The sequence below is a fragment of the Scardinius erythrophthalmus genome, assembly GCF_964197995.2.
Source record: "Scardinius erythrophthalmus genome assembly, chromosome: 2".
Classification (NCBI taxonomy): domain Eukaryota; kingdom Metazoa; phylum Chordata; class Actinopteri; order Cypriniformes; family Leuciscidae; genus Scardinius; species Scardinius erythrophthalmus.
In genome coordinates, this window is record NC_138222.1 from 24,087,594 (window position 1) to 24,159,682 (window position 72,089).

The 72,089-nt window shown below is 39.3% G+C and overlaps 2 protein-coding genes across 3 annotated transcripts; both read left to right on the top strand.

Annotated features, from left to right (window-relative positions):
• Nucleotides 1-8,270: 8,270 nt before the first annotated feature.
• Nucleotides 8,271-28,731, top strand: ppp1r14bb (protein phosphatase 1, regulatory (inhibitor) subunit 14Bb). Its single transcript, XM_081358932.1, has 4 exons — nt 8,271-9,085; nt 27,556-27,639; nt 27,735-27,767; nt 28,366-28,731. Exons 1-4 carry the CDS (start codon nt 8,885-8,887, stop codon nt 28,432-28,434), a joined length of 387 nt encoding a protein of 128 aa, XP_081215058.1. The 5' UTR covers nt 8,271-8,884; the 3' UTR covers nt 28,435-28,731.
• A 1,750-nt stretch (nt 28,732-30,481) lies between these two features.
• brms1 (BRMS1 transcriptional repressor and anoikis regulator) lies at nt 30,482-58,638 on the top strand. Of its 2 annotated transcripts, XM_081348477.1 has the most exons (11): nt 30,482-30,612; nt 32,536-32,763; nt 33,079-33,169; nt 33,400-33,527; nt 36,064-36,143; nt 41,355-41,439; nt 43,121-43,213; nt 47,195-47,259; nt 47,341-47,380; nt 57,512-57,620; nt 57,726-58,638. In XM_081348477.1, the coding sequence occupies exons 2-11, from the start codon at nt 32,550-32,552 to the stop codon at nt 57,841-57,843; spliced, it is 1,023 nt and encodes a 340-aa protein (XP_081204603.1). In that variant the 5' UTR covers nt 30,482-30,612; nt 32,536-32,549; the 3' UTR covers nt 57,844-58,638. The 2 variants fall into 2 exon arrangements, with proteins under 2 accessions (XP_081204603.1, XP_081204604.1); XM_081348478.1 differs by lacking the exon at nt 57,512-57,620.
• The last annotated feature ends 13,451 nt before the right edge of the window (nt 58,639-72,089 follow it).

A 72,089-nucleotide genomic window follows, 5' to 3' on the forward strand; every position in this document is an offset into this window, starting at 1 on the left:
CATATAAAAAAAAAAAATACAAAAATTATAATAAAAAAATAGTGCTGTCAATCGATTAAAAAATTGATTAATCGCAAATTTGATCTCGATTAATCGCACCAACATTAGGTTTAATATATTTATATATTGCAATACTTTCGCATTGAATCTCCAAAATAATGTAGAGAAACAACATAATGACGGGACATTTTAAATATATGTTTGATGGCATCTCATCTTTTTACTAAGCACTATTTAAGCCAGTAGCTTATCATTGATACTGGTACTGATGTCTCTGTTAAATAGATTTGTTTCTTCTCAATTTTAGTCATTAATTTAGTCATTCAACATTACAGTAAGCCTATAATCGAAAGCTATCATAACATTTAAGGCTTTAAAAATAAAAAATAAACTTTTAATTTAATTTAAACAATCTTCAGATAAACCCTTAAATGTCACATGTAGCTTTGCCTTTAATATATCAGGGCTCAGCGCTAAGATTGCACCTGAAATCGCATTCCTCCCTTTTATATTGTATAGGCAAAAAAACAGAATGTGACAAAAGAAATATGTCTGCATGTCAGTACTCATAAAAGAGTCTGGAAAAAAATGTGCATACGATGGACACTTTACAATCCCATGAGGCCATGGGAGAGGATTTGTGAAGGGCAGTGAAGCGATGCAACTAACACTGGTAGGTTACATGACATGACAGTAACAACATGGCAGTGAAATACATTCAGGTTGCATCCAAAAATCGCATACTTTTCTACTGTATAGTAGGCGAAAAAACTGTAGGCCTAGATATGTGACAAAAGAAGTATGTCAGAATTCACAGTACTCATAAAAGAGAAGGCAAAAAGTACCCGGATGACCCTCTGGCGAGATTGTGCATATATGGACACTTTACTGTCCCATGAGGCCACGGGAGAGGATTTGTGAATGGCAGTGAAACAACATGGCAGATGTATGTCCGAATTACATTCATACTACACACATTCATACTATATAGAACATAGCCTACTTTTTTAGCGATCGTGAAGTAATAATTTAAAATAAGTATCTCACACACCTTCATATATGTAGAACATATTTTACTTATTCAAAATAACAGAGAGTATGCAATTTTGGATGCAGCCTAAAAATTTTTCTACTGGGCCCAGTCAGATATATACTTGCCTTGCCAAACTGCACAAAAACATTATTGTTTTTTGACCCATGTTATCCCTGTAAACAGTGCTTTAAGATTTTCAGGTCTAACAGGTAAATATACTGAAATTGAAAAATTAAACACTGCACAGTCTTCTCTGCATAAATTATAAATTGAATATAGATTATCCTTATTAAAGCTACAAAATTTATTCAGTCAAGACAAGAGCAGTGCGTGATTTTCTCTTTGTCTTTTGTTACTAACATTAATGACAGACTGTTCACGTGTATTTAGGGTGTTAGTTCACAGAGAGTGTACAGATTTGAGTTCTTTTTATGCATCTTATCGCACTTGAATGGTTTAATAACACTTCAATGAATGATAGCGTGATTTTATATTGTAGTGCAGCCAAAGGATAACAGAAAAAAAAAACAATATTGTTAATAAATAAAAAAAAACAATGTGAAATATTGTTAACGGGTTAAACTGAAATTTTTCCACGCAAAATTAACACATACATTTTGACAGCCCTAAAAAACAAAATCCATTAACATGCATATTAACAGTCATTTGTGGATATAAACATTTAAATATTATGTGGTTAATTTATATATGTTTTAATTAAATATACAGATCAAGCTCTCTTTTTTCAAACCTTATACAAAGTACTATAATTAGGATAATTACTTTCAGTCCTCTAACTGGATTTATCAGCATGCTGATATTTTGCATAACAGGACCATGGCTGCATTTCCCAAAAGCATCATAAGCCTAAATTAATCTTAGAGACCATTGGTGTGAATTGTTCTACGATCGACATGCTTTCAATGCTTTTGGGAAACGCAGCCTAGGACATTTTAGCGATTAAAGATACTGCCTTGGCTTCTTTAAGGGACTATTTTCATTGGCGGAAAAGAAAAATAACTGCCTTTATGTTGATCACTTGTTGACAGAGCTGTATTAATAAAGCCAAATAAAAGGGTACATGTACATATCAATAAAAATAATTATATTCCATACAAGCACTCTTGCTTATGTCACACTGTTGTGCATACCATGCAGTTTGATAAAATCGCTTGTATATCAAATTAGCTAAACAAACTGTGTCACAGTAGAGTTAACATGTTTTGATAATACAAATGAGTCCAGTGAAACCATGGATGTTTAAAAGACAGCCTATAGGATCCAGTCTTAAGGTCTTTCCCTGTTTCTTTTTGCTGCATACAGTGCTGGAAGGTTCTAGCTTGTCAGCGCCTTTAATACTCCCCCCTACTTCTCCTCCTCATTCCTGAACAGGTGTCCTCTTCCCAGATGAGAACATACAGTAATTCTCCAGGGAGAGTCAGGAAGCAGAAAGACAGTCAAAGAGTTACCCTTCAAATGTGCACCTTGCAAATGTTCTCAACTTTTATTACTTTTTGGGACACACACACACACACACACACACACACACACACACACACACACACACACACACACACACACACACATACACACATTTTCAATGTCAAGCCCAGCTGGGCCTCTCATTCTGTGCTCTGAATGTATCTTACAACCCCAGCTGTGAAGAATGAGATTTGTGGACTCAAGAGGGCATGTAGCTAGAAGCTAGAACAGAAAGTTTGATGAAGAAAAATAACCACTGCAGAGAGAGAGAGAGAGAGAGAGAGAGAGAGAGAGAAATGAGAATATAAGGTCATGACAGGAGAGATAACTGTAACTTCGATAGCTGAGTGGTCCAGTCACTCTAATCACAGACTATTTCTGACCGAAAGCCAAGCACTCACAAAGACACATTGTATTTTGGCCCAGAGACACAAGTTAACATACACACACAGCCTTATCCAGAACGTATTCGATTATATATAAAAAAAAAATGCCATTTAAAGATGTCATCTGAACTTTCTACAAAGTTCCTCCTCTATTTTTTCATCTGTGTATCTTTCCCCCTGTTTTTCCTAATGAGAAATCCCTGACAGAGTCTACAGTAGCAGCAAAGGCTGATCACATTACTTTTTAGATAGCAGAAATGTGTGCCAAATGCTCTGAAACCTCCTCAAAAGCTTCTTTGTTAAACCTCAGGCAGGACTGACTCAAGGTCTTCCACAGACAAACAGTTGACTGTTGCCATCTAGTGGTACGTCATAACTCTGGAACGGTTATACCAACCAGGGGAACAAAAGCTATAGTTCCAAATAGGAGCTACATGCTATATTGTTATAAAATTATAGCATGCAATTGATATGATATTTATGATATATAAATTATATATGATATTTAAAATTATAAGTGCCAACAAATGTGGTTTAAATTAGTCAGAAATCAGTTTTCAATTGCCTTTTCTAGAGCATTGGTTCTATGCCAGGATGCCACTAGGGGTCTCAGCAAACTTCCAAGGGGATCTCAAGGTTTACTTAAAATGACTTAAAATAAGGCAAAAAAACAAGCATTAAAATAAGGGGATATATTTATATATATATATATATATATATATATCTATATCTAGATATAGATATATAGATATAGAATTTAAAATTAAATATCAAAATTTTCGGATTAGAAATTTGGGGGGGGGGGGGGGATTTTATTTTTTATTCTTGTTCAGTAAACCATACACCTGGAAATGTTGGCCTTCACATATTATTGTTGTGGTCAATGGGGGCCTTGGAGGCAAAAAGGTTGAAAACCACGGCCTGTAAAAGACAGCCTGATTTTTTTACGCAAATGCTTAACACTACAGCTGTGTTATTAATGCATCGGTCCCCTCATCATTCCTTCAGTTTCTCTCAATGGCCACAGCTGTGGACTAATCAAACTAATCTCTCATCAAAATGGCGCTTTTGTTTCCTCTTCCCACCCACTGCAGGCATCCTCATCGCTCTGTTCCTTCCCAGATCCCCTTTTTCATGGCTCTCAGTTGTTATACCCCTAATAGAGGTCATTTTCTGTTTGCCAAACACTTTGCTGCCAATAAACTTCCTTTATCTGTTGTTTGTTGTGATGCCATCTTTCATTTCAGCCAGGTGGCAGCAGCAGCACAACTGAAACTAATGTCTTGGTTGATAATTCACTGGTTGTGTGATTTTATACGTATTGGTCAGAATTGATTAAGTTGTCATTTTGTCCTGGGTCAGTCTCAGTCATGAAGGCTGTGTCAAACTTCATTGTTTATTTTCATGAATAGTATTTTGAGAAAATGGTCTATAATCTGAACAGGTCTGTGTTAAATGAATTCAGACTCCTGACGGAAGCACTAATATTACACACAAATTCATTTCAGCCTTGTACTGCTGTGATTTTTGATTACTCAGGACTTAATGTGCCTGAACTCTAACATTGAGCGTTTGCATGGGTGACTGGTTTGCCTTTGCGGCAATTGGGGGAGTGAAAACAAAAGGCTTATTTTGAGTAATTTCACCTATGTACTTCCTTTTTGTTCAAGCTCACACAATAATTTGACCTTTTATAATAAAACTATTCATCGTACACATCACAACACAACACGTGGGTAAAATGACAAGTGCTTTATTTCATGAGGCAAATCTGACATGATTTGTTGTATTTTTTAGCTGTTAAGAGTTTATCCGGTGGTATTAACCATTCTTAAGAGATTATGACAAGCTCACACAAGAATCAAGTCACGAATGCAGCTTTACCCACTTAACCCTCACACACCTAAGGATCATAAAATTCGACTTAGAGACCATAGCAGGGTTGCAAGACTAAATCTACACTAGATTTATTAGCACATGACAGCGTATAATTCAAAAGAAAAAAATTATTCAGCAAAAATGTCATACATATTCAAATATCTGTACATATGTCTGAGTGTACAGATGCATATATAAGAAAAACTGTGTCACAGCATGCAGTGGGTTTACTGGACTGTAAGATCCAGACACAGCATTTTGAATAATTCATTGTCTTCATGCCACTTGTAAAACATAACAGTTAGAGGTAGGAATGTGCTGTGGCCTCTGAAATCAGCCTACAGCATTCTAACAACATTCCACTTCTTACTCTTTTTTTTTTTTTTTTAATCATTTTTAAACTCAGTAAGTTTCAGCTGAATCTAAAATGTCTGCTGGCACTTTCTTTCTGTCAGCTGTACATAAGGAATAATTTACGACGGGTCGCTGAATTATTAGAAAATAATGCGCACCTGAGGTGGTAATGCAGCCACGACGCAAAACGGAGTGGCCGTTACACCTCGGGTGTGCATTATTTTCTAATAATTCAATGGACCGGTGTCGGTTATTCCGCTTATACTATATGGTTACCACACCTCAAAACATTGTTCAGATGTTATATTTCAAGACATTTGTCTTTTTTTGTCCTTGAAATGCTTTTAAATGTAGGAAAAAGTTCTTACGCATCTCATCCCAAGCTTTCGTTACAAAATGTCAATTTAGAGCTAATGCAGTTATTACAGAGAGAGAGAGAGAGAGAGAGATATTAATTGTGTTTGAAATACCTGAGTTTGTGCGCCTCTCAACAGTGTTTGACAGCTAATAGCAAAACTGTAAGTTTATCTGCTTCTAGAACAGCACCGTTATTACCTCACTAGTGAGAAATGTCATGTATTTTTAAGTTATCAGTTTAAGCTAAACTGTTTCACTGACAAAACGTTTCTGTGCGAGTGCATGTCCGTACTGAATACTTTCCGTACATAATAAAACGTCATTTTGTTTAAAAAAACATGGACATCGTTTTTATCCTATTGTTTACTTAATTTTCTTAGTCAGTGTTGTTGTGGGTTTTGATTCTTTTGCTGTATGCTGTAAGGACCTTTGAAATAACTGAAATCATTTGGCAAAATGATATGGAACTGTAATGCGGTCAAGACCTGCCTTTAGCTGTGCGTTTCCCTGAAAGCGGTAGCATAAGCCATCAGGCAAGTGTTTTTAAATAAACTCCTGATGTACTTACAAACTTTCCAATGCCTAGTTTTATGAGTACAGAACCTATTTGTACTACTGTAGAAGTTTGGTACCATTCCGGGCATTATTAGTGGGGTAATTTACGAGATACATCCTTGGATCCATTAGCGCCTGCACTAAGCCATTCGGCTGATATCTCTAAATAAGCTCTACCTTTAATAATGTTTGACCAAGTGAAAAAGCTTCTGGGGGGGTGTTTGGCTCGAGGTCATGGTGCAAAGGACCCTAGGTTGAAATTACTCCGAAACCATCCCTTTAAGGGTTCCTTCCACTGGAACTAAGGGGCCAAGCCCAACCCCTGAAAAAAAAAAACACACCATAATCCCCCCTCCTTCTAACTTTACACTTGGCACAATGCATTCGGGCAAGTACCGTTCTCCTGGCAACCGCCAAACCCAGACTCGTCCATTGGCTTGCCAGACAGAGAATGCGCGTGATTCGTCACTCCAGAGAACACGTCTCCACTGCTCTAGAGTCCAGTGGCGGCGTGTTTTACAGCATCCAACTTGCATTACACTTGTGATGTAAGGTTGGATGCAGCTGCTTGGCCATGGAAACCCATTCCATGAAGCTCTCTACACACTGTTCTTGAGCTAATCTGAAGGCCACATGAAGTTTGGGGGTCTGAAGCTATTGACTCTGCACTGCAGAAAGTTGCCTACTTCTGCGCACTGTGTGCCTCAGCTTGCTGACCCCGCTCTGTGATTTTACGTCGCCTATACTTTGTGGCTGAGTTGCTGTTGTTCCCAGTTACTTCCACTTTGTTATAATACCACTAACAGTTGACCGTGTAATATTTAGTAGTGAGGAAATTTCACAAATGGACTTATTGCACAGGTGGCAATCACGGTACCACACTTGAATTCACTGAGCTCCTGAAATGGATGAGCGACCCATTCTTTCACAAATGTTTGTAGAGGCAGTCTGCATAACAACTGTGGCCATGGAAGTGATCAGAACACCCGAATTCAATGATTTGGAGGGGTGTCCCAACACTTTTAACAATATAGTGTATAAGTGAAACAGCTTGGGTGGGACTTGATTTTGTCCATCGGGAATTGAGTGCAACAGTCGGGTTCCAGAATTAAAAAACGATATTTTTAACGACAACTTATAAACCTTTACTGTGAGCTATACGAGTTTGTTAATTGATAGTATTTGCTTCTATTGAAGATGTCAGCTCACATTATTTCAACGTAGTTTGAAATAATTGTTTAACAGCTGAAAAACTACATTACCCATGATGCTGTACATAAAATTCCACCAAACAGAGTCGAAACAAGCAAATGCCAAAAGATCTCTTTAGCCCCGCCCACTCCCATGAAGCACTGCAAATGACATAATCAGTAACTCTCAAAATGCGTAGTTTTATATGTCTAAATCGTTTTTAATTTGATTATGCTGTTTGCAATGCTTCATGGGATTGTAGTTTTTTCCCTCACTAAAGCCGTTAAGTACACAGTCTTGTATTTTTGTTTGATTTTCAAATACTTTTTTTGTTTTAAATGAAAGTTTGTTATGATTCACCTCATTGCTGTTTGGCTTGGTTAATGGCTTATAACGCTTTCAAGATTTTGTTTTTTAAAATCTCTATGGAAAAATGCGGAACCAACACCCCTGAAAAAGTGGACGGGCATTGTTTCACTCTATTGATTGTGGTTTGCTATTGCTGCAATATCGTGTTAGTGACAGGTTGTTCTGTCCTCACGCCAGTAAACATGTCATCAGAGAAGAGAAGAAATGGCGCTGCAAGAGGGAAGCTATTTTAATTAAATATTATGATGGCACATGGATTTTAAAGAATAATGATGAAAAATAATAAATCACTTGGAATAAATACTGCAATATTCCAAAGAAAAAAAAGAAGAAGATTTGTCAGTTTTGATTTCAGGGTGACTTTAACTCATAAAAGTTCTGGTTTGGCTAGTTAGCTAGATCCTGCTGTAACAGGCCTGTTGAGTGAGGAAAAAAAAATGTATTCCCTTTTATAGACTTTAATTCCCTGATCTATAAAATAGAAGTTACTGATAAGTAGACACAAAATTAAACAGACAAGTCTTAACAGAGTTCAAAATATCACATGTAGATGCCAATATTAAAGAAACCTTTTGTTTTTAGTCCTCACTTATTTTAGCAACTCACTTGAAATAACAGGATTATCTGGTTGTATTTAGCCTGAAGTGAGGGTTGGTTAACTTATTAGTCAGCAATAGAGACAGGAAGAGAGAGAGGCTGTCAGAGAGGGAGGGAGAGAAAGGACAGCCTGGCTCAGAGGGGGTTACACACACACACACACATCACTCGGGTGAGAGAAGCAGAGTAGGAAAAGAGAGGAGGGGGAAAGGAAGGACAAAAAGAAGGGGGACACTGCACTGTTTGTTTTCGTTTTTATTGCTTCGAATAAGATAAAAGGAACGCTGACGTTTCTCTTTAAACGAACGGTTAAATCATTGCAAACGGCTTCCATTTTTATTTAAAGGAAAACAGAAGGCCACGAGGAAGACGCTGGAGTTTGAAGTGATTTGAGCGTTTGTGGCATTACTTTCTAAAGCAAAAGGAGACACGCGGTTTGCAGTCCTGTAAGTGCTTAGCGGCTTTATAGATTGGTACAAGACCAAGCGAAACAAACAATCAAATATATAGTTACTTCATATGACTTTAGAAATATTATCAAGTAGTTGCCAAATGTCATTGAGTTCCGCGAGAAGGAATAAATAGCTTTATTAGTGGCCTTTTAAATCACACTGCTCAACAAACACGGGGAAGAAACCCCTATCTTCTTACCAGCCGGTTATTCACAGCATATTTGCGGACTATGGCGGCGGTAACAAGTCCAGAATCGAGCCAACCAGCTCGCGTTTACTTCCAGACGCCCACCGGCTCAACCGAAGAAGCCGAGACCCCGGCCCGCAAGCAAGGACGGGTCACAGTGAAATACGACCGGAAAGAACTGAGAAAGAGACTTAATTTGGAAGAGTGGATTATTGACCAGCTAACGGATCTCTACGACTGTGAGGTAAGACTCTTTGTGAAAGCTTTACTAAATAAAAGTAAGATATAGACTATTCATCTTTTGGGATTGTATAGTGGATTCGTTTATTTACTAAACAAAGAGAAATGATAAAGTCCCCAACAGTTCAAGAGGTTATTCATAGATAAGTGCGCTTTTTAACGGTGATCAAGTGATCCTACGCAGCCACCGTAACATCATTACGAGCGAATGTGCAGAATAAGTAGCATTTGTGTCAATCTGCAGTTGACCCATATTTTACTTTGAAGAGACTTAAGGGAGAGCGCATTAGTTAGCCTACTACGTGTATTTCGACTTTATCTACCTGCGCGATATCGCGTAACGCGCGCTGACGTCACATGTTCGAAAATGTCGGTGAGAAGGATAACCTGATGAAACTATAATAATAGATTTTTTAAGGCGCGCAATTTAAACATTAAAGCGTATCAAAATTGGAAAAGGGGTGTGATGATGAGATTGACCATTTACCGTCTCGGGGGTGCTGTCGCTTCATTCTGATTCGAGATTCATTATAGGGATTTGTTTCCGTTCACTAAAAAATGAATTCAGTGACGCGCGTTCTGCAAGCTACATCGTAGTTAGGTGTCGAGAAGCGTGTTCCCCGCGTCCAAATGCGTACTTTGCTCTACTACTATAAGCCTACAGTCTATGCATAAATCAGTACTTTTGGCAGTAGGCTATTCATAAAACAGAAGTCAAATGATGTTTGGAAAATGTAGATATCCACAGATAGTTTAGTTGGATCAGAATTACCATACTTTTAGAATTCGACGAATGAATACAGTCCTGCACTATATAACGTTATGTGATGTCCTGTGACCTTTTATTTGTCACGTGACGGGCAACTTACAAAATATAATTTCACAAAAAGAATTCACTCAGTTGTTAAACAGGTACAATTTAACAATGAGGAACAATTCTACAGGAACCTTAATCTTACTTGAAAAGACAGTTTTTTTTTAATGCAATTTTCTTTTCTTCTCAACTCCCATGACCTTCTGAGAAAGAAACGTTTTGTTGGCCTTGTGACTCTTCTTCAGTGTAATAATAAATAAAAAAAGCACTAAAGATTAATTTAAACAGGCCAACTGGTTGTACAGGCTTCTTTTACATAGTCTTCATGTACATGAAGTCAAAAATGAGTGTTGAGACTGATCATAAACCTGTCTTAGGAGGGAAAATCCAGCCTTTTAACAAAAGAGATAAACATGTAGTTTTGCATATTCCTCATGTCTCTTGTATGTACCCTCCCCCAATCTATAACCACACAGCCAGACACAAACATGCCTCCTCACCTTATCCAAACCCATGCCAGCCTGTTAAATCCGCTTTGCCAACTTTCCTAGCTTTTTAGTAAACAATAATTTGTGACGTGGTGGTCCCTTGAGAGTCTTAATCCTTTTAATTTAAAACTACTTAAATTGTCAGAAGCCAGATAACCAATTTTGCCGTGGAAGGAGCCAGCGTTGCACACTGCCATAGAGAAGCAATCAAGTCATTATAATCTCACTTTCTTCACAGCAAGTGGTTGGTTTCCCTGGATGAGTGTGTAGTATTTTAAAAAGACCAGACAGAAATGCTTTAGTAACAATGCTACAGATGTGGCTTGGCGTTAAGGAAAATTGCTGCGGATAATAAAAGGGAGGAGAAAATAAAAATACTCACTAGGAGGGTCAAACATGAGGGAAGAAAATAATTTCTCAAGCTCAGCAATGTGTTTTCAGGGAATGATTGACTAATGACTGAGACATCATCGCTTGATTGGAGTCTCTTTGAAATCAGGAACTAATGGCAGTGTTAAATGAAGTTAAAAAAAGAGGATGCAAAAATCAAGGGAGAAGTAAACAGACAGTCATTGATGGAGACTAACAGACGGTCTGTGAAAGAGTTGGAGGGAGGGAGGTATAGAGAGGGACAGCTGTGGCTTTGGCCAGGAACACAAGGATGGCGTTGAGTGTTTTTCCTCCTTCCTTTCATTAACACTCACACAGTGTGTTGCACTTTGCTACATACAACTGCACTTTTTAACACGTTATGTCACATGAAATTGCAAAATAAATCTGATTTGGACTAGGTTTAAATTAATGAGTCAAGTGTGTACATCTGTACACTGACATGGTTGAGTAATAGTTTGTCCACGACTCATGTTTGCTACCAGTTCGTTCACTTTGGAATGAATCAGCAAATTTGTATATGCGGACAAGAAGGGAAAGGCAAATAAGCGAAAGAAAGAGGGGATGAAGGATACTCTGACGGGCTTAGGGGGAGAAGGAGAGGCATAATTGCAGTTTCTGGGATCATCGGGTTGATGCTGCATAATGGAGACTGCCGAGCCGTGAGTCATGACTGAAGGAAATGCCAGTGACAGGCGAAACTGCAGGAAGTGTGTGTATGTTGTGACTCTGATGTTTTAAGAAGGCAGTAAAGGTCACAGCAGTCCCGTGACCTCAGCTTTGGAGCCGTCCTTTTGTTTGTGCCCGTGCCGCACAATGATGAACCGTGTCAGGATGTTGAGCCGCTCTTTATATTGGCTCTATGTTTGCTCTGTGTTGAGTTCTCTTATCTCCTTCCTCACTCTCAGACCTTATTTGAATACTTCAGTTCCTCACCTGCTGGCTGCTGTCAAGCATCCCCCCTACACCTGTGTGAACGTGTGTGTGTGTGTGTGTGTGTGTGTGTGTGTTTTAGTGTGTAGGGGAAAGAACAGGTTCAGGCATGTCCTACAGTCAGAATGTATATTTAAAAAAGCAGCTTTGCATGTCTGTTAGAGATTTGCAAAAAAAAAAAAAAAACCCGCACACTATATACGACTTATTCTACACTACCGGTCAAAAGTTTGAGGTCAGTATGATTTTTTTTTTTATGAATGCTTCAGCAGCACAACTGAACATTTGATTTTATTAAGAAATGTTTCTTGAGCAGCAAATCAGCATATTAGAATGATTTCCGAAGGATCATGTGACTGAAGATTGGAGTAAAGATGCTGAAAATTCAGCTTCGTCATCACAGGAATAAATTACATTTTACAATGTATTAAACTATTAAAGTTATTTTTAAATTGTATTACTGTTTCAAAAGAATTCTGTTTTTATTGTATTTATGATCAAATAAAAGCAGCCTTGGTGAGCATAATTTCTTTCAGAAACATTAAAAAAATCTTCAGACTTTTGAACTGTAATGTACTGTATGTAGAGTAATAATACAGGGAGTTGGATCTCTGCATTTGTCTCAAAAGATTCTCAGATGTTGTTCACAGTTTTGAGTTCAATACACTCCCTTTAAGTAAACACAGAATTTCTCAGTAGAAATGAAGATGAATCATTCAGCTGTATAATAATGCCACATACCGGCAGGTATTTGAGATCATGAATAAGCCCAAACCTTAAGTTTTCATGATTTGTCATGTTTTTACATGAATTGTAGCAAAAACACTTGATCTGTTGATTTCGATGAGTTTTTTTAGCTTTTAATTTTGATTCATTTCAGTTTATACTCTTGACAGATACCGTATAACATCAAATTGCACTTCATGGATGATCATATCATGCACCGTGTCCCAATTCACATACTGTACTTCCTAAAGAGTAGAAACTGTTTACTTACGGTTATTTTTAGACTTTTCAGTTTGAGGACATGAGGCCGAAGTTTAAAAAAAAAAAGTTAATGAATACTATGCATATCAATAGTTTAAAGACGTTATTTTATAATGTAGTAGAATGTCTTCCATTCTCAAAAGTATCCAGCGAAGTATATAATTTTAGTTCTTAGTACAAGTGTGAATTTGGATGCAGCCATTGTCTTAATTTGCTCAGCATCTAACATTGTACCGTTTACATAACTGTATTTACACACCCACCCGCTAATCACAGATCCTGATTACAGAGAGGGAGAGATGAGTATACACACTAATGCTGATTGACTAGTTATTTTCCTCACTGTAAGCCTAAGAGTTAGCAACCTGTTAAGTCAACTTCATCTTGTGTTATGCAGTGAATGAATGTTTATGATGCTGTTCTGTTTGCAAATGTGAACAACAAACCATTTTAAATGGTCCTCAATCATAGACAGACTTATTGATCTCAACGTGCTTCAAAGCAGGAGGTCTTCAGATCTTGCCTTTTCTGTTGGCCACTCAGTGATCCTTATGTAAAAGACCTCTGAACCGGCTGGAAATAACCTTTTGTACACAGCCTAATTCAAGAGTAGAGGATTCAGCAAAGTGAACTAAGTTAACTTTTCCAAACAGACAGACTGTCTGGCTCTTTAGCTTGTTTATAATCCAGTTAAGTAATTCTGCTTCGGAAGGTTACTGTAGGTTGAAGCCATGAGAACCTAAGATAACAGGATTGGAGTGCACTATTAATTTGATATTTGATATTGGGTGGGTCACAATGGTTGACTAACAACAGACTAGTCGATTTTTGTTTTTCCCCTTTTTTGTTTAAAATGTGATATTTTTTGCATGCCTTGCTGATGGTATAGCCATACAAAGATTGTTACAGCAGATCCTTTAGTGTGTTTTTTTTAGCATCTGCCAAAAGCATTGCATTTTTAAGATGGCTTATCCAAAAAAAACCACGCACAATACCTGCGTTCTGTTCTGTTTTTTTGTTTTTTTGTTTTTGTTTTGAAAAATTCAATTTTGTCACCTGATGTGTGTTTGTGAATGTGACATAAATGTGTTTAGAGAGCTGGAGGGGACATGCAAGACTAGCATGGAAATCCAGACCCAAATCTGAAAGATTAAGGGTCTGGCATTGAGTAATGAAAATCGCCCAACTCGAGGGGCGGCACCAAGCATGCATTTGAAAAACTCTCCGCACGCACGACCAATCACAACAGTACACGGGGTGACGTATCCAGAGCCCCATACGCTTAGCTACCAGCGGAGCTAACTGGTAGATTAGACTCATGCCGGATCTGCTCGGCAAAACAGCAAAAACGCCCTTCTTGCAAAGGAACGATTTGATCGCTGTCTTCTGTTCCTCTTTTAGATAAAAAGCCAAGTCTAACTCGTTCATTGTAGCGGCCAAAGCCGTTTCAAACAACTGGTGTTCATCCATAGCCATCTTGCAATGTTTACTAATGACTTTGTCGCAGCGTTGTCGTCATCTCGCCTCTGGCCCGCCTATATCAGATAACCGGTTGTGATTGGTGCAGCTCGGCTACAAGGGCATAGTTAATGAGCATTATTACTCAATGCCAGAGCAACTCGCTGAGCAAATTCAAATTGTGCTCTCGCAAGAACTCTGGATTTCCAGGGTAATGCAAGACTGCCTTTATCTTCAAATTGAACCTCTAAATGAAGACGTAAAACAAAAAGTCAGATTTCCTCCTGTCTTAAACTCCAGTCTCCACATCAAAAACCCATCTGCAGGGCCTGAACTGACATCATCACCAGTCATCACCATATATCAGGTCAAAGGGTGTAGTCACAGCAATATATACCCTTCAGTCCTTTAATGATGCAGAAACACTTTCATTAGTCTAAAGGGCTTTGTGATAATTACCGCTAGAAACCTGTAATTACAGAAACTAGAGCAGCGGAGCACAGTAACGTTTGCCCATTTTCCTCTACGATTTCCAGCTTGATGTTAAGGCTGTTTCTTCTCTGTGTTTTTTAGCTATATTCTTGCTGGTATTAAAAACTCTTTTTGAAGTGCCCAGTTCTGAAGGTACTCAGTGGATTAGTGGAATTGTGGGTAACTTGGTTTCAATCAAGTACGAATAGAAATATACACATGCACAGACATGCATGCGCACACACTTGAAGGCGCCCAGACTGAATATCCTAAAGTGCTCTAATCTAGGGAATATGATGAACGCTTGCCTGCTTTATTCCGCTCCAGAAACGACAGATGAGAGAGAGAGAGAGAGAGAGAGGGGCGCTTGCAGGTCTTGCCCTGTTTGTGTTTCTCTTTATCACCTCTGCTTTTTCCACTCTTCTCCCCTCCAACTTGTTCTATCTTTAGAAAGAATGACCACAGAGCCATATTTTAAAAAGACTACAGCACACATTATACACCATATTTATTGATTCAAGATCTCATGATGTTTTGCAATGGCTATCCCATATCAAACATCACTAGTGATTTAGTGATGTTTAACTCATTTAACTCAGGGATTCCCAAACTTTTTTTTTTTGTCAGCCTAACCCCTTTGACCTAAAATATTGACTTGAAGTACCCCCTGAAACTTTAAGTTAGTTTTTCAGTAATTTAATAAGAAATCTGCATGTTTATAGCATGTGCATAGTTCTCTGAGGTTGGTTAATGGCCACATGACATGCAGGAAAACTATATATATATATATATATATATATATATATATATATATATATATATATATATATATATATATATATATATATATATATATATATATATCTTATTGGGTTTTCTTTTAATTGTTTTCTTTTAAAATTAGTTCATTGTTTCTTTGCAAACCCCAGTTCGAGGTTCTCTAACAGCTTTGAAATAAATATGCAAACAGGAAACCAACTAATAAAGATGTTCAGACACACAAAAGTGTTTATTAAAAGCATACTATATTACATAATACAGAAATTCTGTTTTAAAGATCCAGTGAAAAACACTTTCTGTCCTGTGTTGACTCATTTCCTGTTGAACAGGAAGTTGGTATATTTTGTTATGACTGGATTTTAATAAAGGTCCAACTGTAAATATGTTTTGTCAGTGTGTAGAGGTTTACTTTTTTCAGATTTACCGGGGTAATAACAAACAGAGTGGATGGATTTGTACCACAATATAATGGTTTTGTACACGCACTGCGGACAAATATGTTCAATAATAATATAAAAGTGAATTTGGCATAGTAGGTCCCCTTTCACTGTAAAATGATTGTGATTTTAACGGTAAAATACTGTAAAAATTCTACAGTGAAAAACTGTTTATTGGTTAACAAAGTTTCCGTACTATATACAGTGAATAACTGTGATAGATCTAACTGTGCATTTAATGTAATTTTACAGTAAATACCGTACAGTAAAATGACTGTGCAGCTTCTATATATTACTATTTATTTTCTTGTAAAAAAAGCTGCTTGTGATGAGCTTTGATTCATCATGTGACTCATCATCACCACTGTGATTGGTGGTTGTCAGAGTATTACAATGGTACAAAACAGATATTAGTACATCGATAGGTCAGTAAATTAACATTATATCAGATAAAGAAATACTTTGTTTACTGTAATTTTGAGTTAAGTCTGTAATGATAGGTTGGGTTAAGTCAGACTGAGCCTAAATATATTGCTCGCTTTCTATTAGTCTCAAATCTCTAACAATTCTGTGGGTTTGCCAGTTGATTAAGCTTATGGACTGATTGCGATTCCTTTCATTTCGTTGAGGTCATTATTGTTTCTCTTAATTAGGCCTCTCTGCTTGTCTCAGACTCAGCAATCCATCCAATCACAAGAGTTCTTACATTTTTCTTTGCCACTACAGACATCTGGATTTTCTCTAATGGCTGTTTGTGGCTCTCCTTTTCTTACTGCTTTAGTTTTTACATTCTTTGTCAAGAAGGAAGTGGGAGGTCAAATGTGTAGTGAGTGACCTGTTGATTTGGTGTTTGTGTGTGTGTGTGTGTGTGTGTGTGTGTGTGTGTGTGTGTGTGTGTGTGTGTGTGTGTGTGTGTGTGTGTGTGTGTGTGTGTGTGTGTGTGTGTGTGTGTGTGTGTGTGTGTGTGTGTGTGTGTGTGTGTGTCATGTTCAGCAACAGTATTTCTATGGAAACAGCTCCCATATGAGCTGGTCTCTTATAAAGCATGCTATCCCTCCCTGGGGTCATTCGCTACATAATATGAAAATACACAGCCCATCTGACTCTCTGTGACTTTGTTGGTTTAGAATAGAGTAATTAATTTCTTTCTTATTTAACACTATATTTTCAGCTTGTGTAAAATGTAATATTAATTTACAAGCATATTTAAAAAAAAAAAAAAAAAAAAGACCAACAAAAGATCTAATCCTTTGTCTTTTACAGTGTTGCTGTTGTTTTTATGAAGGTAAAAAGTCCATTTTTGTTTTAATGTAGGGAAAAAGTCTCGCTCACTTGTGTGTGTGTGTGTGTGTTTGTGTGTGTGTTGCTTGTTATTCGTCAATGTGCTCTCTACTGATAAGCCAGTGTGTGTGGAGAGACACCTCCACCCCTCATTGGCCCACTTCAGCCCAGCCAGAGGACTCGCTCCTGAGGCGGCATGTGTCCCGTCCTCTTCTCTCTGTCAGCACCACTGCTGTCATAATGTCAGACTGCAGCCGACTGAGAAGAAATCAATAGTACAGCACTGTGTGTGTGTGTGTGTGTGTGTTTGCATGAGATGGATCAGAGGTTAGTAAAGTGAGCTGGATGAGGTGGAGAGCGAGTGATTCAGAACAAACTTCAGTAGGTTTTAGGTTAATGAGATCCAAGACGTTTCACAATCTCTCTTGTCACTCCCCTCTATAGTTTAGAGTTCATCTGGGTGTTAGTATAGGCTACTATTTGGGATCATGACAGAAGACCCCATGAAATGGTTTGTTGAGGGCAGTTTTCTTTCTTTCCTGTAACATTTTCTATTTAAACAGGAAGCTTGGCCAAGGCATATCAAAGGGCATCTGTTTTGTCTTATCACTGAATCATTGCAGTCGTCATATATACAGCAGCTTCTGTGTAATGCCAGACCAGGCATGTCCATTTTTGACTTGAATGTGCAAGGCTTCCAGTGTCAGTTACTTTATTTAGCTGTACAAAAACAATGCTTGATTATTGCAAACCGTTAGGTATAAGGCATTTCATCTGAATATCATCATTTGTGATTTAGTCTAAACAGTTTTGAGGTTAATTGATCTAATTTTGTGTCTCTGGAAAATAATGATCTATGACATTGTATTATGTTGAATATCATTTTTTTTGTGTGTGTCTAATTGTTAATGAGGGACTTTTACTCCATTAGTCTAAAAACATTAATGGGTCCAAAAGTTAGAGGTAAGCAAGAAGAAGATAAAAACGAGACGCTTGGGGTACAGATGTCAACCCCCCAGAATTGACACAGATGGCCCCAAGTGGCTTGTTGCTACTAGTGTTGTTATTTTTAAAATATAATAATTATTGTTATTATTCAGTATTTCCATGAATTAGATTTACATTTCAGACAACTTTGCTTTCATTAAATCCAATAGGTTATTTTTGTGAAATTATTAAATTTGCATTCATAGTGTTGCTATTATGACAAATCTTCAATTAAAATATGGGCAATTAAATAGGTAAATATTCATATGCCTGTATAAGTCATAGAATCATTTTACCGTTCAGTTAATTGGCATTCTCTCATGTTCAAAGGAAATAGCTTATTCTGCTCTCCTCTGAGAAATCTAATCCCATCCGAATGTGAATGTCTGTGATTGCTGATGTTGTATTATCTTAACGCTGCTCCTCATGTGTTTTTTGACCTACCTGAGCTACCGTCTGCACACCAATCTTCAGTGTTTGGTGTTCATTTCATTGCAATATGAATTGTATCCAACAAAAAATATCATTAAAATTGTAGTGAATAGAGCAAAATCGCAGAAACTGTGAAGACTGCCCATTTTAATATCAGTGTCAGGTAAGAGTAAGATACATAGATTTTCCTGCTCACTTATGGAAGTTTATTATAAACCGCCACTGCTATAAACTCGTAAAGTTTACTTAAATGTTTTTTTTTATAATAAATAAAAATCATATTAACAAATGATAAATTAAAAGACATGTAGGCCTACATGATGCACGCACAACAGATGACCTTCTGTAACGCCCACGTCTAGAAAACACACACTCGCACCTCTGTAATAAACACAGAGATGTTAGTCCCGTCCGAATCGGTACTTGAAATCACAGACGTCGAGTGATACGAATTGAAAACTAGATTCTTGATCAGTAAGTCATCCGAACATTTAAGAGCTGGTGTATTTATTAAAAAAAAAAACATATTTTCTCACTATCATGGAATTAATCATTTTTTCCTGTGTTTTGCCCCAGGATGTAGGTTTTTACCAACAGCTAAAGCATGTAAAGGAAATGCCTGAATTACTCTTCCAGTTATTGGATGTTGTTGTGCATTGATGAGAGCTGGTGGTGAATGTGCACACCTGGACTGTAATGTAATTTGTCTCATGGGTAATATTAAGTGACTTTTTGCATAGGCTCACAGTAAAAGCCTGAGAGAAAGATTGTGTAAATATGAGAGAGATTATGTGGGTGTAAAGGCTCTTAGATTTGATAAATTCAAACCAATGGAAGTGATTTTTGACACCCGTTTCTGATATCTATTTCCTCCATCCGCTCTCTATGCCTTTTTTCTTCTCGATCCTCTTCATCTGTACTCTTTCTTCTCTTATCTTGACATCAGAGATTAAACAACCTGCAGTAGAAGTGCTGGCACTTGAATATGTGATCAGATATCAGGCTTAAATGACTGTCAGCACTGAGCAAATACGCACATGCATCAGAGCATAAAGAGCGTAGAACAACATGTGCGCAGATAGAACAAACACTTCATGGGAACGTCTCCTTAAGAGAAGACACTTTGAAATCAGAGTTATTAACAACTTGGTTAAAGTTTTAGCAGAGACTTTGTCTAGAGCGTGGTAATATGTGTCAATGAGTATGCTGTGTCACAGTCACCCCCTTAATTTAGCAAACTGTGCTTAATTTTTGTCATATATTTACCATATATTTAGATATAACATACCATATATTATATTTAGAGATATACTCTATTAGAAAGGGCTCATCTTAATACAGCATGAGGAAATATGCATTTTTATGATAAAAGCTTGTCAAGTCAGGTTTACTTGGAACAGATTTCTTCTGAGCAGCTTTACAGATACACAGGAAATAGAGAAAGGAAAATATCCAATTTCGAGAATCAGTCATTTAAATTATAATTAATTGCAACAATAATTTGAACTATAAAGCAGCTCTAGCCTAGATAATGTCATGACGTCAATCTCTGTCCTTCTCGTGTATCATCTTACGCTCAGAGGATGTTCCGGGTTCAATACAGGTTATGTCAATGTCATCTGTGGTTTAACGTTGATTACAAGAGAAAGTAGGCTAGCTAATTTTACATTCATTTAATTAGGGACTTATAAGGTTTTAAGAATTTCTCTAAGTTTAGAGAATAGTGAAGTTAACACCACAACTATAACGTTAATGATACAGAACACTGTTGTTAGAATTAGTTCTCCAGCTGATGATCAACGATAAAAACACTGACAGCCAGAATCCACCCAACTTTTAAGAGCTCAAGAATTAAAGGGATAGAATGAAATTATTATTTTTTTTTACTAAATTACTAAATTTACTCATCCTCAAGTTCCAAACCTGTATGAGTGTCTTACTTCTGCTAAACACAAAAGAAGATATTTTGAAGAATGTCGGTAACCAAACAGTTGATGGACCCCATTGACTTCCTCCATTGTATTTATAGGCCTTTAGTCTGTTTGGTTGCCCATATTCTTCAAAATATCTTCTTTTGTATTTAGCAGAGGAAAGAAGTTTGGAACAACATGAGGGTGAGTAAGATGTTTTGGGTAAACTAACCCAAAGAGGCAAACAACTGCAGTGCTCTTAATAAACAGAGCGTTAAATTCCATGGGCGCTATTATATTTATTGTTCTTGGTGTAAAGAGGCTTTAATATGATATTAATCGTTTACTGACCTTGTCTATTATGTAGTTCTATCCATTTTTTCCTTCACTGTCATGATGATGTAACTAGGCAACTTTTGTGCTAGACATTCAATGATATACCATAACAGTATGTGACGTAAATCTGTAAAGCACTGTTTACATGGTGAAATTGTTTACATACCATGGAAATTACATTGGAAACTCATAACTAGCAGTTCATCCATTTAAAAAAAAGTATTCCCTCCTAAAAAGGATAATTTTCTATTCAGACAAATAGTGATTTAACACAATTCACAAATACACCCTTCACATTTTGGCTTTTAAACCCTCTGTAACACTAGTCTTGTGTACTTCCTTTGTTAGTGCTTCAGCTGTAAAGTTTTTCCATATATTTTTCCATTAATAGAGCTTGGCTTGTATTGAACCCGAAATATTGTCTGCTTTTACTCGAACATCACTCACACTCTGAGGATATTGAGAATACTGAGGATACAACATCATATGCTTTGGGAATATGTTACTATATAATGCTCGTTATTGTTTTGGACGAGGTTGCGTAGGAATTGAAAGCCTTTTGGCTAAGTTCAAGTAATGTCTAGCAACTCAATGGCCCTGCCAGTGAGTCCATGTTGCCACCATCCTCATCCTTCGTGATGAAGACAGCTGTATAATGTAGGTCAAACTAGCGCAAGTCTGAAACCCCCCTGCTCTCATAGTGTCACATCAGATTCACCATAACCGCAAGAGACCTGTTGTGCTGTAGATGCTCATACACATATGCTGAATTATAAAGGTTACACACACACACAGACACACATTTCCAGACATGAATGCAGTCATCCATAAATCCTGGGTAGACATGTTCTCCGTGACTAAAGCAACTCAACACACCTGCACATTGACCGACAGGTTGACTCACATGGATATAAAGACTTGGTCTCAGTCTCAGACATCGTCCGTTCACTGACTGTCTGGTGAATATTACAAGAGATGCCTGAAATCGCCAGTTCCAATCTGATTGGCTGGAAACAAAGATACTGCTCAAAGTTTTTTCCCCCCATCCTTGTCTGTTGTGGTATCATCAAGTTCAGATCTCAGAAATTGGTCAGACTGTTCCTTTCCAAGTGGGTTCAAATTGTATGCCGATAGTCAGAAGTCTGGTCCTGCAAGAGTACACTGCTTGTGTTTGACCTTTGTGTATATAACACTACCAATCAAAATATTAGGGTCAGTGGTGCAATTTTTACTTTATTTTTTTTTAAAGAAGTCTCTTATGCTCTTATGCTTAAGTTTATTTGAACAAAAATACAGTAAAAAAAATAGTAATATTCTGAAGTATTATTGTCATTTTAACTAGCTGTTTTCTATTTCAATATGCTTTAAAATTGAGTGTATTCTTGTGATGGCAAAGCTGAATTTTCAGCATCATTGCTCCAGTCTTTAGTGTCACATGATCCTTCAGAAATCATTCTAATATTCTGATTTGTTGCTCAAGAAACGTTTTTTATATTGTCAATGTTGGCAACAGCTGTGCTGTTCAGATGAAAACATTTTTTTTTTTTTGCTTTTTTGGCAGCAAACACTTAAGATGGGTTTGGTGCACACAGGGATAAAAAAGTACCCCATGTGTAAAATAAAATACTCTGCTGTATCTTTAATGCTGTGGGCCTAATTTTCTGCCAGAGGTCCTGGACATCTTGTTCAGATACAAGGCATCATGGATTCGCTCTAATAACAACAGATAAAAAAATCAAAACCTGACAACCTGTGCTAGAAATCTTATAACGGACCATGTTTGGATCTTCCAACAGGACAGTGATCCAAAAACAAACATCAAAATCAATACAAAAATGGGTCACTGAGCACAAAACCAAGCATCTGCAATAGCCATCCCAGTCCCAGACCTGAACCCTATAGAAAATGTACCCTGGAAATCCAGAGTTCTCGTGAGAGCACAATTTGAATTTGCTCAGCGAGTCACTCTTTATTGAGTAATAGTGCTCTTTAACTATGCCCTTGTAGCCGAGCTGCACCAATCACATCGGTGTATCTGATATAGGCAGGCCAGAGCCGGGCTAAACAGATGACAGACAGCGCTGCGACATATGTGAATGACATGTATTGTTGTAATGTAATGACATGACATGTGATGCGTGTGACGTGCAACACAGACACGCTACGCAGTTACACTACATGAAAAGACTCGAGGCCCAGAGAGAAGGAAATGAAAAGTGGAATAAAGTCGTTATTTTTGTTTGTTTTTGCGCACACAAAAAATATTCTCGTCGCTTTATAAACTTAAGATTGAGCCACTGGAGTCACTTGGACTATATTAACAATGTCTTTAATACATTTTCTGGGCCAGCAAGTTATAGTGTCCATAAGCCTGCGGAGGAGTGATCCAGTACTCAGATTTCATCAAAAATATCTTAATTTGTGTTCCGAAGATGAACGAAAGTCTTACGGGGTTGGAACAACATGAGGGAGAGTAATTACTGACAGAATTTTCATTTTTGGGTGAACTAAAGGCCCGTTCACACCAAGGACGATAACTATAAAGATAACAATAAAGATATAATTCTAAAAATCGTTCTCCATATTAAAGAATAACAGAGTTCACACCACAACTATAACGATAAAGATATGAGGAACGATATCATTGGGATCACTTTCAGAACGATTTTTTTCCAGCTGTCGAACGATAAAACACTAACAGCCAATCAGAATCCATTCTAATTTAAAGGGCTCGCGCATTTAAAAATGGATCTGGATCATCCGGGCGCGCGCGTGCTTAGAATAAAAAGACCGCGCGTTATCGGTCGTTGGTGTGGACGCATATATAGTTATCTTTATCGTTATCTTTATAGTTATCGTGCTTGGTGTGAACGGGCCTTAACCCTTTAATCTTTCGGATTTGGGTCTGGATTTCCAGGCTATAGAAAATGAGTGGGTTAAACTGAAGAGAAGAAGCGCCAACATGGATCTGGGAATCTGAAGGATCTGGAGAGATTCAATTCTTTTACTTCAATGAAAGAATAGATTTTTGCTATTTAAAAAAAATTAAATATCAAAAGGATTAACAATGCAGATTTATCTTTGATCATATTTACCAAGGGGGCAAATAATTCTGACCAGCACTGTAAATGTGGCTGTGGTCACTGTTTGATCTCATGCTTCATTAAGTAGCCTAGTTGACACTGTATTCCCGTTTGTGTTTGTTGCTGACAGCACTGTTTAATGGGAGCTCCTTCACAACAAGTGTGCATGACAATTGTAGAATATTATGCATTTAAATTGCATATTTTAACATATACAACAATATTTTATCACGTGCAGTTTGCAGGCTGTTGTGAGTATAAATGTTTAGGATCTGGGCTGGCAGATGACAGTTGTCACAAAGTTAAACGCAGTTAACTTATTTAATTATTGTTTGAATTGTTGAATATTTTTTTACACAACAGCTATTCATTCACAGCGAAGAAATATTTAGCTTAACAATTACACATGAAAGTAAATTTGCAATAGAAATACAATGGCATAATTATTATTATTGTAACCTTTAAATAACAATCATAATAATTAGTAGCAAAAGACTTCTCTTTCACAAACTTTAAATTTATACCACAACCACAATCAAAGCCACTTCCTATAAATAAATCATATACGTGTCCTTGTTCTCTCTTTTCTCTACTGTTCTGCCTTTTAACTTCTGCTATAGTTTGTGTACTACTCTAGCTTACTCTTGACTATTGTTGATGACTATCGTAGGCACTTATTATTGCTTGTGATAAATGTAGCTTTGGATAGAAGTATCTCTGCTAATTTGCTAAATGTTATCAGACTCCTAAACATTAAAAAATAATCTATATTGGACATAAAACTACATCTCTAGCAAGGTACTTAACTCTTTTTCCCCAGGTGTCTTTACTTCTAATAAGTGTACAGTAAGTCGCTTTGGATAAAGGCACTTTATCCTCAGCTAAATGACCATTAATTGGTTATTAAACTTGGTGTAAATGACAAGCTCTGTGGATTTAATGAACCTCTAGGTGATTGTGAGAGACTTTTTGGTTATATTTGTATTTCCTGTCTTTTGCTCGGCTTTATGTAGCTCTTTTTATATTTTTCCTTGTCTCTGTGAGTGACTAGTAGCACATGGTGCCCACATGTTGTGCCTTACATTCTTTGTCTTGTGTCTACACACACACACACACACACACACACACACACACACACACACACACACACACACACACACACTTACATTCCAGTCCCTAGCAGCCAACTCGAGTGGTTTTTACAGCTCATTCTCTCCTGTGTACTCATGCACCCTTTAGTTATATGTGCACTACTCGGTCATAGACACAAATTGAAGGTTTGTTAATTCAACAGAGCAATTAAAGCTTCCATTCACATGTGACGGTGCCATGGCAATATCAGTGTGCGTGAATGAACTGTAGTGTGTGTGCTTGTGTTAGTAAGAGAGAGAGAGAGATTTGGGCAAGGGGTAGTCAGGCAGGTGCAATGACAGCTGGTCTGGGCTGCTTAAACCGAGGGGGAGGAAGAGCGCGGTCAAAAGACGAAGTACTGATAGTAGCATCGAGAACGAGAGTGAGCGTTTGAATAAAAAAAAGGATCAGCTCTAGAAATAGACCCGTTCTTGCATGTGCCTTTTGATTTTCCATTGTGAAGCAATGGGCAGTTTCTCTAGACAGACGATATTTTAATATGCCGTATGAGTCACTGCTCCAGAACCACAATGAGCTTATGCGTGTTCATAAGACACGTGTGTATGTGTGTGTCTGGAATTGGAAGATGAAGTGTGTTTTGGAAAGGCTCTGAAGGAGCAAATGTTTGCAGAACAGGGAGAATGGAAACGTGAGAGAGAGGGGGGTTTGCGAGTCTTGTGAAGACCATTTATAGCTTGCGGGGAGAGAGACGTATTCACTAGTCTTTACTGAAAGAGACAACTTTATAGAAAGAAACCAAATTGGCAGACTAAAGGGACGAGACGGGGAAAAATACAGCAGCGTATAATTGAGGTTTGGAGTCTCCACTGGCACAGTTGGATTTTTACTCTTAAAAACAGAGCTAAAACTAAAACATAGGGATATATAGAGCGTTTGAATTTGAATCTAGGTTTTGATTTGAATTAGAGTTATTAGGGAACTTGTTGAAAGCCAAAGGCATCTGATGGCAGACTAACAGTATGGAAAGAAAAACAGACAGATCTGTTTCATGGCCAGCGCCTTTCCAACAACCCAAGGCCAAATATGTGAACTGGACTGATAAAAATAGCCAAACACGGCAGTATTTCACAAAACAAACATGCTTATCTGAATCTGCGCAAAATCACATTTGGGCGCAAAATCACTTTTGGTCCCAAATGTTTTGCTGCTGTATATGCGTTCAACTTCCCTTTTAGTCTTAGTCATGGTTAGATGATGCTGGAATTTGCCAGCCTGGATGAATCATCACATCTTTAACATATTAAACTGTCAATTAATCTCTTCCTCATCATCAAACAATATACATATTTTAAGATGGACGGGCTTTAATAGTGAAATCAGACTATATGTAAATACACAGCAAGCAATGACATGTTGATATGGAAAATAGGGTAACACTTTATTTTACAGTGTCCTTGTTACATGTAGTTTCTATAAATAACTTTAAATTATGCATAATTACATGCAGCTAACCCTAAACCAAGCCTAACCCTATAATAAGTACATGTAGTTAACTAATATTACTCAGTACTTAAATGTATAATTACACAAGCTAGACATTTTTACTCCAGGGCAAGTAGACACTGATCGCAACACACACCAGTGAGTAACACAACCATCATTGCTCTAAATAGATGAATAAATTCCACTGAAGTGGTTAAGATAAGGGTGAAGCAACCGGAAACGTACTTGAATCAAACTTAGAAACTACCTTAAAAGTTTCTTCTCTCTGTGCTGATCTACTAACTGGAAAACTTTATTTCGTATTATGTACGGTTTTGCCCAAAGGCTGACTTTTAAAGGGATGGTTCACCCAAAAATGAAAATTCTTTCATCAATTACTCACCCTCAAGTTGTTCCAAACCTGCATGAGTCTCTTTCTTCTGCTGAACACAAAATAATATATTTAGAAGAATGTCGGTAACCAAACAGTTGATGAGGCCCATTGACTTCCATAGTATGGGAAGAAAAAAACCTATGGAAGTCAATGGGGACCAGAAACCATTTGGTTACCGACATTCTTCAAACTATCTTCAGAAGACAAACAAACTCAGAAGAAAGAAATTCATTCAGGTTTGGAACAACTTGAGGGTGACTATTAAGTAAATGATGTCAGAATTAAAATTTTTGGGTGAACTATCCCTTTAACTGTTTGTGTGACACAAGAGATACCTCTAGTGGTGAAGAGGCAGTATTACACATATCTTCATCAGCCCTGGTGGAGACGTAACAATAAACTGCTACTTGTGTACAACTACCTTTAAAGACAGATCTCCAGTCTGAGACTCACTTACATACACAAAACATTCCAGAGTCATCTGTGCAACCAGCGTCACTGTGTTTCCATTGTCTCTGCCTAGCTGCTCTTTCCCCACTGTGTTTCTTAGCCCTCTGGGAATACTGCTTCATTTCCAGGAGCTGTAGGGAATTACCAAGTATAGTTGTGTAATTTCCAATTAGCTGTTACTTCTTGGGGGTATTTGAATATAAGACGTATCCTTGATCCAAACAGATCGTTTCCTTCTGCTTCATGATGCTTATGCTTATCTGTCACAGGAAGAGGCGATCCCAGAGCTGGAGATTGATGTGGATGAGCTGTTGGACATGGAGAGCGACGTAGACCGTGCTGCACGAGTCAAGGTATCCGTCTGAAAAATGTCAGATTTAATTGTTTGTCTTCAATTTTTAACAGGCTTTACATTTGTATGACATTTCTTTCTCTTATTGTCCAACAGGACCTGCTGGTAGACTGTTATAAACCTACTGAAGTGAGTAAATTGTCTCGTATCTAAGAGCAGGCAGGGTTATTATAGTTAAAACCATTGTACCTTTAAAGAAAATAAACATGAACTGAAATAAAATAAGTTTGCCAAGGCAACATTTCTCGTTTTCTTTAGCGTAACTTGATGTACTAAAAATTATAAAAACCTACAGACATTTTTTTTAAAAGTATATAAATGACTTTTACTAAACTTTTAAAATAGAAGCAGAAAATATAAAGAGAAAAACTAATTCAAAATATCAATAAGAACTATAACAGTATCTGAATGAAACTGAAATAACACTCTTTTTTTATATCCTAATTCTGTGAAGAGATGGTGGAATTATGAGAAATGGGTTTAAATATGGCAATATGTACAGAGCTGAGAGCACGATACACATCAGCAGCTGCAAGCAGAAGTAATTTAGACAAATATTTGACTTATTCAAACAACATGAATTCTCTTTATAATGGGGATAATCAAATGTGCACAGTTCTAGGACTTATGGCTGTTCAAATTTTGGGGAAATCTGCAGAATCATAATCAACTACCCAACTCTCTGCTAAATTTGTTAAAAATTGTGCTCCTTTTTCTTCTTTCGTAGGTGTTTGTAGCTGAATTGCTGGACAAGATCCGTGGCATGCAGAAGCTCAGTACTCCTCAGAAGAAGTGAAGCTTCTCCCACCTCCACCAATCCTAAACCAATCCCATCCCTCCTTTTCCAATTTTAGGGGCGTGACTATTCACCCCTGAGCAGGTGCTCATCCAGTCCCGTTGCTCCTTTGCATCCGTTGGGGAGGAGGAGGCAAAGTTATGGAAGATTCAATCAGATCCTTATAAGCAGGGCTTATTTTTCTCATTTTGTTGATTTTATTTGTATTATTTGTATGATTTTATTCTATTTCAAATTTTTTGTAAAGGGGGGAAGATTTCATTGTTTTGAAATGTTATTAAACATATTTTCATGGTTGTTGTTTTTTTTTCATTAGTCTTTATGCATAGAATGGTTTTATTTTATAAACTTGGATTTTTGTTAGAATTTGGTTTCAATATGGTTTCAAAGCTTCCTGCTCTCACAATGAACACATGCACTAAAACCCTTTGTGAAACTGTGACGATCCTTGGTTTAAAATGACGTCAAAGGAGATCAAACAGAAGCGGCCTTGTGGATTTCTCTCTCTCTCTCTCTATTTTTGATCCTCCTCTTCCTTGAATAAGTGCAGGAACATTTTTAATTAAAGAAAAACTAATAAAGAGAGTGATTAAAGCTGTTATAAAGTGAGGGAGTTATTTTGGATTTGTGGTATTAACAGGGGAGGGAACTGTGTGTAGGAAAATATGGGGCTTTGATTATTATTAATGTTTTTTTTTTTTACACATGCCACACACACACTCTCTGAAATTCATGGGCATCACCACCCTCAGGAATCAGGAGGAATGACCACACACAACCACAGCTGTGGCTCTTGGGCCTCACACACATCCACAGATGTGCACACTGACTCTTCCAGAGAACGATTGGATGAGAGCAGGCTAGTCAAGCTGCAGTGCATCATGGTCACTGCCAAGTGTACGTTTAGAATGAATCCTCTCACATGACTCCTAAATCATCTCTCCCAGGAAGCCATCTGCTCTTTTTGTCTCAGCCAATCAAATATTATAATAAGAGGGCTAATAGTCTCACTCAGTGCTCTTGAAATCCATTCCCAGCAGGTGTTTTAGGAGAGCTTCTCCCATCACATACTAACACATGACATATCAATCATACACTGAAGCTCCCTCACATCCCATCCCATTCACTTGTGTAGCACATAAAGTCAGGTACAATGGCAACTGTCCAAGACTCAACTGTTTTCTCCCTTTTTTATTTTTTTTTTGCCCACTTATTGTTTTTCTTTGAGCCCCTCATTTTCATTTTCTCTTTTTAGCTTGCTCCTCAGCGTTTCATCTACATGAGTCACTTTTCCTACTTTTCAGATGTTGCCTTAGGTTAAATTTATGTTATAACAACCAAATGAATTTAATCATGTTTGAGGAATATACATGGGGGAAAAAAGGCAAAAGTGAAAATCTTTTTCAAGTTTTAGGATAAAAAGGCTCTTGTACTTTCAGTGGTTCTGTTTTTTAGGAAAGGAAGTTGACTATATACAGAGCATTTTTTTAGAAGCATTAACATCTATTAACATAAAATGAAATCATCGGTTTTTATCATTACGTGGACCTTGTAGTGCTGTTCATTTCTCTTTTTCGTGTCCAATTGGACCGCGAACTGAAAGAATCAACTGGACTCAATTATTTGAATAAGAAAAAATGTAAGCTGTTGTGATCAAGGTCATACCTTTTGAGAAAAAGTATCTTGTAGCAATACTAAACTGTTGTTTTTTGTCCAATTTTGTTACACTTTTATGCAACTTTAATAAAAATATGGTAAATAACATTTTGTGTGTGTGTGTGTGTGTGTGTGTGTGTGTGTGTGTGTGTGTGGCTGTTTCAAGAACAAGTAAGCTTTGTAGTAAAATATGTGTCTCTTCTGCTCATCCACTATATTTCAAGCAAGTCTTTTTAGAGAAACCTTGTCAGTTGGTAGAAAGTTAAGCAGCTCAAAGTGCCATTGGTCTGTTTGATCACCGGATTCAAACGGACGAGACATCGATTCTTCAACTCCGAGCTTCTATTGGTTCTTTGAAGTAGCGAGGTTTGCATTGATTGGCTAGCGCCTCAAAGCGGTAGTGTGTGACAAACGTCTAAACGCTGAGGAAGTAGACTTGTCCGATGTCAACTTGCCCTGATATGCAAATTCTCTCGACAATATGTAATATTTTTCATGTCTTAAACAATAATCGACAAAAAGGTAAGCTGTTTTGCTGTGGTTTATGCACTTAGAGTTTGTGTGTAAGATCGTTGTGTATTGCTATCCCATGTCTTGCATCGGTTCATTTGCGGAGAACATTCATGGAGCGATCAAGAGACCCAATACAACGTTACGAAGTAAGATGATCAATTACTACATTGTAATTGAGACGTTTTAATAGGCGTAAACGTTTGTTTTTCACTCTCGTGCATTAACATCTCTGTACCGCGTTGAACCGGACACTTCATGTCTCTGAATGAACTGCGGAGTTGTTCAATTTGAAAACGAGTTTTTATAACTAACTTAAATCCACATTTATAACTTATGTGGAGAGCACGAGACTGTAACTATTAATGTATCTCACAGATGTTAATATCTGGGCTATAGATGTGGAGAATGAGTAATGAGCTTGTAATGTAAAGTCAGTGCTGTGCGGCCTTTAGAGGATGGACATGAGACACGTCGAGACTGTGAACGCGCTCGTAATCACATAAATCCCACTGAAGAGTGCTAATTCATCACACTACGAACTATGTCAGAAGTCTCCTCTTTCTAATTTAACATAAAGTGGTTAATAGGGTGTTAAATATCTCCTGCTGTCTCTGGGTACTGTGCTTTTAGCTGCCAGTGTCCTCTAGAGGTCTTTAGTTTGTTCATTTGTCTTGACATGCACATCAAACATTTGCTTGGAAACATTACAATTTTATGTTTGGGAAAGAAGTCTCTTATGCTCGCCAAGGCTGCATTTATTTAATATAAAATACAGGAAACAACTATAATTTGTTACAAATTAAAATAACTGTTTTCTGTTTCTAAAATATATTCTGAATATATTTAAAAAATGTAGCCTAATTTATTCTTGTGATGGCAAAGCTGAATTTTCAGCATCATTACTCCAGTCTTCAGTGTCACATGATCCCTCAGATGCTGATTTGCATTTTTATGGAAATAGTGATTATATATATATATATATATATATATATATATATATATATATATATATATATATATATATATTATTTGATGAATAGGAACTTCAACGAACAACATTTATTTGCATTTATTGAATTTATTTATTAAAGCATTTATTTAATCGAAATCTCTTGTAACATTATAAATGTCTTCATAGTCACTTTTGATCAATTTAATGTATGCCTGATGAATAAAAGTATTAATTGCTCTCCTTTTTAATCTTACCACAAATGGTATCATTGTTTCCACAAAGATGTTAATAAGCAAAAACTTTTCAACATTGAAAATAATAATAATAATATTAATAATAAATGTTTCTTGAGCAGCAAATGAGCATATCAGAAAGGATCATATGAAGATGAAGGACCACTGAAGACTGGATGATGTATAAACATATTTTATTATATATTTTAATATATAAAGACACTAGTAATGATGCTAAAAATGTATATTTTTAAATTTATTAAAATAGAAAATAATTAATTTAAATGTGTAATAGTATTCCACAATATTACTGTTTTTACTGTATTTTTGATTAAATAAATGCAGCCTTGTTGAGCATAAGAGACTTCTTTCAAAAACATCAAAAAATGTAATGTTTCCAAACTTTTGACATGTACTGTATATATACAGTATACTCATATTTGAATATACATATAATCTTGTTAACAAATTATTATGGGTCAATCACTTATGCAAGTTATCATAAACATTTTCTGATTAGAAAATATAAAGATGAAAATTGGGAGAGTAGATGAGAAAATTTACAGTGTGTTATTTTATTATTTAGTATAAGAAAATATAATTTATTTAGATTCATTTAATAAATGTATTTCCATAATTTATGTAATTTTATATTATAATTAGTGTGGGTTGTTTATTCACTGCATCAGACACCATATAATTGTACTCCGTAAGATCTTACCGTTGTTATTACACCGTTTAATACAGTGCTATAAGCAGTCATGCCAGCTCAGCCCGCTTCCAGAGAGCCAGAGGAGGAGATGGAGACGGAGGCCGACTCTGAGCTTCCTCAAACTAACGGTGAGGCGGAGGAGGAGCGAGAGAGAGATGGAGGAGAGGCCGAGGAGACGATGGAGGAGAGTGGAGAGGAGCGGGACAGCGACCTGGAGGACAGTGAGGCAGAGGAGGAAGAGGAGGAAGAAGAAGAGAGTTCAGGTCTGTTTATATCAGATTAAATGATTTATACTTTTCTCAGTGTATTGTTGCAGCTGCTGATAAAGTTGCATTGGGAGAGTAATATTTCACCATAAAATGAAATTATATTTTGCATAAAGAACATTAAACCTTATTTTTAGGGCCATTAACTGAGGGTTATACATTTTTAAAATGTTATTTTAGTACTGGAGTAATTAGGCTGAAAATTCAGCTTTGCCATCACAGGAATAAATTACATTTTAAAATATATTCAGAATATAGTCTGACTGGAATCGAAAGGAAAAGAGAATGACCTGGATTGGATCTCTCTTTCAGAAATGGATGATGAAGATTGTGAGAGAAGACGATCACAGTGCCTGGATGAAATGTCTGACCTAGAAAAACAATTCCTGGAGTTAAAAGACAAGTAAGAATACTTCTTTCTTATAGGTTTGGGCTAGGTGGCATTTCTTTTTTTAGTCCACAAGAAACAGGATCATTATCTGGGATGGATGGGCTTAAGAGGAAGCCTACCAACAAAAATCCATATTCTGTATTGTATTGTTCAAACAAATTGTATTGTTTGAAGAACATTGACTACATTGTGGCTACAACCAAATTCTGAAGCTCTATAGATTACTTTTTCATCGATTTCAGGCTTTTTCAAGAACGTCTGCACCAGGTTAAAATGAAGCTGGATGAGGTGTTGACAGGAAAGGCAGGAGAGTACAAAGAACCTCTGGCAACATTGCAGCAGAACCTACAACAGAGGACACAAGTGGCAGGTGACACACATATCTGCCTTATGATTAGAGGTCCACCGATTTATTGGTTTTGCCGATTCATCGGCACCGATAGCTGATTTCTGGAACTATCGTTATCTGCAATAATCCACAACGATAGTTTCTCCCGGTCGTTTACCTTTGCGAGAGCGTCAGAAAAGGCTCTGCTGTCATTACACAGTACAAGAGTGGCCTCTAGAGGCCAAATAAAAACATATCAATCCTCGTTGTGTTTTGGCTTGAAACGGAGCGGAATCAGATGCTGATGTGAAACTTCGACAAATAAAATGTATGTACACTACAGAACACGTTGTCATATTTAAAAATGATCAATTTGTTGACTAGATGCTGCATTAGTAGAGAACAGCAGTATATTTGTCGACAAGGCTGAGAGGAAATTATCAAGTGATAAGAACAATGTGACAAATCCAGAATAAATGTTTAAATGTCATGATTGTTACGGTCTATTTTCATTAGTTTCTATCCAGCTTGGGCGTTTATTAATTCATTAGCCAGCTAAGTTGCATCTCCGCGGAAGTGGATGCGCCTATATGCACGTTTCAAACTAATTACATAATCAGAGAATATTTCGATAATATTTTCAATTTGAATTGTTTGGTTTAAAAGTAGACATTTCAAGCTCTCTATAGTTATATTTCTCATGTATGTGAGGCAAGTGTACACTAAGTTTCAATTTATTTCAGGATGCGCTCCACGGAGATCGAGATGGCAGAAAGGCTATCCTGTTTGTTTTCTTTATTTTACAAAAATGGTTTGTTATTGTGAGTGTACACAAATAAATGTACAGTTTCTAATGATGCATTACTCTTATCTGTATGACCAAAAATGAAGTATTTTAAGTTCTTTCCAATGTTAACAGAAAAAATTGCAAGTGATCGCGCCAGCGCCTCTATGGCCCTGTCCCAAATGGCACACTTCATATGCACTTTCGGTCTTGTAGACTTACAATGGCTGCCGCGTGCACATGTCCGTTAAGCCCGTGTGTCCCATTTGTCATTTTAGGTTTCAGAAGGGTGCTCGCTCTCTCTTTGCGGTCGATATGTGCCCTCGATGCGCACTTTTGCTGAGCCTGCACTGAAGCGAGCTCCACAGCAGACTTCCACCCGACAGGCAAAGTGGCGTTATATCACGAAAGTGCAGACTCGTAGGAAGACCTCCAGTGTTTAGGGTTCCATTTGGGACAAGGCCCATGTCATGCAGTAAGCGCGCTATACTTCAGCTTCCACACTCTGCACAAACACTTTGACATGCTCCTAATAATAGCACACATTTATCTAGGTTAACGTTGGACCGAGCAAGTCATGTAAGGGTGCCTACTATTTAAACTGCTGTTTACACGCTATACCTGCGCTTTATTAGAATCACCCTCTGTGATTTGATTCTGGAACCAAGCATGGTCTTATATTGTTGATATTTAAAGATCGCCAGGTCGTCAGTGCCATTAACTAAGATTAAAGGGTTAGTTCACCCAAAAATGAACATTATGCCATTAATGACTCACCCTCATGTCGTTCCAAGCCCGTAAGACCTCCGTTCATCTTCGGAACACAGTTTAAGATATTTTTTAGTTTAATGTAGGTTTTGTTATTTTTGGACCAAAATGTATTTTCGATGCTTCAAAAAGTTCTAACTAACCCACTGATGCCACATGGACTACTTTGATAATGCCTTTATTAGCTTTCTGGACATGGACAGTATACCGTACATACCTTTTTTAATGGAGGGACAGAAAGCTCTCGGACTAAATCTAAAATATCTTAAACTGTGTTCCGAAGATGAACGGAGGTCTTACGGGCAAACACACACACACACACACACACACACACACACACTTGACCATGTTTTATTCAAGTCAAGTCACCTTTATTTATATAGTGCTTTTTACAATACAGATTGTTTCAAAGCAGCTTTACAGTCATAACAGGAAAATAATGCAACAAAGTTTGTTTCCAGAAGAAAATAGCGTCATAGTCCAGCTTAAGTAAGTTCAGTGATGGTTCATTTTTGTTGTAAAATATTGTAAAATATTATGTAAAATATGTAAAATAAAATATCATAAAATATATGTTATTAATATAGTTCATTTATAATATATAGTTGTTCTGGAGAAAACAGTGATGTCATCATCCAACTCAGTTCAGTTCTCATATAATGATGTCATTGCAGGCAGATCAATATTATTGTTGAATATTAAATGTCCCCAACCAAGCAAGCCAAAGGCGTTTAATTAATATTAATATTTACATATTTAATTTAAAAGTTCAATACATTTTCATGCATCGGTCAATACTGCTTAAAGTTCAGCACTATTTTCTGTTTTGATACAGAATATTTTATTAAAAAACTATTGTTTCATTTATCTTCTTTCGGCAGGCACTGCCCAACTTAGTTATCGCCGGTATAGGCAAAATCCAATATTGGTCGACCTCTACTTATAATCTCTCTTTTTCTCCTTAACCGCCGGTCTTGGATCAACTGTTGATTGTTTATTCACTGATTTCCCTGTCGCCCCATCTAGGTGTGTACAGAGAACTATGTCTGCAAGTGGTCAAACACAAACATGAATGTGAAGTGCAGGGGGCAAAACAACATTTAGAGGTAAAGTGGCACATCAGACCCACATATCTAGACATTGTTTACAAAAAGCAGTCTAAATTTATATTAAGTGTCTTTATACCATGGTCTGTCTGAATACTCGATTCTGATTGGCTGGAAAGACTGCAGTAAAGCTGTTTAATGCACAGGTAGTTCCAAGTCAGTTTAATCACCATTCTATATTAATGCACTGCTTTCATTGAAGTGCACACACACACACACACACACACACAGACGTCACTCGCACACAAGAGATCGGAAATCGCGCTGCGCACACACAGAAACATTCAGGAACACAGAGACTTATCATCAATGCTGCCCCGTGACTTTTATCAATAAAATAGCTTCACTAATGAATCGTTACATTATATTTATCATCAACGATAGGGTAACATCGCTGTTTTTTAACCCTTATGTGCTGTTGGGGATGTTTTCATCCACTATGGGGTATTTTTGAGTCTAAATTTGGCTATAACTTTTTCTGTGTTTCAGCAAATGGAATGATTTTTGGTGACAAATCTTATTTTGACACATATTTTGGGAAAATGCTTTGAAATTTTTCAAAAACTCAACAGTACACTGTGGGCAAATTTACTACCCTTTCGTTATGTTTGTGGCTGAAAACAGCCACTACTTTAAACTGCTGTAAAAATTTATCAGATAAATGTTTTTTTCAAATTTTTTTGCATAAATCTATTAATCAACCTCAGTCCTGCTCAAAAATACTAAATGTTTTAAAAAAAATCAGGATTTTAACTCTTTAATTGCCAAATTTGTAAATGATGTCACTGATTTGGGAAAAAAACACACACAAAATGACTCATTTTCAATATAAAATGTGATTGTGGACTGGATTTTTTTTTACCTTTTATCACAGTCTTGGACATGTCAAAGATTAGAAACAACATTGGTTTTGATGCATTGTTAGTTTTTGTGCAGCATCAGATTTTAACTTTTTCTCCCTCATTTACTGTTCGTGGCTGTTTTTGCCCCATTGACTTCCATTATAACCACATTTTTTGATTGCAAAGCCATGACACCATATAATCATGCATTTTTGATTGTTGGTGGTTTTCCCTGTTGGGAAGAGGTAAAATTTGTAATTTTTACTGTTGATAACCGGGTGGCACCATTAACCCTTTAGAGAGGCCTGTGCCAAAAAAAGCTTAGTTTCTGGCTTTTACATGGAGTTATATGGAGTATAACAGCATAATAAAGTGTGTGTGTGTGTGTGTGTGTGTGTGTGTGTGTGTGTGTGTGTGTGTGTGTGTGTGTGTGTGTGTGTGTGTGTGTGTGTGTGTGTGTGAACTCACCTTGATGCGTCTGAGAAAATCAAAATATGCACCTCAGCTCTCAGAACTGCATGGAGTAAACAAAAACAAAGTAAGTGTATTTATGCATCTGCTGCCTTTTGATGGTGAGAAATGCAGACTAAACAAAAACAAAGCAAGTGGATTTAAACGCGTGCATGCAAGCCTGCTGGTCATTTGATGGTGAGAAGAGCAGCAAGCAACATGAGAAAGGGCTTGACTTGTAGTGAAGTTTTAGAGATGATTATGCAGCCTGACCCTTCCAGCGAGCTGCAGGGTGTATCGTCTTCTCCCTCTGACACCACAGACTCAGGAGAGTCAGATCCTGATTTGGATGTGGCACCCTCATCATCCTCTCTAGCTTCCACTGAAGGCGAGGAGGATTCGGAGGATCCTGGATCTGGGTGGATTGGGAGAAACGGCGAAGTGTGGTTTTCCACCAACGCGGAGACAACTCCCTTTCTTCAGCCTGCCAGAGGCGTGACTCCAGGGCCGACGCGCTATGCCTTCGACAGGGTCCAGAACATGGATTCCGTGTTCAATCTGTTTTTTACGGAGGAGATGATTGACCTCATTGTCAGCATGACTTGCGTCAACACATACATGTTTGTACAGTCATACAAACATGTATGACTATGCCTTGTGAAGGCATAGCGCGTCGGCCCTGGAGTCACGCCACTGGCAGGCTGAAGAAAGAGAGTTGTCTCCGCGTTAGTGGAAAACAACACTTCGCCGTTTCTCCCAATCCACCCAGATCCAGGATCCTCCGAATCCTCCTCGCCTTCAGTGGAAGCTAGAGTGGATGATGAGGGTGCCACATCCAAATCAGGATCTGACTCTCCTGAGTCTGTGGTGTCAGAGGGAGAAGACGAAACATCCTGCAGCTCGCTGGAAGGGTCAGGCTGCATAATCATCTCTAAAACTTCACTACAAGTCAAGCCCTTTCTCATGTTGCTTGCTGCTCTTCTCACCATCAAATGACCAGCAGGCTTGCATGCACGCGTTTAAATCCACTTGCTTTGTTTTTGTTTAGTCTGCATTTCTCACCATCAAAAGGCAGCAGGTGCATAAATACACTTACTTTGTTTTTGTTTACTCCATGCAGTTCTGAGAGCTGAGGTGCATATTTTGATTTTCTCAGACGCATCAAGGTGAGTTCACACACACACACACACACACACACACACACACACACACACACTTTATTATGCTGTTATACTCCATATAACTCCATGTAAAAGCCAGAAACTAAGCTTTTTTTGGCACAGGCCTATCTAAAGGGTTAATGGTGCCACCCGGTTATCAACAGTAAAAATTACAAATTTTACCTCTTCCCAACAGGGAAAACCACCAACAATCAAAAATGCATGATAATATGGTGTCATGGCTTTGCAATCAAAAAATGTGGTTATAATGGAAGTCAATGGGGCAAAAACAGCCACGAACAGTAAATGAGGGAGAAAAAGTTAAAATCTGATGCTGCACAAAAACTAACAATGCATCAAAACCAATGTTGTTTCTAATCTTTGACATGTCCAAGACTGTGATAAAAGGTAAAAAAAAATCCAGTCCACAATCACATTTTATATTGAAAATGAGTAATTTTGTGTTTTTTTTTCCCCCAAATCAGTGACATCATTTACGAATTTGGCAATTAAAGAGTTAAAATCCTGAATTTTTTTTAAACATTTAATATTTTTGAGCAGGACTGAGGTTGATTAATAGATTAATGCAAAAAAATTTGAAAAAAATATTTATCTGATACATTTTTACAGCAGTTTAAAGTAGTGGCTGTTTTCAGCCACAAACATAACGAAAGGATGTAAATTCTAACAATGCACAAGGGTAGGCCTGTCGCGATAGTCGATAAGTCGATTAATCGCACGATAAAAAAAATGAGCTCGATAATTTTTCCGGCCGCGATAATTCCATTTGCATGCTTGTTTGTTTTCCTCGTCTCTCTCTCTCTCTACCAAAGAGACTGGATGACCACTCTCGGTTCTTTAGCGTATAGGAGGAGTGAACCCTCTTGTTGTCAGTTGCATGGTCTTTGTGTGGGGAGGCGGCGGCGCGGCACTTGTCAGTCACATGGTCTTTGTGTGGGAAAGGCGGGACTGTTTGCGGCTACTGCCGGGAGAGAGAGAAGACGCTAGTTGTGAGTTGCGACAGCGAGCCCGATCACATGAAAATGCATATCTATACCACGAATGTTATTTCTCGTGCCATTTATACGCCAAAAATAGTTTTTGCGTGCATATGATACGCTCTTTATGGCGTGTAATACGCACGCACTCCTCACCCCTAATCCTAACCAAGTATTTTCAGTGCGTAGCATACACACGCAATAAAGTGCGTCTCCGTCTTCCCGACAGTACACAATCACTTGACAAAGTAACAGGAGGACAAAGTAACAGTGCAAAATTGTGCGATATGGCTTGTTGAGGCTTTTTTTTATTTGTTTACAAAGGTCCTAACTGTCAGTTTTGCCTGTTATGGAATGTATCACCATTTAATAATGTCTAAAGCCTAATGTTTAATATTTTTTGAAGTGCAATTTTGTTTCATTTTATATATTAACAGACATTTATTTTGTTAACAGACACTAAGAGTCCATTGCTTTCATTGTTTTTGGTTGTTTTGTTCATTTTTTTGGATATTTAAAATGTTTTCCGTTTTCAATGTTTAATATTCTTTAGAAATAAAAGTTTATAGATCGTTGAAAAGGTGTACCTGCATTATTATGCCATTATAATTATATTAAATGAAAATGGTCTCAGAACGACAATATTATCGTTTATCGCGATAATTTCTTGGACAATTTATCGTCCAGCAAAATTTGTTATCGTGACAGGCCTACACAAGGGTTAAGTAATTAAACTATTATATTGCGCTGCAAACATCAATAACAGCTTTAAGCTTTAACTGGAAAAATACCATGGTCTCGACTTCTCGTCGGGTGGTTCTTTGCCTCCACGTCATTCTTTAAAATGTATTTAGCTACTATGTACTAACATTTCAATTAATCATTTGATACAATGCAATTCTTGTGTACATACATGTTTTTACACTGTACGTGGTGACATATTTACAGTGTCCTTGTAATGTATGTTACATGTACTTACCATAGCTATAAGAGTAAATTATGCATAATTACATGCAATTAACCCTCAACCAAAACCTAATTCTACCCTAACCCTATAGTAAGTACATGTTGTTAATTATTATTACTCAGCACTTAAATATATAATTACACTGTAACAATGACACCTTAAAATAAAATGTAACCCTGTACTTTATTACACATAGCTGCATGTAACTACAGCTGTAATTAATTTCTATTAATTGCACCGTTGAACATTCACTTACACTTTAACCCACCCTTAAACCTAACCATACAACCAAACCTGTCGCTAACCTTACCCACATCCCACCACAATAGCAGCAAAACTGTTTTGCAATAAAAAATGTACACAATAAGATGTACCTAACTTTTTTTTATGTAGGTACATAGTAGTTAAAGACTCAAAAAGCTAATTGTGTGGTACCATGGTACTTAATTATACTTAATTATCATGGAACTTACACATTCATGTACCATAGAATTTACATGGTTCTGCTGCTGGGTTTTTCATGATTCAACAAACTTACATGCCTAGTAGTGGTAATACATTTTAATACACAGATTCATACACAAACAAACATGCACACACTACATTTATCATAATCTAGATGCAGCATCACACAGAACACACCACAGTGAAAAAACACTGCTGCAAATAAATACGTGCATGTCTCTGCCAAAACAGTTGTGTGTGTTGTTTGTTTGTTTGTTTGTTTGTTTGTTGACAGTGCATGAATCGTATCGAGTCAGTGTGTGTATGTAATGAGATGCTCATTTCTCTAGAGTGAGAGGACACTCTTGCTTGATGCCATGAAAACAGAACTGATGGAGAAGATCCGCAGACTGGAGGATGACAAACAGAGCTCAGGTACACACACACACACACACACATTTACCTGGCTATCTGAACAGGGATGTAGCTTCTCAATCCCTAAGCTTACTACAGGTCAGGTGTGCTACCTGACTAAAATCTCGGGCCGTATTCACGAAACATCTTAAGGCTAAAAGTATGAGAAAATATTAAAAATCATGGGCGTGTCAGTCCTAATTTTAGTCCTAAAATTTTTCTCTTTTTCCGTCACCACTTCTGTCACCACTTGCCTTCCAGATTAAATCCTGTTCCAGTTGCTAATTAGTCATTTATCTGACAGTTTTATCCAAAAACAGTACAATTATACAATTCACCAAAGGCCACCAATTAACAGTTTGTAGTCGAGATCAGAAAGTGTGAATGTACAGGAATCACACATGCCACAACTTGGTCTCAGCTGCTTTGTGAATAGGTTTTAAGAGGAAACTCTACATAATAACTTTTACTGCTGTTTAGGAGAAGTCTTAGTGGTTTTGTGAATACGGCTCCTGTTATCTTATAATGTAAGTCAATGATATCTGTATAACAGTATAGCAAACTACTTGCATAAAATGCATATACTTATCATAAGATGATATTTAAATGCTCCGTTTTATGATCAAAGCTCTGTAGTTTTTGTTCTGTGGGACAAAACATTTAATGCAATGCAATACAGTGATGATTGAGAGTTTTCTTTATAAAAATCAGTAAAGATTTCACTGCAAAAAGACACATGGTCCATGACCTGAAGGGGGGTATTTTTAGAATGATACTAAAAGTCCTTTTACTTTACTCTTTAAAAAATAAAAAAATAAGTTTGATCATGTTGATAATTTAGGCACCTTAGAAATGTGCATTTCAAATATGATACAGTAAAGCACACTATAGTGTTACCATTAAACACTCTCTACTGCTATGTCAGAGCTGAGAGAGGAAGCGATTGTTCGGGTCACGCAGTCTCTCAAGTTCATGCAAATCTCTAAACAGTGTCCCTAAATTAAAACAAATTATTGTTGTATATTTCTATTTATAAAAATAAGATACATATAGAATATTACTTATTTTATAATAACAAAAACATTATTCACTTTATTTATGAAACACTTTTTCAAGAGGGGGTTTTGTCCTACTTGTGGCAGGGTTCCCACGGGTCCTTGAAATCCTTGAAAGTTTGTGAATCTAAAAAAGGCCCTGGAAAGTTTTGGAAAATAAACATACATAGATACAGGTCCTTGAAAGTGCTTGAATTTATTTTGTGCAAGAAGTTTTCTGAAAAAAAAAACTCCATATTATTCCCTCCGGTCAGATGAAAGTGTTATTTCGCCAACACTCCGTGGCCTATGAATACTAGCTTGCTTGATTTACGTTAGTTACGCACATCTATGTGTTACGTTAAGTGTTTCCCACGTGAGGTGCTTTGTGTTGTGCATTGTTCACGCACGCACAAAACTACTGCGATGGTACCTCAACGTTTGTTGTTGAACACAACAGACGTGTCCCCACATTAAGTCCTTGAATTTGAGGGTACCTGGAAAGTCCGTGAAAGGTTCTTGAATTTGACGTTAACCAAGGTGTGGGAACCTTGTTGTGGGGACATTTTTAAGCATATTTGTCCTCCAGGAATTGCTACTAGTTGTTAGAAACACATACAAATACTCACCAGATCCTTAAACACACAAACTTGGTCTTTATCAATCAGAATGGTGGAATGATGAAGACAAGATAAAGAAGTGTAAGCGAAGTCGTCACCTGATTCGCCCAGACAGGAAAAAGAAGGCGGCTCTTGTGTCAGGTAATGAACTGTTCTCTTTATATTCAGATCCATCTCTTCTTCTCTTGTTCAGTCACCACTTGCCTTCCAGATTAAATCCTGTTATGGTAATGTTCCAGTACCAACAGTTGCTAATTAGTGATTTATCCAACACTTTTATCCAAAAGGTCTTACAGTACATTAATACAATTCACCAAAGGCCACCAATTAACAGTGTGTAGTCGAGATCAGAAAGTGTGATTATACAGGAATCACACATGGCTTATTTCATTTAATTAAATAGCGGCATTAATCTTTCATACAACATGCTGTCTTATTGTTTGGACCTTTTCTGAGAAGGAAATTGAGACTAGACCTCATATACTCAGGCATGAAAACTCCTCACCTTTCGGCGAAATTCGCCGTTTTAAAACCTAAAAGGGTCACCTACGTGATTTGTGCAGATCCGATGAGAAAATATTTTAGGGGGGGGGGGGGGGGTGTTCGAGGTCGAGGCCAGCATTTATCCCCTATAAAGTTACCATAAACTTCGCAGCTTTAAAAAACAATCATCATTCCGAATGCCGAAACATAACAGCCAATACGAGTCAGAGTAACGTTAGGGCAGAAATGTTAATGTTTTCAAAGTCTTTTACACCGCGAGTCTGACAACTGGACACACTGCCGAACAAAGAACCGCACGTCGGAAAGCAAGCCTGCAGGGCTCTCAAGTTTTACCAAAAGCTTGGAGTGAGATCACATGCGGTTAGGGGAGGAGCCCTAATGGAGCCCCGCCCCCATATGTCCCCGCCCCTCAATTTTACCCCTTGTTCATAATTAACCAGCCTAAATTGAAATTATAACAATTGATAAATCTGATAAATGACAGAGCAATTCATCACATCAAATATACTCTTTAATGTTATATTTCAAAATTACAAATAAGTTATACAAAAATGTGTCTAATCAAAATGGTATAATTATTTATTGTGTGGTGCATGGGACATTGTGAACAAATGACATATTAGAGTATTATTAAGGTGTGTGTGTGTGTGTGTGTGTGTGTGTGTGTACAAGAGTACACACTCCAGCTTATGAAATGTGTTTTGTGTTTGAAAAATACAAATGCAATGGCAATGATTAATGTATGTTTTGACAGGATATAAAATATTACCCAGAGCACTCTGCTTTAATACATGTAGCCTTAATGCAACTAGAAAGACTATTAATACAGTATAATATATAATTTAAAATAAAATAAACAAATTTAAATGTATTTGAAATAAAATGAAGAAATATATCTTCATTCCTTCCCATACCCACTAACATTCCCTTAGTTTAAGAAAACGTAAGCTAGCCAAAGCTTCTGACCTGGTTGCAAAGTAGTTGTAGAGTTTTTGACTGCATCAATAATAATGTAAACGATGGGCTATATATTAAATGTTCTACTAGCCTAAAAATGTTAGACGAGCTTTCTTCCAACTTACCTTCTCCATCACGACGTGTGTTCACGCGATGTTGTTGGTTACCTAGTAACGAACGTACGGTGGCCGAGAATGTTTCGTCAACTTCCGTGTGTTCGCGCATCTGTGTTGCCTTGTAACGAACGCAATTTGGCCGAGATACGCGCTGGCGGCAGGAAACTTCACTTTGTGTGCTCGCGCCTCGTATACAACGTTAGATATAAAGCTCGCAGGACAACTTGGTTGGCATTGCCTTTTCAGCGTGAGAAATACACGGTGTGGCGTGTGAGCGTGTGAGCTGGTTGAATTGCGTGTCTCACGCCCAATGCGTGAGACTTGAGAGCCCTGAAGCCTGCATGTGGTAAGTTAGCTTACAATGTTAACTGTCCTGTCAGATACAGACAGCGATGTTGCCAATGTCATTATTTTTTATTTTGACATAGAAGTGGGCGAGATAATATCGCGAGCGGGCGCGGGCGCCGTGAGCGCTGAGCGAGCAGGAACAATTAACAGTTATTCATTTAAACAGTGTTAAACAGTGTTATTCATTGCGCGGCTCGCGAGCTCATATGCGGCTCGCCAAGCTTTAATTTGTGGCTCGCAGTTACATGGCGGTAAATAATACGGTGATATGATAATGCATTCACTAGAGATATTTCATAAAAACATTAATAACAAGTAGGGCTTTAACATAACCCGTTAAAAACTCAAAGTGTCAGCTCTATTACAAATTATTTCGATCGGATTGAAAGGGGTGGTTTATCGAGAGAACGTGAAAAAACTTGATCGATTGAAACCCGAAACTGAAAGGACGACGTATGACGCGCTGAACAAGCTGTTCTCCTGATTAATAAAGTGTCATATAAATGAATATCCTTTCATTCTATAATTCTCCTTTCACTCAGCATCTGTGAAGTGAAGCAGGACAACGGCTCACCAGTGCTTGTTTCAGATTATCATACAGACGACTAGTTTGGGGCATTTTTAATGCGTGATAAATAGTAGTAGTAAATATTTTTTTTTTTCTCTGAGACCCCATGAAACGCGTAGATCAGCGTCCCATTGGTTCTTTTCTTGATTGACACTGGGCTAGCCCAATCACATCTTTAATGTGAAGTATAGAAATATACTCTTTCAAGTATAGAAATTAGTACAAAACTAATTATGAAAGTTTCCTTTATTTTTCAGTGCATTTGTTTTACAATATATGGCTATTACTATCATGGGATTAATATTGTAACTATTATTGTAGTAGTAATGTAGACAGACACTGTAACTAAAAGAGTTTTGAAATTGTCTTTGTTTAATTTGCACCAGATTGATGAATTTCACATTAAAAAGCACAAAATTTTCTTACGGGGGACCATGCCCCCGAACCCCCCTAGAGTGGCAGAGGTCCACTCATCACAGTGATCCAAAAATCATGGGAGAAACACTGGTAGCCTACTACAATGCCAATGCAGTTTACATGTTGTTTTTTTGTTGTTGTTTCTATTTTTTTTGGGGTGGGGGGGGTGGGGGGGGGATATATGCCGCATCCTTCTCACCTTTTTTACCCCTGACCTGTTTTCATGCCTGTATACTGGACCAAGCTGATTTATGCTAGTTTTGCTCAACCAGCATGGTCTTTCTTAAAGGGTTAGTTCACCCAAAAATAAAAATTCTGTCAGTAATTACTCACCCTCATGTTGTTCCAACCGCGTAAGACCTTCGTTCATCTTCGGAACATAAATTAAGATATTTTTGATGAAATCTGAGAGTTGTCTAACTCCTCCATAGGCTTTCAGAGGGACCGAAACTTGCTGGCCCAGAAAAGTTGACTACAAGTGACTCCAGTGGCTCAATCTTAAGTTTATCAAGCGACGAGAATACTTTTTGTGCGCAAAAACAAACAAAAATAACGACTTTATTCCACTATTCATTTCCTTCTCTCTGGGCCTCTAGTTGGTTCACGTAGTGTTTTTGCGTAGCGCGTCTGTGTTACACGTCACCACGTAGGCTCACAATTGGCCGAAGCGGGTCATGTGTGTGATGCGTGATGACGTGCAACACAGACGCGCAGCGCAAAAACACTACGAGGCCCAGAGAGAAGGAAATGAATAGTGGAATAAAGTCGTTATTTTTGTTTGTTTTTGCGCACAAAAAGTATTCTCGTTGCTTGATATACTTAGGATTAAGCCACTGTAGTCACTTGGACTATATTAACGATCTCTTTAATAACTTTTCTGGGCCAGCAAGTTTCGGTCCCTCTGAAAGCCTATGGAGGAGTGAGACAACTCTCAGATTTAATCAAAAATATCTTAATTTGTGTTCTGAAGATGAACGAAGGTCTTACGCAGTTGGAACAACATGAGGGTGAGTAATTACTGACAGAATTTTCATTTTTGGGTGAACTAACCCTTTAAGACGCTGATTGAAAATGGGCTAAGCTAGTTAAGATGCCTTGTATAGTCACCCAAAAATCAGGTCATTAACCATCAGGCTACATCTTTTATCCAAACTCTGTTTAAAGCAGTTGACTTCCTCTCCTGTTTGCTCAACATGTCTGTCTGTTTTTTAGGGCCATACATAGTGTATATGCTAAGAGACATTGATATACTGGAGGACTGGACAGCCATCAAGAAGGTATTCATGTTGAGTGATCAGCCCTTCAATCACAGTGAAGCTATGTGACGGATCGTGACTTTTTTCTTTCTGTTTTTTTAGGCAAAAGCGGCACTGATACCTCTGAAAAAGAAAGCAGACAGTAAGTCAATCATTAAATGGGACTGGGTTAATTTAAGTACTTCATTCAAGCTTCCCTGTTGGTCTCTGTCTTTCTCACGCAGCTACACTGGGAGGCCTAGGACCTTATGGTAGTCAGGTGAACTTCATTAAAATTTGACAAAACTGACTGCCTCCAAGAATGAACTCATTGTATATTTATTGAGGGAAATCACATGCGCTGACCATCAGGGTCCTTGGCTTAGGCTAAATATATGTAACCAATGATTTCTTTCTCCCGACAGGCTCGGAATAGATTTTATAGTGCAAAATTGGACTCTCTCTTTCTCTCTCTAAAAATGTGACTGTATAATTCAAATCATATTTAATTCATTTTTTTTTTTTTTTTTTAAGGACTTTAAAAAGTGTGTTGCTGTGTGTTTACAAATAATGGGGTCTTTATCTGGTAAAAGACTTCCTAGTAAACATGCCTTCAGGGATACTCATAGATAAACACACAGTATGTACAGTGTTACTGTCTGTCTCTAGCTTAAATGGTGTCAAAGGCTTAAGCATGTTCTCCATTGCCGTCCCAGTTTCTTACATTAGCCCTGACCCTCACTCACAAGCTCTGTCTGTCTGGCCTCTGATTAAGTTAGATACTGACATTTGATTTATAGTGCTATTTCCCTTGTTCTGTCACCCCAGACTGATCGACTAAAAGTACTTTGATTTTAATGTCACATTTAGAGTCCTGTTTTATTTTTGTGGAAGTAACATTTGATTCCACTCCATCTCTCATTTGTCTTTTTATTTCTGCCCAGATCTCAGTCTTGCTCTTACTTTCATCCCTCCATTCCTTTGCTGTCCTCGTTGGCATAATAGACATAAATTACAACCAAATACACCACTGTTAATAATGCTGCCTTTGTGAAAAAGTGTGCTTAATTGTATTGAGTGTGGCCCAGACAGCAACATAGTGTCTGTCCGGCCGGCACTATGTTGCTGTCTGGGGCGGTTGTAGTGTACTTCAAATTTAAAAAATTGTACTTAATATAATATTAGACAATATAATATTACAGTAATTAAATAAAAGACCAGTTAAGTTTACTTAAAGAAAGTACACTTCCCTAACACACTAAATTTAATTAAAAGTTTTACATTTTAAAGCATTGTTTCAATCATCTTTTGCCATTCTTTAAAGAAATTCAGTTATTTTGATGTTGACTAACCTACTAAAGCAAGGTGCTTGATACGGATCATTTTAACTGTAGTGTGTTCAAACATTTAAACTATAACTGTATATTGTAAATGTACTGAATTATAACAATTATGTCAGTACATTCGGCAACACACTTTAACCATATTTCAGACATAGTAATTATGAAATGACATATAAAGATGTACTTAAAGTTCAGCTAATTGCATGTACAGTTTTTCTCAATTATTAACACACTATAACTGATTCAAGTGGCGGTAATTTTTTACAAAGTTCATTGTTGTATTTTACTGTATCTGCACTATTTCATTTATGTTGAATACTGTAATAGACATTGAGCTGCAAAATTGTTTCTGAATCCCAATAAGAGGTTTCTGTTACAGTGTTATGAATTGATCTGGAGAGTAATCTGTGAATTTGTTAGGTTCTGTGTGTCATCTGAGGCCAAAGTTTGATTCTGACAAAAGAGAATATGTTTTTGACAAAAATATTTGATTTTGACGTGACAGTTTGAGATTTGTGCAAGTTGGAATGTAGTTCTGAGATTGTCTTTATAGTTGCGAGAAAATGGTGAATCGTTTCATGAATTGCGTTAGCAATCGACAAAAACTGTGATATAAATTAAACTATTATACAATTTAATGTCATTTCATTTGAATTAAAATGCAGTGAAGTGTCTGAAAACACGATATTTAGTTCACACTTAAAGGGATAGTTCACTTTGAAATAAAATTTTGGTATGTTTTAGCTTACCTCAAGGGCATCCAAGATGTAGGTGTCTTTTTTTCCGCAGTAGTTTCAATTTTGATATTTTTAGGTCAAACCGTTCTTGTCTGTAAGTCATATAATGCAGGTCTATGGACACTGTCTCAAAGAGCAAGCACAGAGTCCAAATTAAAACAATTCCCCATCGTCCAAATTAAACAATTCCCCATCGTAAGTACACATTGATGGCCTAAGACACGAAACGAGCGGTTTGTGTGAGAAAACGAACAGTATTTATATCGTTTTTAGCTCTTATACACAGCCACGTCCAAGTGATCTGATCTGAGGGCGCAGTATAGAGATACAGTGAGGAAAATAAGTATTTGAACACCCTGCTATTTTGCAAGTTCTCCCACTTGGAAATCATGGAGGGGTCTGAAATTGTCATCGTAGGTGCATGTCCACTGTGAGAGACATAATCTAAAAAAAAAATCCAGAAATCACAATATATGATGTTTTAACTATTTATTTGTATAATACAGCTGCAAATAAGTATTTGAACACCTGTCTATCAGCTAGAATTCTGACCCTCAAAGACCTGTTAGTCTGCCTTTAAAATGTCCACCTCCACTCCGTTTATTATCCTAAATTAGATGCACTTGTTTGAGGTCGTTAGCTGCATAAAGACACCTGTCCACCCCATACAATCAGTAAGAATCCAACTACTAACATGGCCAAGACCAAAGAGCTGTCCAAAGACACTAGAGACAAAATTGTACACCTCCACAAGGCTGGAAAGGGCTACGGGGAAATTGCCAAGCAGCTTGGTGAAAAAAGGTCCACTGTTGGAGCAATCATTAGAAAATGGAAGAAGCTAAACATGACTGTCAATCTCCCTCGGACTGGGGCTCCATGCAAGATCTCACCTCGTGGGGTCTCAATGATCCTTAGAAAGGTGAGAAATCAGCCCAGAACTACACGGGAGGAGCTGGTCAATGACCTGAAAAGAGCTGGGACCACCGTTTCCAAGGTTCCCTTTCGTGGTCACTCCGAGTTACGTCGGATGACGACGATTGGGGTTTCGCTTAGAAGCCTATCACCTTCGAGTATTAGAAAACGAGCCAATGGCAATGAAATGCCATGGGTCTGCGGAATTTGCATAGCGTAACTCCGCCCGCCGCAGGGGGTATATAAGGAAGTACGCGAGCACAATGCAGACATGCTTTCGCTTCGGAGCCGAGAACTTCTCCACTCCTGCAAGCCAAATATTTTGAGTTAGTCTTCTCTTACCTTCGAGACGAGCGAACTCTCCGGTGTTGGTGTGACGGCGATTTCAGCGAGTGCTCACTACCCTGCTGATCTGCTCAGTGATCTGACAGTTAGTGTGTTTTCTCCCTGTTCGCTTCAGCATCCGCGGAGTTTATCCTCTCACAAAAAGAGCTTGCACGCGGCACGTCTTTTTAAAGATGCCTCGCCCGTGCACTTCTGGTTGCGGTCGCGAGATATTCTTCTCTGATGGGCATGAACACTGCTTAGTAAGTTTGGGCGTTGATCACGCTAAAGCAGCGTTCATGGATGACTCATGTTCTCACTGCGGGAACATGACCATCTCCATGCTGCGGTCGAGACTCAATGAGCTCACCAGAGCGAGAGTCCCCCTACCCACACCCCGATCTACTGACTCCGAGAGGGCTAGTACTTCGGCTGGTGGCCGGGGTGACCTGAGGGTGACTGTGTGGGACATACCGCCGACACGTCCGCGGTCCACACACCCCTCTTCAGCAGTGGTACCCGCGAGTGTACAAACTGAGACCGCTGGTCCCTCTTCGGAGCCCCAGCGCGTCTCGTTTGGAGCTCCAGAGGAGGATACTATGTCGATCGCGGCGGGCGACGAAAGTGACCGCGCGCTCCCTGGGTTTGGTGATGTCCACAGCTGTGGTCCAGGAGAGACACCTGTGGCTGAACCTGGCCGATATGCGTGAGCCTGAGCGGACTCGTCTGCTCAACGCTCCCATATCCCAGGCCGGCCTCTTCGGTGGTGCAGTCGAGGACTTTGCCCAGCAGTTCTCGACTGCTCAGAAGCAGTCTGAGGCCATCAAACATATTCTGCCCCGGCGTGCTGTTGCTGCTAAGCCACCGGTTCAGAGTCCTCAGCCTGCTCGCCGCCGAGGGCGCCCTCCTGCGGCTCCCGCCCCTCCCGCACGGCCCCAGCAGCAGTCATCGGGGTCGCGTCGTGGAGGAAGCCGCAGGAAGGCGCCACAGCCCTCTCCAGCCCCGCCGCCCGCTAAACGCCAGGCTAAGCGGCGCTCCTGAGACGGGCAGCTCAGGATTGGCTTTCTTTTCTGTACAGGAGGTGGTAGCAGGGCCACTCCTTCCCCCGGTGGAGGGCCGGGGGAGAATCTTTTGTTCTCCACTCCCCGCTGCTCGTCCCACGACGGGCAGCACCCTAATGTGGTTAAAAACAGAATCGAAATCCCCAATCCTGAGCCCACAGAGCCCGAGGGCCGCAGTGCGCGCCACCCTCGGGTCCCGCCACTGCCGCCCTCCTCTGTCCCAGAGGTGCGGGATGACAGCACGCGCCGCCCACGGGCCTCGCTCCTCTCATCCCCCTCTGTCGCCAGACCCCTGCCAGAGCACGCCCCCGTGGGACGCGCGCCCTCCCCTGGCCTCCTCTGGCAGGACGCGGTTAATGACCGTGCCCCCGCACAGGGCCGCTATGCCACCCTCGCCGGTGCCGGTCATTCCGCCTCGCTGCCCCACCGACGGTACGTCTGTGGTTCGTATGACCCCGCTGGTGCACTTTCTGGAGGCCTGGCTAGAGCTTCCCAGACTGTCCCGCTGGGTCGCGAGAACCATCAGGCTCGGCTACGCGATTCAGTTCGCGCGATCTCCTCCCCGCTTCAGGGGAGTCCGCTTCACTATGGTCGGTGGCAATGCCCCTGTCATGAGAGCGGAGGTCGCCACCCTGCTGGCGAAGGGTGCGATCGAGATTGTCCCTCCAGCCGAAATGAAGTCCGGCTTCTACAGCCCTTACTTCATTGTACCCAAGAAGTCCGGTGGGTTACGGCCAATCCTCGACCTACGCGTCTTGAACCGCTCCCTTCACAGGCTGCCGTTCAAGATGCTAACGGCCAAACACATCCTCCAGTGTGTGCGGCCGCAGGATTGGTTTGCAGCGATCGACCTGAAGGACGCCTACTTCCATGTCTCCATTTTACCTCGACACAGACCGTTTCTACGGTTTGCTTTCGAGGGGCAGGCATACCAGTACGCGGTTCTCCCTTTCGGACTAGCCCTGTCTCCTCGCGTCTTTACGAAGGTCGTCGAGGCAGCCCTTGTTCCCCTCCGGGAACACGGGGTTCGCATCCTGAACTATCTCGACGACTGGCTGATCCTAGCTCACTCTCGAGACCAGGTTTGCGAACACAGGGACCTAGTGCTCCGGCACCTAGTTCGTCTGGGCCTTCGGGTCAACTGGGAGAAGAGCAAACTCTGCCCCGTGCAGAGGATCTCTTTTCTCGGTATGGAGATCGACTCGGTCGCCATGTGCGCGCAGCTTACGAGCGAGCGCGCGCAGTCACTGCTGACTTGTCTTCGTCAGTTCGAGGGCAAGAGTGCGGTTCCACTGAAACTTTTTCAGAGGCTCCTGGGGCATATGGCATCCGCAGCCGCAGTAACGCCGCTGGGATTGCTTCATATGAGACCGCTTCAGCTTTGGCTTCGCGATCGAGTCCCGAGGTGGGCATGGCAACACGGCACGCTCCAAGTCCCAGTGACTCCAGCCTGCCGTCAGACCTTCACCCCGTGGGCGAACCTCAATTTTCTACGGGCCGGAGTGCCCTTAGAACGAGTTTCCCGGCATGTTGTTGTATCAACAGATGCCTCCAACACGGGCTGGGGCGCCATGTGCAATGGTCATGCTGCCGCGGGCTCCTGGACAGGACCCCAGCGCCTTTGGCATGTCAATTGCCTCGAGTTGCTGGCTGTACGTCTCGCCCTGCACCGCTTCCGGGCGTTGCTCAGGGGCCAGCACGTACTAGTCCGATCAGACAATACCGCAACAGTAGCGTACATCAACCATCAAGGTGGTCTACGCTCCCGCCGTATGTCGCAACTCGCTCGCCACCTCCTCATATGGAGTCAGAAGCATCTGAGGTCGCTTCGAGCCATTTATATCCCGGGACACCTGAACCAGGCGGCCGACGAGCTGTCTCGAGTTCGGCCTCTCGCTGGAGAATGGCGGCTCCATCCCCGGACGGTTCAGCTGATTTGGGATCAGTTCGGCGACGCACAGGTAGACCTGTTTGCCTCCCACGACTCGTCCCACTGCGACCTGTTTTATTCCCTGACCGAGGGCACGCTCGGCACGGATGCACTGGCGCACAGCTGGCCGCGGGGCCTACGCAAATATGCGTTTCCCCCAGTGAGCCTCCTTGCGCAGACCTTGCGCAAGATCAGGGAGGACGGGGAGCAGGTCACTTTGGTTGCCCCGTATTGGCCCAACCGGACCTGGTTCTCCGAACTAGTACTCCTCGCGACAGCACCTCCCTGGCTAATTCCTCTGAGGAAGGACCTCCTTTCTCAGGGACGGGGCACCTTATGGCACCCTCGTCCCGATCTTTGGAACCTCCACGTGTGGCTCCTGGACGGGACGAGGCAGGTTTGAGTACCCTACCACCTGCGGTGGTGGCTACCATCACTTCCGCTAGAGCATCGTCCACGAGACATGCCTATGCGTTGAAGTGGAACCTCTTCGTCAACTGGTGTTCTTCTAAACATCAAGAACCCACGAAATGCCCCATCAGTGTCGTGCTTTCCTTCCTGCAAGAAGGGTTGGAGCGAAGGCTGTCTCCCTCCACCCTGAAAGTGTATGTGGCCGCCATTGCCGCCCATCACGAAGCAGTCGATGGTAAGTCTCTGGGAAAGCACGACCTGGTCGTCAGGTTCCTGAGGGGAGCCAGGAGACTAAATCCTCCTCGTCCTCCCCTCGTTCCCTCTTGGGATCTCTCAGTGGTTCTAACTGCCCTGCAGAGCGCTCCATTTGAGCCTTTGCAATCAGTGGAGCTTAAGTTCCTGTCAATGAAGACAGCGCTCCTGGTTGCATTGGCCTCCATCAAGAGGGTAGGGGACCTGCAGGCATTTTCGGTTGACGAAGCGTGCCTGGAATTCGGGCCGGCTGACTCTCACGTGATCCTGAGACCCCGGCTTGGATATGTGCCCAAGGTTCCTACCACACCCTTTCGAGACCAGGTAGTGAACCTGCAAGCGCTGCCCTCGGAGGAGGCAGACCCAGCCTTGGCACTGCTCTGTCCAGTACGCGCCCTCCGTGCCTATGTAGACAGAACGCAGTGTTTCAGGACCTCAGACCAGCTCTTTGTCTGTCATGGTGGGAAGCTGAAGGGAAAGGCTCTCTCAAAGCAAAGGTTATCACACTGGATAGTGGATACCATTGCTTTGGCATACCAGCAGCAAGGTCGTCCGTGCCCCCTTGGTGTGAAAGCCCACTCCACACGTAGTGTGGCTTCCTCTTGGGCTCTAGCGCATGGCGCCTCGCTAACAGACATTTGTAGAGCTGCAGGCTGGGCGACACCCAACACATTCGCGAGATTTTATAATCTCCGAGTAGAGCCAGTTTCTTCTCATGTACTCGCTTCAACCAGCCGGTGCTAGATTCTGCTCAGGTGTCTTCGCTTGCTCGCCATTCCCCTCCACGGACGGGATACGTGCGATATTTTCCTCAGGTGAGTCTGATAAGCTCTGAGTTCCTCCAGCACTGCTTATGTCAACGCCTGAGTTATGCCAAAATTCCATACTCAGCTTTTGCGCTTGACTAGGTGCCACCATGTGCATGGTCCCCCCTCTGGGTGACCCCCACATGTGTATTCCGCTGTAAGTCTCCTTGTGAGCGTGTGTCTTTCCCTTGGCAAGCCACCTTGCCACCCCTGGGGTTTAAAATTCCACCTGCGGCTGGACACCTCAGTGATCTTCCATATGCAGCCTCTGGCCATATGTGTATTCTAAGTCCCCCCCATCAATGGCTGGGCATGATTGCATATTTCTCTCTGGAGATATGCTTCCCAGTGTACCTTGGTATCCCTGTGTTAATTAGGACTCCTTCGTTCGTGCTAGTCTCACAACAGGGAGCTCAGACTTACGCAGGGCACTGGAAGACAGCCGAGGTGGCGTGATTAGACTGGAACCCCAATCGTTGTCATCCGACGTAACTCGGAGTGACCACGAAAGGGAACGTCTCGGTTACGGATGTAACCCTCGTTCCCTGAGTGGGAACGGAGACGTTACGTCTTCCTGCCACTTCCGCTGTACCGCTGAAAAACGCCTGGGGCCAGTCTCGGCTCCTCAGCGAAGGCATGTCTGCATTGTGCTCGCGTACTTCCTTATATACCCCCTGCGGCGGGCGGAGTTATGCTATGCAAATTCCGCAGACCCATGGCATTTCATTGCCATTGGCTCGTTTTCTAATACTCGAAGGTGATAGGCTTCTAAGCGAAACCCCAATCGTCGTCATCCGACGTAACGTCTCCGTTCCCACTCAGGGAACGAGGGTTACATCCGTAACCGAGACGTTACTGTTGGTAATACACTAAGACGTCATGGTTTGAAATCATGCATGGCACGGAAGGTTCCCCTGCTTAAACCAGCACATGTCAAGGCCTGTCTTAAGTTTGCCAATGACCATTTGGATGTGTCATGGGAGAAAGTCATGTGGTCAGATGAGACCAAAATAGAACTTTTTGGTCATAATTCCACTAAACGTGTTTGGAGGAAGAAGAATGATGAGTACCATCCCAAGAACACCATCCCTACTGTGAAGCATGGGGGTGGTAGCATCATGCTTTGGGGGTGTTTTTCTGCACATGGGACAGGGCGACTGCACTGTATTAAGGAGAGGATGACCGGGGCCATGTATTGCGAGATTTTGGGGAACAACCTCCTTCCCTCAGTTAGAGCATTGAAGATGGGTCGAGGCTGGGTCTTCCAACATGACAATGACCCGAAGCACACAGCCAGGATAACCAAGGAGTGGCTCTGTAAGAAGCATATCAAGGTTCTGGCGTGGCCTAGCCAGTCTCCAGACCTAAACCCAATAGAGAATCTTTGGAGGGAGCTCAAACTCCGTGTTTCTCAGCGACAGCCCAGAAACCTGACTGATCTAGAGAAGATCTGTGTGGAGGAGTGGGCCAAAATCCCTCCTGCAGTGTGTGCAAACCTGGTGAAAAACTACAGGAAACATTTGACCTCTGTAATTGCAAACAAAGGCTACTGTATCAAATATTAACATTGATTTTCTCAGGTGTTCAAATACTTATTTGCAGCTGTATCATACAAATAAATAGTTAAAAAATCATACATTGTGATTTCTGGATTTTTTTTTTTAGATTATGTCTCTCACAGTGGACATGCACCTACGATGACAATTTCAGACCCCTCCATGATTTCTAAGTGGGAGAACTTACAAAATAGCAGGGTGTTCAAATACTTATTTTCCTCACTGTATATACACTAGATGTCGCCTTAAAGACATTCGTTCCAATGAACTGCCGTAGACAAGGCGACATCTAGTGTATATATCTATGCACCAGTCTGCGCACACGTCACACACCAGGATGCGCCCGCGCCCTCAGATCACTTGGACGTGGCTGTGTATAAGAGCTAAAAACGATATAAATACTGTTCGTTTTCTCACACAAACCGCTCGTTTCGTGTCTTAGGCCATCAATGTGTACTTACGATGGGGAATTGTTTAATTTGGACGATGGGGAATTGTTTTAATTTGGACTCTGTGCATGCTCTTTGAGACCGTGACCATAGACCTGCATTATATGACTTACAGACAAGAACGGTTTGACCTAAAAATATCAAAATTGAAACTACTGCGGAAAAAAAGACACCTACATCTTGGATGCCCTTGAGGTAAGCTAAAACATACCAAAATTTTATTTCAAAGTGAACTATCCCTTTAAGTATATTCTTAACATATATTATTTGCATAACAAGTTTTCACAAGGGTGTACACATCTACTGACAACCAGATGTGGTTTTTGTTTATTTATGCCTTTACCACTTCTCTTGCACACATTATCATGTTACATCTGTTAACCAATTTAATGACAGCAATTTCTAGACAGCCCTATATAGTGATAAAACATCTCAACAATAGAGGGTTAGAGCATTCTGAGCTATTAAAGCGTAACATGTTGAAGATGGTGAGCGTGTCTGTTTGTCCCTCAGACAGGCAGGTGTCCGTGCGATGTGAAGATGGGGCTCTCTTCTATGATGGAGAGAGATTCTCCAAAGGCAGCAGTGTCGTTCTAGAAGTCAATGACAACAGCCCAGCACAGTCAGTAGATCATAAGACACAAGACCGCATCTGTTGTCGCTTTGGCTTTGTTTGCAAAAACATTTCAATTGAAATGGTCTCCCTGTTTTCTTGTGTTTCTCTTAGGGTCGTAATAACAGGGATCAGCGCAGGAGAGGTCTGGTTCAAGCGCACAGATGGCACCAAAACCAAAATCTACGTCTCCCAACTTCAGAAAGGAAAACACGCCATACGAAAAGCTTAAAGAAGATAAGAATAAGAGTTCAGAGCTCAGAGAGTGTGTGAACCTTCCCTTTAATAATCACCAAATAACACACAAATTTACCAACACTTTTAGAACAGCTTATTAAATGCAATCAAATGCTATGCACTGGTATTGATCAAATACATTCAAATACATAATTAATTATAAATAAATTAATAAGGCAGATCTGGTCCCAGATCAATTTCTGGAGCAGGTTATGTTTATTAATTAATGCAAGCACAACATGGACATTCAAAACCTGTTGACCAAATGCTAATAGACCATATAAAGCCTTTCTGTACCCTAATACTTTGAGTTCCATTCATAATGCTGACCATATATGAAGTCTGATACAAACTCTGATCATTATCAGTCTTTGCCATTTAAAATGACTATAAAGGTCAATTAAGTACATTATAAACACCAGAGGGGCGAAAAGGACTGCACTCACATCAAATCTTTTCTATCGAAAACTGCTTCTTTAAGCTGATCTTAATTTGAAGATGTGTATTTTAGAAGGAAAAAGGATCAGGTCTCAGTGAAAAGCGCTGTCTGTTCCCAGAACGCACGAAAACACAATCAAACACTTTTTATTGCACTCAGAAAAACAAGAGATGTATGCAGATGTTTTTTTCCCAGTACATTTTGAAAGACTGTTGTTGTAATGCATTGTATTTATAGACACCTGTAAAGTGATCTGAAACAGAGGGTGCTTTTTAAGACTTATTTATTAAGTGTTCAAGATAACCATGTATTTATAACAAGAAGCATTATTAAAATCTAAACTTTTATTACATTTGCTGTTTAATGACTCGTTAATTATAACATCTTGCAGAACTGGTTTTTATTTTAAACATGTACCGCCTGTGGCCTCTAGGGGACGCTGTAGCTTAACAGCATTTCCATTAGTGCTAAATGAGTTTTATATTTTGCTTTTAGCCACTAGATGGGGCTAACACTTCACGTAACATGAACAGACGTACTTAAGGAAAACAAAAAATACATAATCAAAGGGGGATAGAAAACTCCAGAACTTCTAGTATTAATTTATGCATTTGAAAATGAAAAACTCAAGCCCTGCGTACATCAAGTACCGACTCTTCTGCTTTTAATCATTGGGTCGTTGAGATGTAATGAATCTAACGATTCAAGAGTCTCTGAGTGATTCGTGATTTGTAGAGATTGAAGAGGTGAAGCTGTGCAGACTCGTGTGGAAGACAGACATTAAGGAGTTTCTTAGAAGGCTGGTATGAATACACTATTAGACCCATAGAGATATACTTTATTTAGGCCTAAGTAATAAAAAACGACGAGAGTAATTATATTCCCAATATAGGACAAACTTGATTAGGAACAGGTTTTCTTTTTTGTTTGTTTATTAAAATATCTTATAAAGCAAATTCATTTAGTGACATATTTCACATGAAGATAATCCCTGATAGGTAAGCTAGGTTAAGGTGTGGGTTTTTCTTCACATTAACACAGAAGCATGGTGTGTAGGCTACATTAGCTTTTACCAGAGAGTATGAAGTGGAGAATACATTATTTAAATTAAATTCTTGTTCATTTTAATTTAAGTTGAACACAAATTTTATTTTAAATGGCCGTCAGTGGAATAAGACGAATAGCATATCAGCAACTGTCCATCCAAACAAGCTAAACCTCGGCACCTTGATTGTTGCAGTCATGTATTTTATCACTGCTGGGATGCATAATTTACAATATCAGTATCCTGAACTACAACTCATGTTTTTTATACTTTAATGTGCTTCCTGCCATTTTGTACATTTTACCAAACAACCGCTCACTCTAAACTTCTAAAGGCATGTCAGCTTATGCAAAATGATTCTCTGGCAGAGAGTGTTTCTGATTGGCTAGAGCGTGGCGCTGTCACATAGGCAAGTGTGATTTCCCAGGAAACCAGTGATATCTGTCAGGTAGTAGGGACAAAAGTTACAGCATATTTAAAGGGATAGTACACACACAAACATTTTTTCATAATTTTCTCGCCTTCATGCCGCTTCAAACCCAAATGATGATGTTGTATGTATGTATGTATGTATGTATGTATGTGTGTGTGTTGATCAGTGTATACACTGATGAGCCAAAACATTATGAGCAGTTAAAGGTGAAGCAAATGTTGTTGATCATCTCCTAACAAGGCCACATATTTAGGTCTGGTTAGATTAGATGGCAAGCAAACAATCACTTCTAGTAATCAACCTGTTAGATGCAGGAGAAATGGGCAGGAATAAAGATCTGACTTTGATAAGGGCCTAATTGTAATGGAAAGGCTTGTGGGTTGCTCCCGGTCAGCACTTGTGAGAATTCATCTACAGTGGTCTGAGGAGAGACAAACCACAAACCAGTGACATGGTGTTGGGCGCCCAAGGCTCATTGATGCACGAGGGCAATGAAGACTATCCCATCTGGTTCAAGCCAAAAGAAGGTCTACTGTTGCTCAAGTCACACAAAATTATAATGATGGTTATGGGAGGAATATGTAACAACACACAGTGCATCACACTCTGCTGCAAAGCTACAGACCAATCAGAGGGTCTATGATGACCCTGTCCACCGTCAAAAGCACCTACAATGGCCACGCAAACGTCTGAACTGGACTTTGGAGCAGTGGAAGAATGTCGCCTGGTCCGGTGAGCCCTGTTTTCTTTGTGGACGGCCGTGTACGTGTGCGCCATTTAACTCGGGAAGTGATGCCAACAGGATGCACTGTGGGACGATGAAAGAGTGTGATGCTCTGGGTAATGTTCTTCTGGGAAACCCTGGGTCCGGCCATTCATGTGGACATAAATTTGACATGTGCCACCTACCTAAACACTGTTGCAGACCAGGTACACCCCTTCATGACAATGGTGTTCACTGTTTTAGCAGAATAATGCACCCTGCTACACTGAACTCATTGTTCAGGAATGGTTTGAGGAACATGATGAAGAGTTGAAGGTTTTGCCCTGGCCTCCAAATTCTCAATCCAATTGAGCATCTGTGGGATGTGCTGGACCAACATCTTTGATCCATGGTGGCTTCACCTCGCTACCTATAGGACTTGAAGGATGTGCTGCTAACATCTTTGTGTTGACACATTTACACACCTGCACATGACCCGTTTCATTCCTGAACAGTCGAGAGGCAAAAAAGGGAAATTCTTAAAAATAGTTTGTCCCTTTGTTGATCCTCCATTTTTTTTTTTAGCCTAGTTACATGTTCTGAGCTCCCCAACATTCATATGAGCGCTGGGGTGGAGAGGCAGAGCAGAACGTACAGAGACACTCCAGCAAGCGGAGCGGAGGAGACCAGGCTTGACGGAGTGAAAACAAAGCCTGGGTGACGGTACCGGACGTGGGCAGCATCCCGTTAAAAACACTTGAGTCAATCAGAGTCTGTGTTTATTAGCGCTCCTTTCTCACTATGTTTGTTCTCTGTCCTCCACAGTTTTCATCTCACTCCTTCACTCTAATTTGAGCATTTTCTGTTCATCCATTCTGCTCTCGCCATGTGTTTTTCTTTCAGTTTCTTTGGCTGCACTAATGTCCTGCTGTAAAGAAAATCTTAGATCAGCAAAGCTGGTTTATATTGGTTTGGTGAAAGATCATTCGATATATAGAAGATATTGTTGTCTGTTGCTGTAAGCATTTCTTTTTTAGCGTAATTTTCCACCGGACAAAATTGCGATTGTTAACTCATGATTTCTGTTCTGTCTGTGCGCACCAATCTTGTACTTCTATCTACTCCTCAACCAGACCACCTAGAGACTTCGGGTTTTCGGCATTACGTTAAGGAAGGTCTAATCTCGGGAACGCACAAAAAAAATCCAGGAAAAGATTTACTATCTCTTACGCCGCCTTCACACTGGCAGTTGAAATCAGCTCCGTAATACGCAATACGCCCCCAGCGGACGTCGTACACAACGGTGAAAAGCGTCGGAAGCACTGATCTATATAGAATGACATTATATATATATGGGTGGTTGACGTGAACTCAAATCCAAAGTGAAAAAAAAAAAATTCTAAAATGTATGTCAAATGTCTTATAATTATATTGCTTAATATGTGAATAACTCAAAACTGAATGTGTCCCTTTCTAATTCCTTATTTATTTTGCAATTTATTAACTTTTTTGTGTGGTAGTCCCAAATATTGTCCACCGGTGTGACAACATTTTTTATGTTAATATTTAATTCAGAGATTGTGTGACAGATAAGACAAATATGCATAATCCTTATCAATTTGTCCTAATTACATTCCCACATCAAAAGTAACCAATAAAAATTCACAATCATGTTATTATCCCACTATAAGATGTACACATAGGGACTTTACCCAAACGTCTGGATTATTTTCATTATAATTAGTATAAAACCTAATGAAGCTTCATTCCATCCTTATATGTGCATAGTGATGATATCATTATTATACTATTCAACACCTTTTACATAAATTTGTGCATTTAAATGCCTTTTCCACTTATAATTCAGTTTGTCACACCATAGGACATTTCGTCACACCATTGGACTACAAAAAGTACCTGTAAGCCCCTGTTTGTACAAAGTCACATTTATTATTTCTTGTTCAAATAATTTAAAAAAATCATTAAAATAAAGTTACAACTTCAAGTTCAAATGTGTTTTGTACAATAAAGTCAGAAGAAAGAAGAAGAAACCAACATTCCCATAAAAAAGACCTGGGAGCCATCGTAACATTTAGCAACATAACATGAACATGTAAACAAAATTGACCTGGCTTATTACTTTTCTTGCTCAAATTTCTTTTAAAATTCACTAAAATAAAAAGGTAAGTTTTAAGTTAAAAGTTATACGGGATAAAAAGTTAAAACTACTGTTCTCTGTATTTAATTCAGTCATATTTTTAGTACAACTCAAGTAAAATCATTTTTTGAACAGCCATAGGGCCACCTTGTCATATTTCATAACCATAAATGGAATTGACCTAAATAAAACGGCAAAACATCCTGTGGTTCTTAAAAATAATTCATAGTAAATTGATTATTTTCTTTAGGAACTGTGCTGTACAACAGAGTACACCATGAAATAAATTAAAAAGAAACAGTAGTGTTTTAGTACGGTGGCCCAGTAGTGCACAACACAACGAAATGTAAAAAGCAAACATAAGTTCACAACACAACGGAAACAAGCCACAACACAACGAAATAAAGCCACAACACAACGGAAATAAGCCACAACACAACGGAAAATCCACAACACAACGAAATAAAGCCACAACACAACGGAAATAAGCCACAACACAACGGAAAATCTACAACACAACGGAAAATCTACAACACAACGAAATAAAGCCACAACACAACGGAAATGCTCCCCCGACCACTAGAGGGCTCTTGGAGCCCAGTAAAGTTAGTTTTCCAAGCCATTGTTCTAGAGTCAGCAGTCTTTATATATAAATACCACGATTAGTTTTAACAGTGTATATCAACATAAAATATTACTTCAAAATAACCTACATGAATTATAGCTGCGTATTTGATTTATACTCGAGAATGCTTGGACGCGCTTCCACAGCGCAGGGCACGTCTGGCAATTCCACCAAGTGGTTAAAACGTATAATTTATTATAATATAATTTGATAAATAAAAATAAAAACCATTTGGTGAAATAGGAAGGAATTGGCACAATTCCACCTATAATAAGTCAGTCTGGTCACTAGGAACATGATAAAAGAAAAAAAAACTTTTACAGAAATTTCCTAAAAAAAATAATTGTTAATTACTGTAAATACATGAAGGGTATTGGAAAAAAAGTCATTATTAAGTCATTATAAAAGTCATATTAAGTCAGTCTACTATCAAATACAATCAAGCTTTGGATTTTGAATATGTCTGTTTTTGAATGTTAAAAGTAATTTTAATTAAAACAAATTATACGTTTTAACAACTTGGAGGAATTGGTAGACGTTCCCTCAGGGATAATGCGCTGTGGTAGCGCGTCAAAGCATTCTAGAGTATAAATATGCAGCTATAATGCACGTAGGTGATTTTGAATTAATAAATGTCGATAAACAATGGTTAGCTACATACTGTTAAAACTAATCGTGGTGTTGATATATTTTTATAGACTGCTGACTCTCTAATGAACAATGGCTTGGAAAACTAACTTTACTGGGCTCCGAGAGCCCTCTAGTGGTCGGGAGCATTTCCGTTGTGTTGTGGCCTTATTTCGTTGTGTTGTGGATTTTCCGTTGTGTTGTGTCTTATTTCCGTTGTGTTGTGGCTTTATTTCGTTGTGTTGTGGATTTTCCGTTGTGTTGTGGCTTGTTTCCGTTGTGTTGTGGCTTTATTTCGTTGTGTTGTGAACTTATGTTTGCTTTTTACATTTCGTTGTGTTGTGCACTACTGGGCCACCGTAGTTTTAGAGTTTAAGGACTAATCCGCCTTTCACACCTCATTGAACAGCAGCCAGTCATATTTGGTGAGCTGGGCTGCACACTGGTGGGGCTCTGGCTCAGAGATGACAATAGGTGCGTTTGCGTTTTTTTTTTTAAATATCTATAAAAAACGATTGCGAAATGATAAGTCATTCCAAAAATCATGCCAACTGACGTTGGTAGGTTTACATACACTCACCTAAAGGATTATTAGGAACACCTGTTCAATTTCTCATTAATGCAATTATCTAATCAATCAATCACATGGCAGTTGCTTCAATGCATTTAGGGGTGTGGTCCTGGTCAAGACAATCTCCTGAACTCCAAACTGAATGTCAGAATGGGAAAGAAAGGTGATTTAAGCAATTTTGAGCGTGGCATGGTTGTTGGTGCCAGACGGGCCGGTCTGAGTATTTCACAATCTGCTCAGTTACTGGGATTTTCACGCACAACCATTTCTAGGGTTTACAAAGAATGGTGTGAAAAGGGAAAAACATCCAGTATGCGGCAGTCCTGTGGGCGAAAATGCCTTGTTGATGCTAGAGGTCAGAGGAGAATGGGCAGACTGATTCAAACTGATAGAAGAGCAACTTTGACTGAAATAACCACTCGTTACAACCGAAGTATGCAGCAAAGCATTTGTGAAGCCACAACACGCACAACCTTGAGGCGGATGGGCTACAACAGCAGACCCCACCGGGTACCACTCATCTCCACTACAAATAGGAAATAGAGGCTACAATTTGCACGAGCTCACCAAAATTGGACAGTTGAAGACTGGAAAAATGTTGCCTGGTCTGATGAGTCTCGATTTCTGTTGAGACATTCAGATGGTAGAGTCAGAATTTGGCGTAAACAGAATGAGAACATGGATCCATCATGCCTTGTTACCACTGTGCAGGTTGGTGGTGGTGGTGTAATGGTGTGGGGGATGTTTTCTTGGCACACTTTAGGCCCCTTAGTGCCAATTGGGCATGGTTTAAATGCCACGGCCTACCTGAGCATTGTTTCTGACCATGTCCATTCCTTTATGACCACCATGTACCCATCCTCTGATGGCTACTTCCAGCAGGATAATGCACCATGTCACAAAGCTCGAATCATTTCAAATTAGTTTCTTGAACATGACAATGAGTTAACTGTACTAAAATGGCCCCCACAGTCACCAGATCTCAACCCAATAGAGCATCTTTGGGATGTGGTGGAACGGGAGCTTCGTGCCCTGGATGTGCATCCCACAAATCTCCATCAACTGCAAGATGCTATCCTATCAATACGGGCCAACATTTCTAAAGAATGCTTTCAGCACCTTGATGAATCAATGCCAACGTAGAATTAAGGCAGTTCTGAAGGCAAAAGGGGGTCAAACACAGTATTAGTATGGTGTTCCTAATAATCCTTTAGGTGAGTGTATATCACATTAGGCTTGTTATCCAAGCATTAATGGCAAGGAAAAACCCTTAAGGCCCGTTCACACCAAGGACGATAACTATAAAGATAACGATAAAGATATAATTCTAAAAATCGTTCTCCATATTAAAGAATAACAGAGTTCACACCACAACTATAACGATAAAGATATGAGGAACGATATCGTTGGGATCACTTTCAGAACGATTTTTTAAAACACTGACAGTCAATCAGAATCCATTCTAATTTAAAGGTCTCGCGCATTTAAAATGGGGCGCGCGAGCGCGTGCTTAAAATAAAAAGACCGTTATCGTTCGTTGGTTTGGACGCATATATAGTTATCTTTGTCGTTATCTTTATAGTTATCGTGCTTGGTGTGAACGGGCCTTTAGGCTACTTACAGCACATATGAGGAGTTTCTGGGTGTTTCTCCCTCATATCTGCTTCGAGGTCTTGATTGTGGCATTTATTTGAGGTTTAGAATCCATTATTCCTGTAATTCTTTTGTCTTTTATGAATTTAATAAAGAACTCTCTCGTATTCTGTCCAAACACACCGCGTCTTCTAAGTCAGGTGACTGTAAATGCACAAAAACTGTTTCCATTGCAGTTTTGCGAAATATTCCTTTTTAAAATTGCCTGAAAAACCTCCTCATGCGAGCGGAAAAACTTTTTTTCGATAAATGGGAGTTTTTGCGAAATTGACGTGTTTCTATTGAGCGTATTTCCAATTCGCAATTTCAATTTGCGCAATTTGAAGGTAATGGAAACGTGGCTACTGACAAGTTGGTCCTTGCTGTACATAATGCAGTCTCGCCTAGCTGTGTGCAGACTGTTAACAATTGTTTTTAATTAGTAGGCTATTTAAACATTCTCTATAATAAAAAATGTTTGTAAAAAAATATTTTAACAACACTGTTTTGGCGGTTATAGAGTTCTTATGACGGTGTTCAACTATAACCGTCAGTCTCACGGTTATATACTAACCGTCACACTCCTATCAAGGGGTACAAAATCATCACTCTCTCCCTCCTAACCTCCCCCAACCTCCCTCCATCTCACCCCCCACCTCCCTCCCTATCAATCTCCCCCTTCAAACTTCCCTCCTTTCTTACCAACCTCACTCCTAACTTCCTCCTGCCTCCCACCTCCCTGCTTCCTATCCCCTTCATAACTTCCCTCCCAACCTTTAGTAGCTAATTGTAGTAGTGATGTTTGCATTTTCTTTTTTTCTAGTTTTGCCTTTTTCCTAACCTTCCTAAAGCTGTCAATCATCTCACGTGAACCAACCAGACCATAAGACTGTTCTAATGCAATGACGCTGTCTGTGTATAGTTCCTCATTCTGATCTACAAACACAACTAAACACATCTCTTCATCTGATTCAAGAAGCTAATAATGCAGGATTCAAATATATCTGGTTTGTGTGTGTGATTTCTGTCCGATTTTGGTTATTTTATAGCAGTTCTATTCAATTAGTTTCATTCGAGGGCCACATTATCAAATCGAAAAGTTGAGGTGGGCCGGTGGGTTGGTTTGGGGGTTTATCTTATTTATTGAAACATAACAGTTTCAATAAATAAGCTAAAGTAACCCTAAAGAAGTGTGGTATTTACTTGGAAATGTGGTACCCAACAGTATGCAAATATATAAAACCATAATAAATAAAAACTTGATAATTTACAGCTGTGTACAACTATTTTCCTTGGAACAAATAAATTATTTATACAAACTTATAGCTGTTGGTGAGAAATAAGTATTATTTTATTTATAATTGTTATGCTTAAATGAAAATATTCTGACAGTGAGACTTGTTAACCACAGGCTCCCACTGTATAAAAAATGCCTAAACACAAGTTAAAAACTATACGCACCTTTACAAAGAAACTGACATAATTTCATAACAAGCATTAAATATATATTCCTCTACCCACCTAATAAATCTAATGCAATATAAATCACTATATTTACTATTATACTATATAATATTATAGTATATATTTACTATATTTATTTATTACTACATAGTATTCAATATAAATATTGCACATTTCTGCCCAACCTTGGTAAATTACTACAGTAAATGTGGTAAATGTTTGTAAGGGTGATTAGGGGATTTAAAGTCTTCTAATTTCGTTCATGCCACAATGTTTCTCCTGCTTTCCTCATCAGTCTTGTTGGGAATGTTGAGGCTGTTTCATCCGATTTAATACTAATTAAATCATCGAGTGATTTGTGGTTTGTAACAGAAATGTTTCTGTCTAACTGAAACGCTTCCACTGGTTGTCGCAACGCTGTTTAATATTAGTGTGTCCGGGACCGGGAGTAAACTTAACTCCGCGCTGGGCCGTGTTTAAACAACTAGTGAAACAACTGAAAACATCGCTATTTGTTGTAACTGTACTGAACGAGAAACCGCTTCAGATGATTCAGTTACGGAGCAGTCCGAATGAATCCGAATAGTTTTAGACCGTTATGCAAGCGCGTTTAGAAAGAATCGAACCAAAAGAATGATTCATTCATGAATGATTGGTAGCCTATCGCTGGTTCAGTCGACATAAATTCGGGACACATATAATAACTGCTGAAATATTCACACGTAAAACGTTTCTCAGGTCAATCGGAGCGAAAAGAGGAGGAGGGAGGTTGGTGCCGTCGGGCCGCATGGAGATGATTGGCGGGCCGCATGTGGCCCGCGGGCCGCCAATTGAATAGCCCTGTTTTATAGGAACAAAGAATGTTTATGTCCACTGGTGTGACAGCCATTTCCACCAGTGTGACGCTGATTTCATGTCACACTATAGGACAGTGCTGTCACACCAGTGGACATTTTCAAGATCAAGGCCAGTTTGCGGCCTAGCTATATGAGAGACAGTCTTCAATCCTGACTAACAGTGTTAAGGTTTACATTATTTTCAATAGTCAATCAATATAAATTGATGAAAATTTTCAGATCAATACTTAGATTATGTCACACCAAAGGACTGCATAATGGATCCCATTTCCAACAGTGCACAGAAATAGCAATATTATGAAAATATTTGAAACAGAACTCACCTTGTGTGCAGTCCATGTACTCCAGTGAGGTCTACTGTACTTCCTGGATGAAGAAGGGCCCCTCTCAGTAATAGGGTGCCCAAATTAATGCCCGTTTTATATCTACAGAATGGCGTCACACCAGGTGGACACCAGTTTTGCGGACAAAATGTAATGTGTCACAATTATTCTAAATGGGGACCTTATGACTTATAACCTTTAGTTTCATTAAGTTAACACCGCTATAACATCTATTCAAGTATTTTAATGTATTTAGACTTATTTTTCATTTAATTACAGTAGTTTTAAGATAAGCAACGCTACCCCGGACAGTCACGCCAGTGGACAAATGTCATGTTTAAAACTAAATATTTACATATTTGAATTATAATACTCATTAATTACAGATGTATTAGTTCTGGAAGATTATACTGTATATAACAATACATATTTTAATGAAATATTATACATTTTTATTTATATTTGTCACCATGAACACAAAAATGTAGCGTCACGTCAACCACCCATATATATGTCATTATATAGATCAGTGGTCGGAAGCCTCGGAAGCGAGTATATTTAAATATTGAATTATTTAATTGTATTAACTGCCCTAATAACATTAAAACATCATGAAAATAAAAAAAAATGACATGACAACTAATCGTTATAAAATCATTATTTATTTTATTAAAAGTTAAGAATCCAGGTTTGTTTATCAGTAGCCTACCATAGCAACGCTAACCTCCGTTGGGATTTTCAGCCTTTCGCAAGAGTTCAATTTTTTAACGCATCCGGATGGCCAACAGACACGATTGTTTTCGCACCGCACTCATTCGCACCTGGTTTGGACCCATTCGCATGCGGTCTGCGAATCTCCATAGGAAATGAATGACTTCCGGTCGTTTCGCTGCCGTATCGGAGCTGATTTCAACTGCCAGTGTGAAGGCGGCGTTAGTGTTGTGATCCCATGACGTCAGAAAATTGCGCTAAAACACTCACTGAGTTTTTATTACTTGTCTTTACTACCTGACGGATATCACTGGTATCCTAGGAAATCACAACTGTCACAGTGATAATTAAAAAAAAAAAATATTCTGTCATCATTTACTCACCCTCAATGTCATTCCATTCAACTTCACTTTTCCATTATTTTCTTCTTTGGAACACAAACGTTTTTCTTCTTCTTCTTCTTCTTCTTCTTCTTCTTCTTCTTCTTCTTCTTCTTCTTCTTCTTCATTTACAATGAAAGTTAATGGTTCAGTGTTGTTTTGACTTTCATTGGACGGGCAAAAACTGATGAAACATTCTTCAAAATGTCTTTATGATGGAGAGACTGTGGAGCAGCCTTCCATCAATGTATTTTATTGTGTTCATAAAGATTTTATGTGTTGTCCATTTTGTAATGTTTATTAGGGATTTCACTTGAGTCTGGGAAACTCCAGCCTCAATTGTTTATAGAGAGGAGTTGATGCTGTTTCTAGTATCTAGGACAGGGGTGTCCACTTCTGCCCCTGGAGGGTTTAGCTCCAACCCAATTTAAACACTATACCTATATACAACTATACCAGCTTTTAAAGGTCTTACTATGCATACTAAAACTTCCAGACAGGTGTGTTGAGCTGTGCAGGACAGTGACCCTCCAGGAGGAGGATGGGACACGCCTGATAGTTCTAGTTCTATTTTTATTAATAGCCTTTGTTTAATCATGCTTTTTATTTGGGTACATTTTGACATCCACTTTTAATAGACATCAACTTAATGATGTCAAAGTTTGAGAGAAGCATGTTCAGATAAACTACCCAGTGGATATATATACATACACACACATATATAGCCGACTCACCTCTGTCCCATGACAGTGTTCCATCATCCTCCCTCCACCCCAACTCCTCACTCTTATCTTTTCTTATCACAGCCAGGGATATGGGGGGAGTACTCTAGGTTCCGTGCTCAATTTACATTTTTAGTTTAATTCATTAAGCTTGTTGGGAAGCATGGTGAGGACACCAGACACCAGCATCCAAAACACAACACATGCTGGTGACTAGATATGCTGGTCTTTTCAGAAGAGTTCATGAAATGGAGCTCTAGGCCTCCTCTTCTCATTAACATATTCCGTTCTGTGACCTCCTATTCTCTCTGATAGCTTTGGCTGTGCTAAATATCATGTCGCTAGAGATGCTCTCACTTGCTCTCCCTCCCTCTCTCTCGATCTCTCAGCACTTCCTCTTTCCCTCTGCACACTTTCCATCTTGCCAAGCTGCAGACGCAGCGCTATTATCCCAGCTTGTGGGTGTGAAGAGTAGGAGACAGACAAAGAGAGAGAGAGAGAGAGAGAGAGCTGTATTTGAGAAAGGCGGAAAGAGAGAAACCTAGTGAACTCTATTCAAGTACCTACTGAAATACCTACATTAGCTGGCTTCCAAGACAGCAAGTTATCTGAAATAGAAAACTGTAAAAACATACAGGTGTTATCCTAAATTATTATTTCTAAATGATCTGCAGATCTGTGCATGATACTAACAGCGTATACACACAGAGTGCATGGGAGACAAAGTAGGCAAAAAGTCCTGGATGATCTATCTCATTGTCTATATACTGTATAATCTATTCTATAGCCTTATGAGGGTGTTTCAGGTAAACTATTTAATTATAATCCACGCAGTGCGACAGAACGTGTTTTGATAGAATGAGAGAGGAAGAGACGTGCATACAGATTGGAGCATTATGATCCAGCCGGGATATACAGACAGAGAGAAGTGTACTCTCTAATCCAGGCAGGTGTTGAAGTAGCGTGTGTGTGTCATAGACAGTCTGTCCCAGTTGGCCAAGGCAGCAGAAGTGAATCATGAGAGTCACAAACATGCTTGCATATATTTCTTTTCATTCCAACTTACTCTCATAAACCTCCCCTTGTACATGGTGCTGTGATTGGCCTTAAAGAAACTAATTTCATCAGAGCAGGTTGTCTTATTGTCTATATACCGTATAGTCTATAGCCTTGTAAGGGTGTTCCAATGAATAAAGATCTCTCAGGTGAGTAAATGTACCTGTTAAATTGAAAAAGTTGTCAAATGCTGCGTCCAGGACCACCTAACCAAATCAGGATCATTTTCAGGAAACGGTAACATTTCTTGAATGATAAATATGATGATAAATAAATACATTTCAGTAACAAATGGCACTGTTTCCTGAAAATGATCCTGTGCTTTGTGCAAAAAAACAAACAAAAAACAACAACCTCCTCCTGGTCAGTCGTCCACCTCCAGAACCTCCTCCTGTGTCCTCTGCCTGTTTTGCTAACCATTTGCCATCGCCTCATCCTCTTTGCCTCCTTGCGTACCGTTAGTTTGTTGTCATGGACACTCATTAGTTTCAGCTG

Coding starts and splice junctions, on each gene's coding strand:
- ppp1r14bb (XM_081358932.1), top strand. CDS start 8,885: ATGGCGGCGGTAACAAGTCCAGAATCGAGCCAACCAGCTCGCGTTTAC. Junction 27,640..27,734: donor ACCGTGCTGCACGAGTCAAG/GTATCCGTCTGA, acceptor ATTGTCCAACAG/GACCTGCTGGTAGACTGTTA. Junction 27,768..28,365: donor ACTGTTATAAACCTACTGAA/GTGAGTAAATTG, acceptor CTTCTTTCGTAG/GTGTTTGTAGCTGAATTGCT.
- brms1 (XM_081348477.1), top strand. CDS start 32,550: ATGCCAGCTCAGCCCGCTTCCAGAGAGCCAGAGGAGGAGATGGAGACG. Junction 33,528..36,063: donor ACAGAGGACACAAGTGGCAG/GTGACACACATA, acceptor CGCCCCATCTAG/GTGTGTACAGAGAACTATGT. Junction 41,440..43,120: donor GGATGACAAACAGAGCTCAG/GTACACACACAC, acceptor TTTATCAATCAG/AATGGTGGAATGATGAAGAC.